This window comes from Zea mays, chromosome 4 (assembly GCF_902167145.1).
Source record: "Zea mays cultivar B73 chromosome 4, Zm-B73-REFERENCE-NAM-5.0, whole genome shotgun sequence".
Lineage (NCBI taxonomy): Eukaryota > Viridiplantae > Streptophyta > Magnoliopsida > Poales > Poaceae > Zea > Zea mays.
Genome location: NC_050099.1, coordinates 74,814,145 through 74,886,233, shown reverse-complemented (window position 1 = coordinate 74,886,233; position 72,089 = coordinate 74,814,145). Strand labels below are relative to the sequence as shown.

Here is a 72,089-nt window from a genome sequence, read left to right as displayed (position 1 = left end):
TACGCAAAATGCAATCCCGGCCGCCCAAACCGGATCAACGGCCACGGATACACCATCTTCAGATCAGAGCCGTCCATTAGAAGATCTATGGCCTCAATCCATCTCCCCTACGTCCCATACACCAGGCGTTTCCCCCAGGCAGCGGCGGCGGCACCCGCACGGCGGAGGCTATCGCCGGCCGTTTCCAACCCGAGATCCCGAGCGCAGTATTTCAATCCGAAGGGCAATACACGAAAAAGGGACGACAGCTAATCGCATGGGGAACTTCTCACCTGCGAATGTGTTGCGGAGTTGCCAGCCTGCGGAGCAAGCAGGCATCACGGTGGAGCACAAACAAGACTTGGAGCACAGTTCTTCTCTTATCTGCTGCAATGCCGAGGGCGTGGCTATTTATATACTCCGAGAGGATCTCATGTCGACCAAGAAGATCGGAGTTTGTAGCGGAGTTAAGGCATGTTTGGTTTATTGCCTCAATTGCCACACTTTGCCTAACTTTTTTGCCTAAGGTTAGTTATTCAATTTGAATGACTAACCTTAGGCAAAGTGTGGCACATTTAGCCACAAACCAAACATGCTCTTAGTTACGAGGAACGCGCGGCACATGGTGATCTGTTGGGCGGAGTCCGATTTGCTGTAGAGGAGCTCGCCATGGTTTCTATTTTGATAACGCCGAGGTTGCAGGGACAGCAGTCGTGTGGGACCTTCATGGAAGGGGAGTCCGAGCTTCCTGGCGACGGGTGAGTATTTCGGTTGGGCGGCGGGTGGATCAGGGGCACATCGCGGCCACCAGGGCGCCATGGCCGAGCGTTGCGGCGCGACTGTTACGGGTAGAGCTGGAAGAAGCCCCCAGTCCACATGGCGGTGAGACAGATCCAATCAGAGTCTTGGGATCAAATCCTAACAACTCGGCGATCAAGGGAGTTCGTAACAAATTTCTGTTGCGTAGGAACGTGATCTTGCTAGCTTGATGTCACGCCGGTGTCATGCTGACATCATGCGCGGCAAGAGGAGTAAATAATACAAAAAAAAAGGAAAACGTGTGTACGTGAGTGAATTGTGGGCTGTGTACATGGGCTGTGATCGAAGGAATTGGCCCATGCGCAGGTAAGATTTTGTTTCTTTTCCTTTTCTATTTTCCTTTCCTATTTTATTTTCAAATTCCAAATTTTCAAACTTTGAATTTTTTTTACAAGATGTAGCAGCACCAAAAATATCCAGCATGTATGCAAAGTATAATTTTTTTACAGATACTAATTATTTTATTTATGCAGACAATTGCTTCAAATATATAGTGCACACATAAAAATATTTATCTCAGAAATAATTACTATTTGAATGTATAGTCTAATTAAAAGCTCATTCGATCAATTCGATATTCATTAACTATTTACTTTATTAGAAAATAATTTCTAATGTATAATATCTACTAAGAGATACTTAACTTAATTCCTTTAGAGAATATATTCAAATTTATGTATGTATATTATTTGACAAGGATAGTTTAAATCATATAAGGATCTTTATTTATTCTATTATTTAAAAACACATTCATTTAGGTCTCGAGATAAATTTTTTTGCCGATATACCTAGAATATGATTTTGGGGTGCTACAAATTCTACCCCCCTTAAAAATAATCTCGTCCTCGAGATTAGTAAGAAAAGGGATACATAAGGATTGGTTTATAATTTAGCTTTTAATCTATAATTGGTTCAAAGATCTAGAGTTTCATTTTTTTTATTGTCAATAGGGGCTGATTAGGAGAGCATAGGTATGCAGCTACTTATTAAGTAGGATATAAAAGATAGATAAGTTAGGGCAAGAATATCCTGGGGTAAGAAAGTTTACAGTGAGAAAGGACTCCTTGTTGGGTGGTAATGCATCTTGAAGATCGAGTTTGACTTCTCTCCTTCCTTGACGTGGTTGATCTTTTCCTTCTCCGGTCTTGGTCTCATTGATTCGAGGTTAGTGTATATCATCAGAGTTGGGAAGTGTGGTTAAGATAGATATGTATGAGACAGAATACATGATGCAGGTCAAAAGTTTGTTTGATGTTTGTTGGGAATAGACATATTATGCAATCCATCATGACTTTATTGGTTGGTCTGTCATTCTTTATTTAGTGTAGGGTGAACTAGGTTAAAACATGTGGATAGGGTCTAATCTATTTCACAAGTATTAACTGGTCCATTAAGTAACTCACTTTAGATTGGACCATATTATGTTAGATGGGATCTAGATTAGATTGGATATGACTAGATTAGACTAGTTTAAAGTTAGATAGATCTACCAGGGTAGGATATATATTACTAGGATATGTTAGAATCTTTTGAGGTCAGTTAGATCTATTAGGATGAGATAAAATCTTTTCAAGATAGGATGATTCTATTAAGGCAATAGAGTATCTTTTAAGATAAGGTAGATCTATTAAGCTGGATATATTTTAATTAGGATAAGTTAGGATTTTTTTTTAAGACGAGATGGATCTATGAGTGTAGGATAGAATCTTTTAAGATGAGATAGATATTGTTAGGCTAGCTACATTAATGAGGGATAATCTAGTTTATCTAGTTATTTTTATAAGCATTTTTTTATATGTATATGTAGATGTAATTGTGGACATTACTCCACAACCCATCACACTCAATCAAAGATCCAAATCAGACAAGTATCATAACAACAAACATTCAAGTGCATAGATACTTATAAAAATAGTTTTGTTTTTGCTCATAAGATTAGGTTTCCTATTCCTAAAAGTCACTTTAGGCACCGGATCTCAAAGTGTGAAATCCACATTCGTCTTTAGTAATGAAAAGGTAAGAATAATCAGAGTAAAGCGGAAATAGATGAGAGAAGATTAAGATAAGTTTAGAAAAGAATCAGAGTAGCAAAGGTAAGTAGGTAATGGTTGTCCAGTTCTATCTAGGTTTCGTCCTACAGTCAACATTCCTCTGATACCACTTCTGTCACACCCGGGTTTCGGGGCACCAAGACCCGGGCGCGAACATAATCACCAGGTGTGCTGGGACCAAGTCTCACACATATGATGAATCATGGCACAGGATCGAATGTCACATCTTTACTATATAACAGGAGTTCTATACAAAATAAATAAATAATTACATTATAAGGAGACAACGGTCCAGCAACCCAAAGTTGACTGGGAGACGACGGCCTAGACCTCTCACGAACACGTCGCAGCATCCTCCAAGCGCCTCATCTAGTGGTACCTGTTCTTGACCTGTGGGGGGTGTGAGACAGCAAGAGTGAGCTCACATACGTTCATCGCTCAACAAGTTGTGGGGAATAATGTGCATGAACTCGCCAAAGATGGGAGCTCACGTGAAGTGTAAGGCTTACCAAAGAGGATGGTTGAAGCTGAGCATTGCTTTTAAAGTTGGTCAAAATTTTATTAGCAATTACTAAGTATAAGTAAATACCAACCCAATTAAATAGTAGAACAAAAGTAACATCATCACCTGCGATGCAATGCATATGACAATTTGAATTTAGTTCCATAAATTAATCATGTGAGGGTCCAAGCTGCTCATGACCGTGAGCACGGCTAGTATACCAGTTTTACACTCTGCAGAGGTTGCGCATCTTTACCCACAAGTCATGTTACCCATCTGCCAAGGGATCGCGACTTCCCATACACCTCTACCGAGGAGGCGAGGCAGGGTAACACTACGAGGCCTTTACAAAGTTCCACTAGCTTCAGAAAACCCGCTACAGTTTATAGGAAGCTCCAATGCAGGGTTCTTGCCTGACCGCCATCGCAGCAAAATCAACCAAGGACCTCCCTACACTGACCACTCCCCTACTGCCCTTGCCCCTTTCGGGTAAGGTAGTCCTCCACTAGCTTTCCTAATTAATCAGCCAAGGGCGTCCATAAACCCTTGTGGTAGCACTGTTTTCCCGGGTGGTCGCTCCATGTTCCAATTAACATAATGATCTTATCATGAACAGTAAATAACAACGGATAACAAAAGTATAATCATGAATAATGTATCTTCATACCCAAAACCACATAAAGCACTAGCAAGTACTACCCAAAAAGTTCAGTGGTAAACAAGGTATAAAGATAATCAAACTAGGGTAACCTATTGGGTCCCATCAAAATTAACCTATGCAGATCATTATGATTAATCAGAACATGAATGGGTAAAAAGAAGTGATCAAGGGCACAACTTGCCTGGCACTTGAGATTCCAAGTACCAACTTGCTTTTCAGATGACACGTGTCCTCTCGCTAGTCGTAGCAATACAAACAAATATGGTATAGATAAAATTAACATCACACCAAGCATAAGTATAAACTACGTAATAATAATCTACGCGTTGCTACGAGATCGTAGGAACAAGAATCACTAAATTCGGAGCTACGGTTATTAAGTTATGAATTTCCTAAGGTTTTATGCGCTTAAAATAGATTAAGTGAGGAATTAAATTTCTTACTGTTTTAATGACAAAACAGAGGCTCTAGGTGTTAGAGAATAAAATTACAAAATTTTAGAAAGTGGAACGGGTTAATTTGGAGTTCATATGAATTTTCTATGGAATAAACAAGTTTTACAATTATTTTTATACTCAAAATCAATTTCTAAATCTCTTTTTCCTGTTTTCTTTAATTCCTGGACTGGGCGCCAATAACTGAAAAGGTCAGGGACTACAGCGCAAGTGTTCCTAAGACTCGAAAAACTCCATAACGGGACCGCGGGTTATTTTAATCAAAATCCGAGGGCTCTTTAACAAAGTTACCACAGTGAAGGGTCATCGGGTGATTCAGTCCGCCCGATCCACAATCTACGGCCCCGATTATATCTAACACAGATCGAACCGGTATGCTTCAACAGCCATTGGATCGATCACCAACGCTCTGGATCCTATCTAGACCCGATCACATCGTTCTCGTTGAATCCGATATCGACGTTACAGATCCCGTAGAGCGAATCGGTACGCAAAATGCAATCCCGGCCGCCCAAACCGGATCAACGGCCACGGATACACCATCTTCAGATGAGAGCCGTCCATTAGAAGATCTATGGCCTCAATCCTTCTCCCCTACGTCCCATACACCAGGCGTTTCCCCCAGGCAGCGGCGGCGGCACCCGCACGGCGAAGGCTATCGCCGGTCGTTTCCAACCCGAGATCCCGAGCGCAGTATTTCAATCCGAAGGGCAATACACGAAAAAGGGACGACAGCTAATCGCATGGGGAACTTCTCACCTGCGAATGTGTTGCGGAGTTGCCAGCCTGCGGAGCAAGCAGGCATCACGGTGGAGCACAAACAAGACTTGGAGCACAGTTCTTCTCTTATCTGCTGCAATGCCGAGGGCGTGGCTATTTATATACTCCGAGAGGATCTCATGTCGACCAAGAAGATCGGAGTTTGTAGCGGAGTTAAGTTACGAGGAACGCGCGGCACATGGTGATCTGTTGGGCGGAGTCCGATTTGCTGTAGAGGAGCTCGCCATGGTTTCTGTTTTGATAACGCCGAGGTTGCAGGGACAGCAGTCGTGTGGGACCTTCATGGAAGGGGAGTCCGAGCTTCCTGGCGACGGGTGAGTATTTCGGTTGGGCGGCGGGTGGATCAGGGGCACATCGCGGCCACCAGGGCGCCATGGCCGAGCGTTGCGGCGCGACTGTTACGGGTAGAGCTGGAAGAAGCCCCCAGTCAACATGGCGGTGAGACAGATCCAATCAGAGTCTTGGGATCAAATCCTAACAACTCGGCGTTCAAGGGAGTTCGTAACAAATTTCTGTTGCGCAGGAACGTGATCTTGCTAGCTTGATGTCACGCCGGTGTCATGCTGACATCATGCGCGGCAAGAGGAGTAAATAATACAAAAAAAAAGGAAAACGTGTGTACGTGAGTGAATTGTGGGCTGTGTACATGGGCTGTGATCGAAGGCATTGGCCCATGCGCAGGTAAGATTTTGTTTCTTTTCCTTTTCTATTTTCCTTTCCTATTTTATTTTCAAATTCCAAATTTTCAAACTTTGAATTTTTTTTACAAGATGTAGCAGCACCAAAAATATCCAGCATGTATGCAAAGTATAATTTTTTTACAGATACTAATTATTTTATTTATGCAGACAATTGCTTCAAATATATAGTGCACACATAAAAATATTTATCTCAGAAATAATTACTATTTGAATGTATAGTCTAATTAAAAGCTCATTCGATCAATTCGATATTCATTAACTATTTACTTTATTAGAAAATAATTTCTAATGTATAATATCTACTAAGAGATACTTAACTTAATTCCTTTAGAGAATATATTCAAATTTATGTATGTATATTATTTGACAAGGATAGTTTAAATCATATAAGGATCTTTATTTATTCTCTTATTTAAAAACACATTCATTTAGGTCTCGAGATAAATTTTTTTGCCGATATACCTAGAATATGATTTTGGGGTGCTACAAATTCTACCCCCCTTAAAAATAATCTCGTCCTCGAGATTAGTAAGAAAAGGGATACATAAGGATTGGTTTATAATTTAGCTTTTAATCTATAATTGGTTCAAAGATCTAGAGTTTCATTTTTTTATTGTCAATAGGGGCTGATTAGGAGAGCATAGGTATGCAGCTACTTATTAAGTAGGATATAAAAGATAGATAAGTTAGGGCAAGAATATCCTGGGGTAAGAAAGTTTACAGTGAGAAAGGACTCCTTGTTGGGTGGTAATGCATCTTGAAGATCGAGTTTGACTTCTCTCCTTCCTTGACGTGGTTGATCTTTTCCTTCTCCGGTCTTGGTCTCATTGATTCGAGGTTAGTGTATATCATCAGAGTTGGGAAGTGTGGTTAAGATAGATATGTATGAGATAGAATACATGATGCAGGTCAAAAGTTTGTTTGATGTTTGTTGGGAATAGACATATTATGCAATCCATCATGACTTTATTGGTTGGTCTGTCATTCTTTATTTAGTGTAGGGTGAACTAGGTTAAAACATGTGGATAGGGTCTAATCTATTTCACAAGTATTAACTGGTCCATTAAGTAACTCACTTTAGATTGGACCATATTATGTTAGATGGGATCTAGATTAGATTGGATATGACTAGATTAGACTAGTTTAAAGTTAGATAGATCTACCAGGGTAGGATATATATTACTAGGATATGTTAGAATCTTTTGAGGTCAGTTAGATCTATTAGGATGAGATAAAATCTTTTCAAGATAGGATGATTCTATTAAGGCAATAGAGTATCTTTTAAGATAAGGTAGATCTATTAAGCTGGATATATTTTAATTAGGATAAGTTAGGATTTTTTTTAAGACGAGATGGATCTATGAGTGTAGGATAGAATCTTTTAAGATGAGATAGATATTGTTAGGCTAGCTACATTAATGAGGGATAATCTAGTTTATCTAGTTATTTTTATAAGCATTTTTTTATATGTATATGTAGATGTAATTGTGGACATTACTCCACAACCCATCACACTCAATCAAAGATCCAAATCAGACAAGTATCATAACAACAAACATTCAAGTGCATAGATACTTATAAAAATAGTTTTGTTTTTGCTCATAAGATTAGGTTTCCTATTCCTAAAAGTCACTTTAGGCACCAGATCTCAAAGTGTGAAATCCACATTCGTCTTTAGTAATGAAAAGGTAAGAATAATCAGAGTAAAGCGGAAATAGATGAGAGAAGATTAAGATAAGTTTAGAAAAGAATCAGAGTAGCAAAGGTAAGTAGGTAATGGTTGTCCAGTTCTATCTAGGTTTCGTCCTACAGTCAACATTTCTCTGATACCACTTCTGTCACACCCGGGTTTCGGGGCACCAAGACCCGGGCGCGAACATAATCACCAGGTGTGCTGGGACCAAGTCTCACACATATGATGAATCATGGCACAGGATCGAATGTCACATCTTTACTATATAACAGGAGTTCTATACAAAATAAATAAATAATTACATTATAAGGAGACAACGGTCCAGCAACCCAAAGTTGACTGGGAGACGACGGCCTAGACCTCTCACGAACACGTCGCAGCATCCTCCAAGCGCCTCATCTAGTGGTACCTGTTCTTGACCTGTGGGGGGTGTGAGACAGCAAGAGTGAGCTCACATACGTTCATCGCTCAACAAGTTGTGGGGAATAATGTGCATGAACTCGCCAAAGATGGGAGCTCACGTGAAGTGTAAGGCTTACCAAAGAGGATGGTTGAAGCTGAGCATTGCTTTTAAAGTTGGTCAAAATTTTATTAGCAATTACTAAGTATAAGTAAATACCAACCCAATTAAATAGTAGAACAAAAGTAACATCATCACCTGCGATGCAATGCATATGACAATTTGAATTTAGTTCCATAAATTAATCATGTGAGGGTCCGAGCTGCTCATGACCGTGAGCACGGCTAGTATACCAGTTTTACACTCTGCAGAGGTTGCGCATCTTTACCCACAAGTCATGTTACCCATCTGCCAAGGGATCGCGACTTCCCATACACCTCTACCGAGGAGGCGAGGCAGGGTAACACTACGAGGCCTTTACAAAGTTCCACTAGCTTCAGAAAACCCGCTACAGTTTATAGGAAGCTCCAATGCAGGGTTCTTGCCTGACCGCCATCGCAGCAAAATCAACCAAGGACCTCCCTACACTGACCACTCCCCTACTGCCCTTGCCCCTTTCGGGTAAGGTAGTCCTCCACTAGCTTTCCTAATTAATCAGCCAAGGGCGTCCATAAACCCTTGTGGTAGCACTGTTTTCCCGGGTGGTCGCTCCATGTTCCAATTAACATAATGATCTTATCATGAACAGTAAATAACAATGGATAACAAAAGTATAATCATGAATAATGTATCTTCATACCCAAAACCACATAAAGCACTAGCAAGTACTACCCAAAAAGTTCAGTGGTAAACAAGGTATAAAGATAATCAAACTAGGGTAACCTATTGGGTCCCATCAAAATTAACCTATGCAGATCATTATGATTAATTAGAACATGAATGGGTAAAAAGAAGTGATCAAGGGCACAACTTGCCTGGCACTTGAGATTCCAAGTACCAACTTGCTTTTCAGATGACATGTGTCCTCTCGCTAGTCGTAGCAATACAAACAAATATGGTATAGATAAAATTAACATCACACCAAGCATAAGTATAAACTACGTAATAATAATCTACGCGTTGCTACGAGATCGTAGGAACAAGAATCACTAAATTCGGAGCTACGGTTATTAAGTTATGAATTTCCTAAGGTTTTATGCGCTTAAAATAGATTAAGTGAGGAATTAAATTTCTTACTGTTTTAATGACAAAACAGAGGCTCTAGGTGTTAGAGAATAAAATTACAAAATTTTAGAAAGTGGAACGGGTTAATTTGGAGTTCATATGAATTTTCTATGGAATAAACAAGTTTTACAATTATTTTTATACTCAAAATCAATTTCTAAATCTCTTTTTCCTGTTTTATTTAATTCCTGGACTAGGCGCCAATAACTGAAAAGGTCAGGGACTACAGCGCAAGTGTTCCTAAGACTCGAAAAACTCCATAACGGGACCGCGGGTTATTTTAATCAAAATCCGAGGGCTCTTTAACAAAGTTACCACAGTGAAGGGTTATCGGGTGATTCAGTCCGCCCGATCCACAATCTATGGCCCCGATTATATCTAACACATATCGAACCGGTATGCTTCAACAGCCATTGGATCGATCACCAACGCTCTGGATCCTATCTAGACCCGATCACATCGTTCTCGTTGAATCCGATATCGACGTTACAGATCCCGTAGAGCGAATCGGTACACAAAATGCAATCCCGGCCGCCCAAACCGGATCAACGGCCACGGATACACCATCTTCAGATCAGAGCCGTCCATTAGAAGATCTATGGCCTCAATCCTTCTCCCCTACGTCCCATACACCAGGCGTTTCCCCTAGGCAGCGGCGGCGGCACCCGCACGGCGGAGGCCATCGCCGGCCGTTTCCAACCCGAGATCCCGAGCGCAGTATTTCAATCCGAAGGGCAATACACGAAAAAGGGACGACAGCTAATCGCATGGGGAACTTCTCACCTGCGAATATGTTGCGGAGTTGCCAGCCTGTGGAGCAAGCAGGCATCACGGTGGAGCACCAACAAGACTTGGAGCACAGTTCTTCTCTTATCTGCTGCAATGCCGAGGGCGTGGCTGTTTATATACTCCGAGAGGATCTCATGTCGACCAAGAAGATCGGAGTTTGTAGCGGAGTTAAGGCATGTTTGGTTTATTGCCTCAATTGCCACACTTTGCCTAACTTTTTTTTGCTTAAGGTTAGTTATTCAATTTGAATGACTAACCTTAGGAACGCGCGGCACATGGTGATCTGTTGGGCGGAGTCCGATTTGCTGTAGAGGAGCTCGCCACGGTTTCTGTTTTGATAACGCCGAGGTTGCAGGGACAGCAGTCGTGTGGGACCTTCATGGAAGGGGAGTCCGAGCTTCCTGGCGACGGGTGAGTATTTCGGTTGGGCGGCGGGTGGATCAGGGGCACATCGCGGCCACCAGGGCGTCATGGCCGAGCGTTGCGGCGCGGCTGTTACGGGTAGAGCTGGAAGAAGCCCCCAGTCCACATGGCGGTGAGACGGATCCAATCAGAGTCTTGGGATCAAATCCCAACAACTCGGTGATCAAGGGAGTTCGTAACAAATTTCTGTTGCGCAGGAACGTGATCTTGCTAGCTTGATGTCACGCCGGTGTCATGCTGACATCATGCGCGGCAAGAGGAGTAAATAATACAAAAAAAAGGAAAACGTGTGTACGTGAGTGAATTGTGGGCTGTGTACACGGGCTGTGATCGAAGGCATTGGCCCAAGCGCAGGTAAGATTTTGTTTCTTTTCCTTTTCTATTTTCCTTTCCTATTTTATTTTCAAATTCCAAATTTTCAAACTTTGAATTTTTTTTACAAGATGTAGCAGCACCAAAAATATCCAGCATGTATGCAAAGTATAATTTTTTTTTACAGATACTAATTATTTTATTTATGCAGACAATTGCTTCAAATATATAGTGCACACATAAAAATATTTATCTCAGAAATAATTACTATTTGAATGTATAGTCTAATTAAAAGCTCATTCGATCAATTCGATATTCATTAACTATTTACTTTATTAGAAAATAATTTCTAATGTATAATATCTACTAAGAGATACTTAACTTAATTCCTTTAGAGAATATATTCAAATTTATGTATGTATATTATTTGACAAGGATAGTTTAAATCATATAAGGATCTTTATTTATTCTCTTATTTAAAAACACATTCATTGAGGTCTCGAGATAAATTTTTTTGCCGATATACCTAGAATATGATTTTGGGGTGCTACAGTCATTAGCCATTTGACCTTGCCAATAGGTGCTAATAGATCATGAAAGGAGAAAACGACCTTGTCGGTTCCTTTTTTCTTTTCTCTTTCGGCTAATTGGTTGTTCGTGCAGAGGTAAAACATAATATTATTCTAGACATCTGTTAGTCAAGACTCCAAACATACCTATGGTGAATCGTTCGCCCCGACTAATTATTCGTAGGCTGATTGTTTGCCACCAACAAACAATTAGCTAGGAGGATCCAACTAGGACTTTAGTGTGAAAAGCCAGAAGCCTATTCACTGCGACTTTAATCAACTGGTTTATGTTTTTTTCTACAATATTTTGTCTCTATTGATTGCAGCTAAAGCAGTTCGAAAGATTTTAATCCAGCTGTAACAAAAGGACGAGATTATATAGAAGGTTTAAATGCGTCGAGTCCAGTTATTTATGCCCGATACAAACAGTTGTGGCACGCACAATCAAAGAAACGCATTCACACTGCCACAACAACCGACCGGCCTGAGCCTGCAATTCAAAATTTGCCGGCATTCATGCTGCCGTCAGGCCTGTACACCTACCAGTTCCACAACAGGAATACAGGATGGGGAAGCGAAACGAGTGAGCAGCGGTTGAAAAGGTGGCACTGCTGCAGGAGGACACGGCACCGAATCTATTCATGGATGGCCAACAGCAGCTGCACATGGTCCTAGATTCATGGCGGTGAATAGTACATTGGGACGCAGCAGGGGATGACGACGACGAGGCAATCTGCCGGAGCACGCACATGTCCCTAGATTGTGAGGCCGCTGCCCCCCACCATTCATGGGCAAACAATGACGCGCAGAGACAGCAATAGCAAAGCCACCGGCCTCCACAGGGTCAGTCAGGGTTGTCCTCCTGGCGGTACAGGGCAAACAAAACCACTAGAGCAAGACCCACCCAATCAGATATTCAGATCAGATGTGATCCACACGGCAGCGCCGCAGCACTGTACAGCAACTCAAACCACAACCACTTTTGCTTCCAGGTCCCAATAAGACGCATATCCTTGCAATGCTAATGTTGCCTGTTGGCATAGCAACCAAAACATGTCTGTGCTGTGTACCCATTTAGATATATATAATAATAACAACAACAACAACACACGAGAGCTACTCGGAGTCGGACGAGTCGCCGGTGCCCGACTGCCGGACGCTCCGTTTGGTGGCGGCGGCGGCCTGCTTCGAAGCGTGCGCGGACCCTTCGCCGTCCAGGAAGACGACCTGGGACCTCGCCAGGCGCTCTTCCAGGTCCTCGGTGCTGAAGTCGTCCTTGCCGCCGAGCTCGTCGAAGCCGACCTTTGCGATACCAGAAGGAAAAATAAGATGGCTGTACTTGTATTGTCGAGCTATAGATACAGCGCTAAGGAATCACTAGCAGGAGGAGTGTCGTTTCGCTTACCACGTAGTCCTCGACCTTGGCGTTCTTAACTATGGCGAGGGTCGGGAGGACGACTATCCTGAGCTTCTCTGTCAGAAAGGGGGCCTTCTCGGCGTGGACCTTCACGAACCGTGTCTCCACGTGCTGTTTTGCCAGAGCCGACAAGTGCTTGTCCACGACCTGTTGCAGGTCAGGAGAGGGACATGGATACAATGAACGGATGATAAATGTATCGATAGGATTATAGAAAGACGACAACAAATACAGAACAAAGGAACATTAGCTTTAACATTGTACGACCCCAATAAAAAAAGAATTGAAAGTTCGAACAAAAAAAAACTACTTGAATCTTGCAAGAAATCCCAACCATTGCAATCTGCACCATTTGTTGTGAGGTTATGACCTTAAGGAGGGTGTCGTAGACCAGCTGCTATGCTTGATAATCCTTGCCTCCCTAGTGCTAGGATCATGGAACGGAGACGCAGGGTAAGGTACCGACTTTTGCTTGCCTTTCTTTATTCATCAAGGAATGCCCACTCCCCCATATACAGAACACAATGGGACATATCTTATGTCTCGATTCTAGATGTTAGTTGATGAGCTGGTCTTCATGCATTGGTTGTAGGCCTGTTCCCACATAACACCACTCCCCTAAGATCGAAATTACAGTGGATGGAAAGGACGGGAATAGATTGCATGTGGACTGAGATAGGTACAAGTGCATCCAAGACCTAAGTGTGTGTCCTAGTTGTTTCAGGTCTACAGAGTAAAGTAAAATATTTGATAGTTGAGGCCTGTCAATTAGACTATTTCATAGTTAATGTAAATTAAAAGTTCAAGGGATGTAAAATGTAAATTTTCCTTAAAAAATACAAAAGCAGCACTTCGTATCTTTGTTTTGGAGGAGAATTTAGGATTGACTTATGGCCTCATACTCTACTGCTAGGTACCCATCATAAGAGTTAACCACCTGACAATCTAAGCATGTGGCTCTAGCATGCTCGTCAATGTTTTTTATGGCCCCTTTGCCCCACACAAAGATGTGTGCAAACTTTTCGATTATGTTGCCTTGGAAATATCAACCAATTCAGAAAAAAATGTTAAACAAAGTAAGAGCCTGAGAGGTGCCAGCAGCAACCAATAAGAACACAGGCAAGGTCCGCATATTCACTCAAATGAGTTAGTTAGGGGAAAACGAAAGCACGAATAGCATGTCAATGGCTGGGAAATCAGCACTCCATTTGGTAGTGGAACATCAGCCACAAACTGCATTGCTGTGGTACCCTAGTCTTTTGGCAATGTTACTTAAGTAGTGCCATACTGGCATGGTGCAGATTGCAGAATGAGGCAGGAGATCGAAGAACAACAATATGATCTATATTGTTAAATCTTCACAGATCACTTTTCTGGTATTTAGAGGGAAATAACGAGATTTTTAACAAATAAACCAACATATATCAATACATGTACAAGAAAGCATCCAATGTGGCAGTAAGTGAAGTTGACCAACAAAATGGGATGTACGAACCTCTCCCGGACAAGATCAGGCCTATTCGTGTAAGTAAATGTGGAAATAGGAAAGCAATATCCAAATACTCCCAGAGCAAGTATGGTGTGGTTCTCTAGGGTATCCCATGTATGATTGTGCAAAAATAAAATAACTACTGTACTATTTTTAAGTTGACAGTGCCCACCTCCCCCCTCCCCCCCCCCCCCCCCACAACCCAAACCAAAACAAGGAAAAAACTGAGTCTCTGCTTTTGCCACTGAACTGAGTGAAAACATAATGATGAAATGTATATGAACTGGAAAGGAATGTGCCTAGGTTCCATTCTGGAGCAATCTAAGTGGAGTGTCAACATAACGAGGACAATAGAAAATTAAAACGTCAAAACTAGTCTATAGAGCTATATCAATGGGGCGCTGGCACTAAATCTTGCAGATACAACATAAATTTTAGCAGTCCAACGCATGCTGAGAAAAGGTAAGATACTAGGACCAGTATGAAAAGATATTATCTTGATAAAAAAAGAGTACGATTGTACGAAACACCATTCATAACAAAAGGCCAATTTACCACAAGATGTGCATCTAACTGCGACGAAGGGCAGATCCGATGCAGTGGTGACAGCATTCTCACTAAATCTCCACATTTGCTGGTTCCAAACAGACTCTCAACATTTGCCGAAAGGCTTGCCTTGGTCAACCAAGGTCTGCCCTTTTTATCTGCATCTAACTGCGCCAATCATACCACAACAGTGAGAATGAGAGAGAAGCGGCACCTTGCAGGGCCAGTTGTCGCGGTAGAAGTGGCAGACGAGCCGCTCGCTAGCCTTGGCGATGGAGAAGAACTCCTTCTCGGGGACCTCGGTGTACTCCCCGTGCCCCAGCGCACGCCACTTGGCGCGGCGCTCGGCGGCGCGGCGCATCTGCTGGATCCGGCGCTCGCGGAGCGCCTCGATGTCGTCCGGATCGAGGCGATCGAGCGCGGCGATCTCCTCATCGAGCTTGTCCTCCACCGCCTTCGCGGCAGACAGCACTTGCTTCTCCAAAATCTGCAGCCACCAAAAGCAGCACGCATCCCCCGCTCAGAGAGAGCAAGCACAGAGAGGGGCGGGTTGAGAAGAGGTGGGCGGATGGCTACCTGGCTGACGACTTCGTCCATGGCAGCAGCGGCGACGGGTAGAGGGAGGGAAGGAGCGGCACTGCGGCAGGCTGATCGGGATGGGAAGCGGAGGCCGGAAAGTGGAGAGGACCGGGGAAGGGCAAAGGTATAGATGGGCCATAGCTGCTGGACGGCCCGAAAAAGGTCCAGCGCTACCCCGATCAAGCCCAGTTCATCGTGTCTTTACCGGCAATGATCTATAAACCGGATATATGAGCCTGTTTGTTTCAGGTTTTATGTGGCGGGCTTCTATGATAATTTGGTTGTACGAACAATCTAAGTACTATAGAATTTAGGATCTAGAAAGTAATGGATTTTACTATTACGAGACTTGGTCGATTATGTGTTCATGTTGATTTTGGACAGTTTAGATTTCAGCGATTCTTATAGAAGCAGACTAAAATTTGGGCGTTTGGCAGTCCACAGTAGCTTCCAGTGGCCAGAATCAGCAAAAAAAAGCTGAAACAAACAGATTCAATCCTTAGGGTAAGGGGTGTTTGAATGCACTAGATCTAATATTTCATTTCCTTTATCGGTTTTGGTGCTTGATGACTATCACAACCATTCAGACTAACTAGTTTGCCTAGTCTTTGATTCACATGTTCACAAGTTCAACCGTTTAAGTTTCTAAGTCACAATCAGCTCAGATCCAACCAAATAGGGATAAAACATGGAATAGATAAAGTACCAATAGTTCTATGCTTTGGATAAGTTCTAAATAACCCTAGGAACCTATTTGGTACATCTAGAGAGGTTGGAAAGCTTGAAATCAACATCTCTATGTTTGGAGCTAGTTTGAGCAAAAGAAGGAATATGATTTACAGAATTAAAATTTCCAATATCCATGACTTAGACTAGTTGGAAAGTCACTAGATATATTTGTCTAAGTCATAGGATCTCTCTCAAAGTTCAGCCAAAGCAACTTGGAGAAGATAGTTTAAAGATCAACGACAAGTCCGGAACACAAGTTCTGAAATCGCCAAGTGCGGACCGTCCGAGCCCCTAATGTGGATTGTCTGGAATAACATAGATTATTCCAGACAGGAGCTCTTTTTTGAAAATTCACATGTGCTCGGACCGTCTGGTCCCTTCTCGTGGACCGTCTGGTTATAAACCGCGGATCGTCCGACTATAATTCACGGACAGTCCTCATGTGTTGATTTGCTTCAGCCCGAAGGTGACAAGTTGAGCAAAAGGATCTTTAGAGCTAGCGCGGATCGTCCGAGACTAAGGGAAGATCGTTCATGTGTCGTCACTGAGGGCAGACAACCGTTGATCTAGCCGTTGGGTTGTCAGACATAACCGTTGTAATGTCAGATTCGGTCGTTGGAGGGTCGCAGACCGTCCGCTAGTGCAGATTTTAGCAGATGAGCCATAACGGCTACATGGTTGGTTGAGGGCTATAAAAGCCACCCCAACCAGCCCATTTAGGGGATTCTTTGATCTATATCATACACAAGAGTTGGGAATTCATTTAAATGTACTAGAACAACACTTTTATACACATCAAAGCCTAACAAGTGTCACAAAAGAGAGATCAAGCAAGAAAGAGCTACTCATGTGTGTTTAGCGATAGTGCCTTGTGAGAATCATTAAGATAAAGTGTGTGCTACCTCTTGTGTTCATTTGAACGTGGACTATTGACTCAAATTCATTGTAAAGCTAGCAAGAGCCCCTTATCTTTGTGGTTGGCCTTGCAGAGACTTCAGTCTTTTGTTGACAATAAAGAAGGAACACTCGTTGGTCTTGGTGACCGTTGGGGAGAGGGTGAGAGCACCTAGATGGGGGGTGAATAGGTAATCCTGTAAAAATCAAGTCTAAACAACACAAACTTGGTTTACAATAGATGTTAGTGGGATTAAAACCAAGGTGATATGAATAGATAGAAGAGAACTCTTCACTTCATTGTTCCTTTAGGATATGTATTGAACTTAGGAACAATAGCGTAAGTGAACAAGTGAGAACTCTATGGAAGAAAGCAATCACAATAGAAAGATGCACAAGTGACACGGTGATTTTATCCCGTGGTTCGACCAATGTCTACTCCACGTTGTGGTGACCTCCTTCGGTCAAGGATTGCACTCAATCCCTCTCAAGTGATCCAAAGATCAAACTTGAGTACCCCAGTTTTCTTCCTCTCAAGTGTTCCCTTTGTGAGGAATCTCCACAATTTGGAGTCTCTCACCCTTACACAATTGATCACAATTAAACCATAAGAGTAAGGAGAGAATAGAACCACACACACGAGAAAAACTTGCAGCGGCTCACGCACACAAAGCGAGAGAGAAGAGCACAAAGACAACACAGCGGAGTTACAACACAAAACAAGTGCCCAAATCTCAATCTACTAAAGCAAAGGCATGAATTCGATGTCTCGGTGTTGTTGGATGTTCAAAGAGTGCTTAGTGTGCTGCTCCATGTGCCTAGGGCTCCCTTTTATATCCCCAAGGCAGCTAGGAGTCGTTTGAGTTCCATTTGGAAGGCTCTGGTTGCCTTCTGTTCATGGGCGCACCGGACAGTCCGGTGCACCACCGGATAGTGAACAGTGCGCGATTTTCTTCCTTTTCTGGTGAAGCCGACCGTTGCAGCCACCGCCCCCTGTGGCACATCAGACAGTCCGGTGGCACATCGGACAGTCCGGTGCGACCTTCTAACCGGAGCCATGTGTCACCCGCTGATCACGCAGTCGACTGTTGGTTGGGCGCAGGGCTGGCACATCGGACAGTCCGGTGCACACCAGACAGTCCGGTGAATCATAGCCATGGCACCCTGAGTTTTTCCTAAGAGCGGCTAGTTCGCTTGAGCGCGCCAGCCTGGGCACCGGACACTATCCGGTGTACCACAGGCTGGTGCAAGTCTGGCTCGCCTGAGCCAAACTTCTTCGATTCGATTTCTCTCACTTTAAGAAGGTTTCTAGCATTTAGTAGAATAATGTTAGTCCGAAAACAATTTTACTAAGGGGGTGTTTGGTTTCTAGGGACTAATTTTTAGTCTCCCATTTTATTCCATTTTAGTCCCTAAATTACTAAATATAGAAACTAAAACTCTATTTTAGTTTCCCTATTTAACAATTTATGAACTAAAATGGAATAAAGTAGAGGGACTAAAGTTTAGTCCCTATAAACCAAACACCCCCTAAGGCTAGAATCATACTTTGCTTTTCTATTTGCATCTCTTTACCTCTTAGCTCGATAAAGTCATAACTCTATGTGTTGGGCATCTAATCACCAAAACATAAGGCACATTTCCCATTCAATCTCCCCCTTTTTGGTGATTTATGCCAACACATCAAAAGCAACTCAAAATGTAACAACATTTTCAAATGCAAGCTAAAGAGGGCAGCTTGATGTCAAATTGAAGACCAATTTATCTAACATAGGATTTGCCATATTTGGATCACTTTTGCCACCACCTGGTTTGATTTCAAAAAACAAATTCATTTTCCTATCTCTATGTCAAAAATACTTGTTTTGACAAATGAAAACATTTTGAAGACTAGATTTGATCAAGTACCAAAAACTCCCCTTTTCCCATAATCGAATTTCTCTCCCGCAAGAGAGCGATTTTTGCAATAAGAGGGTTTTGATAAAAAAAACCAAGTATTCTACACTTTAAATTTTTGAAAAATTCACAAGTGGCAGCTGATCTAGTTGCTTTGGCCTTAATTTCTCCCCCTTTGTTATTAAGCACCAAAACAGAAGAACTATTTGGCCCCTTAACCTCATTGCCTTACACAAATCGCAAGCAAAACCAAAGGCAATGAGAAAACACAGATAGGGACTCGGGACAAGATACATTGGTACCGGAATGCAGTGGAAGCCCCTTATTTGTCCAAGTCTATCTTTTCCCTTTCAATTCCATCTTTGAGACTAGATTAATATTACTCAAGAAAACACATTAGTCGCAAAGGATCAAGTTGTAGTACATCCTCCCCCTAAACATGTGCATCATTTGCATAAGGACTTGTGAGGTCTGGGGATGACATGTACAACTTGAGCACCAAAAAATAAGCAAGTAAAGATAGTAATGCTCAAAGTTACATGATCAAAGGCATAAAACAAATGTGTGCTATAGATCAATCTGAGTTCCGTGAATCTAAGACATTTAGCTCACTACGCAACCTGCAAAACCTTTTCTCATCTAAAGGCTTGGTGAAGATATCGGCTAGCTAGTTCTCGGTGCTAATATGATAAATATGGATATCTCTCCTTTGCTAGTGGTCTCTCAGAAAGTGATGTTGGATATCAATGTGCTTAGTGCAGCTGTGTTCAACAGGATTATCCGCCAAATGGATTGCACTCTCATTATCACATAGGAGTGATACTTTGCTCAGATTGTAGCCAAAGTCCCAGAGGTTTTGCCTCATCCAAAGTAGTTGCGCGCAACACTGTCCTGCGGCAACATACTCGGTCTCAGCGGTGGATAGGGCAACAGATGTTTGTTTCTTAGAGCTCCAGGATATCAGGGACCTTCCTAGAAACTGACAAGTGCCTGATGTGCTCTTCCTATCAACCTTGCACCCGGCATAGTCGGAATCTGAATATCTGATTAAGTCAAAGGTAGACCCTTTGAATACGAGATCCCGAAAGAAGGCGTAGAAACTAAATATCTAAGAATTCGCTTCACGGCCACAAGTTGACATTCCATGGGGTCGGATTGAAATCTAGCACACATGCATACACTAAGAATTATATCTGGTCTACTAGCACAAAGATAAAGTAAAGAACCTATAATAGACTGTTATGCCTTTTGATCAATGGACTTACCTCCTTTGTCGAGGTTCAAGTGTTCGTTCGTTCCCATCGGTGTCTTAGCGGGTTTTGCGTCCTTCATCCCAAACCTCTTGAGTAAGTCTTGAGTGTACTTAATTTGGGAGATGAAGGTTCCTTCCTTGAGTTGCTTTACTTGGAATCCAAGAAAGTAGTTCAACTCGCCCATCATAGACATTTCGAATTTCTACATCATTATCCTGCTAAACTTCTCATAAGACTTTTGATTAGTAGAACCAAATATTATGTCATCGACATATATTTGGCATACAAACAAATCACCATTACAAGTCTTAGTAAAGAGAGTGGGATCATCTTTCCCAACCTTGAAAGCATTAGAAATAAGAAAATCTATAAGGCATTCATACCATGCTCTTGGAGCTTGCTTAAGTCCATAGAGTGCCTTAGAGAACTTGTAGACATGGTCGGGATACATGTCATCCTCGAAGCCAGGGGGTTGTTCCACGTATACTTCCTCCTTGATTGGTCCATTGAGGAAGGCGCTCTTCACGTCCATTTGAAACAACTTAAACGAGTGGTGAGCAGCATAGGCCAATAATATGCGTATTTACTCGAGCCTAGCTACAGGAGCAAAAGTCTCCTCAAAATCCAAACCTGCGACTTGGGCATAACCTTTTGCCACAAGTCGAGCCTTGTTCCTTGTCACCACACCATGCTCATCTTGCTTGTTGCGGAACACCCACTTGGTTCCCATAACATTTTGCTTTGGACGTGGCACCAGGCTCCATACTTCATTTCTCTTGAAGTTATTGAGCTCTTCCTGCGTGGCCAACACCCAGTACGGATCTTACAAGGCTTCTTCTATCCTGAAAGGCTCAATAGAAAAAACAAAAGAGTAATGTTCACAAAAATTAGCTAAGCATGAACGAGTGGTTACTCCCTTACTAATGTCACCCAGAATTTGATCCACTAGATATTTCCTTTGGATAGTGGCCCGGACTTGAGTTGGAGGTGCTTGTTGTGCTTCTTCCTCTTTATCCTTTTCTTCATGTGCTCTCCCTTGATTCATGCTTGCATCTTGAGGTACATGTTCCTCATCTTGAGTTGGGGACGCACCAGTGTTGAGGAAGATGGTTGATCTTGATTTTGTTGTTCCTGCGGTCGCACATCACCTATTGCCATAGTTCGCATTGCGGCCGTTGGAACTTCATCTTCATCTACATCATCAAGGTCAACTTGCTCTCTTGGAGAGCCATTAGTCTCATCAAATACAACGTCACTAGAGACTTCAACTAAACCCGATGATTTGTTGAAACGCCTATATGCCTTTGTATTTGAATCATAACCTAGTAAAAACCCTTCTACAGCTTTGGGAGCAAATTTCGAATGTCTACCTTTCTTTACCAAGATGTAGCATTTGCTCCGAAATACACGAAAGTATGAAACATTGGGCTTGTTACAGGTTAGAAGTTCGTAGGACGTTTTCTTGAGGAGGCGATGAAGATAGAGCCGGTTTATGGCATGGCAAGCTGTATTTACATCTTCCGACCAAAATCGCTCAGGCGTATTGTATTCCCCAAGCATTGTTCTCGCCATGTCGATAAGTGTCATGTTCTTCCTATCTACTACACCATTTTGTTGTGGTGTGTAGGGAGCGGAGAACGGAGAACTCATGCTTGATGCCTTATTCCTCAAGGAACTCTTCTATTTGAAGATTTTTGAATTCTGATCCATTGTCGCTCCTTATCTTCTTCACATTGAACTCAAACTCATTTTGAGCTCTCCTTAGGAAGCACTTTAAAGTAACTTGGGTTTTGATTTATCCTGCAAAAAGAATACCCAAGTGAAGCGGGAAAAATCATCAACAATAACAATACCATACTTACTTCCCCCGATGCTAAGATAAGCAACGGGCCCAAAGAGATTCATGTGAAGGAGTTCCAGTGGTCTTGACGTTGTCATCACATTTTTGCCTGTATGATTAGTTCCCACCTGCTTCCCTACTTGGAATGCTACACAAGGTCTGTCTTTCTCAAAATAGACATCAGTTAGTCCTAACACATGTTCTCCCTTTAGAAGCTTATGAAGATTCTTCATTCCAACATGTGCTACACGGCGGTGTCAGAGCCAGCCCATAATAGTCTTAGCGATTAAACATGCATCTAGATCGACATTTTCTTTAGTGAAATCAACTAAATAAAGCTTGTCGTCTAATACACATTTAAAAGCTAATGAACCATCACTTCTTCTAAAGACAGATACACCAATATTTATAAATAAGCAATTATATCCCATATGACATAATTGACTTACAGACAGTAAATTGTAACCAAGTGATTCTACTAAGAATACATTAGAAATTGAATGCTCGGTAGTGATGGCTATTTTTCCCAAACCTTTGACCTTGCCATGATTCCCATCTCCAAACGTGATTGTGTCTTGGGAATCTTTGTTTTTGACGTAGGAGGTGAACATTTTCTTCTCCCCCATCATGTGGTTTGTGCATCCACTATCAACGCTCCAGCTTGTGTCCCTAGATGCATAAACCTGCAATATGATTTAAGCTTAGGTTTTAGGTACCCAACTCTTGTTGGGTCCTACAAGGTTAGTCACATAAGACTTTGGAACCCAGATGCAAGTTTTGTCTCTCTTGCACTTAGGCCCCAACTTTCAAGCAACTACTTTATCATTTTTACACACAAGTACAAATGAAGTATCATAAATTTGATAAAGCATAGTTGGTCCATTTGATGCATTCCTAGGCGCATGAGAAGCAACATGATGAACATGACACCTAGGTCTATTCCTACCATGAGCATACAAAGAGCTAGATGATGCAAACATGGCATGTGAATCAGAAACAACATCACGGCGAGTAGGAAAAACAGCATGATTATGATGAATAATACTAGAAGCATTCTTAATGTGAGCATACAAATAAGCATGATTCTTTCTATCACGAGAAGAATGAGAGCTACTAGCCATAGGAGCCTTCCCTTTCTCCTTGATGAGATTGGAAGTCCTTTGGCTTGTTAAGTTTTTTATTCCCTTTTGGAAACCAAGTCTGTGACAGAACCTCCCAAGTAATTAGGCCCACCTACAGTTGTCCTTGTCCAACGGACATCAGACACCCTGTAGATGTTCCTAAGTTACTTGACAAGCTCGGTATCTTTCCTTACTTTACCAGGAACGTCTCACCCGTCTTGCAGACATTACAGAACATCGGAGATAAAGAAATGCGGAAGCGAATTACATAAACTTACATTTATTTCGAAAGCAAGCTTGAGTTATTTTATTACAGACCAGACTAAACGTGAGTGCAGAGTAGTAATATTATACAAACCAGGGGAGGCACAAACTCCTCCCGAAAAGCTATAAGCAAAAGATCCTAAGTGGAGGACCGAGTCCTCCCGCACTTCAGTCTTGTTTGTCTTCTTTTGGAACCACCTTGGCACAGAAGCAGCAAAAGTCTGCTACTTCCTCACCTAAAAACAACGAAGGGATAAACCCTGAGTATGGAATTACTCAGCAAGTCTTACCCGACTAAAGAAAAGACTCTCAAGGGTATGCTGGTTATATGGGAGTCAAGGTAAGGCTTTTCAATATTCAAGACTCTGTTTTGCAGAAATGCTTACTACAGTGGATCCTTAAAAATCCAGTTTTAATTTGTCAAGTTAAGTAAAATTACCTGCACTAGAGTTCTTTCTACCCTAGTTCAATCACTAGTCCTAAACTAGCCAATTTCTCAACAAAAACCCTTTATCTTTAGTGGAATGCTACGTGTAAGTCAGTGGCCAAGTCTCCATAACCGCGGAGGTACGGCGATCCGAATCGATTATACTCAGCTGAGGATCTCCAATCACACGACATATGTAGCACTTAACCCTTGCATATGTCAACCCGCCACCGGGGTTCTTAAGACCGGATCAGGTTCACGCAAACCGAGAGCACAACTACACCACCGTCCAGCCTCTTGCCACGGAGGGTACACGCTACTCTCGCCACCGCTCCACGCCCATTTCGTGTTGTCTTATTCCGGCCTTAGTCTACCCGAGGCAAGGCTTACCCATGACGAGGCATGTGACCAGTTAAAGGGTCCTCGGTCAGCAGGCCTACATCGACAAGGTCCTTAATCGACTCAGACGGAGACACTACACCGAGACTCTCTTCTCGTGCAAGTCACCCGCCCGGTCTCAGCTTAATCATTTAACCCAAAACTTGGTACCTGGCAGAGGTACATCTTTTCCGATGTTGAATCCATCACGGCCGTGATGGATCCACCATCAAGTTTTATTTTTGAAAACATCCCACCCACTTTAGCCACAACATCTTTTGTAAAAACAAAACCTTTTGTTTTTCTAAAGCAAAGCTAAGCATCAAAAAGCTTTTGTAAAACAGGTGATCAAGGAAGGTAATCAGATTCAAGGAAGGTAATGCAGGAATTGTTTTAGCAATCAACTCCTATCACCTAATGCATCAAGCAAGTGAGAAAGATTTTAAAAGTATCAAGGGAGGTGGCAAATGCACCGGGGCTTGCCTTCGTTTACAGGTGATTCGGGTTCAGATCCACAGATATCGAAGTAGAAACTATTCCCGGCCTGGGATTCCGAAGGTGGTGGTGTCCTGTCTTCGGGGACTTCTACCTCTTCTTCACGTTCTAATCATAACCATACATAAGTATAAGAATGGATGCCATGGGATGCTCATGAGGATGCAAAGATAATATAAATTTATTATCTAGGTCTTGAATACAACTTTCCTTCACGGTGTTCCGGGAACTTAGGGTTTCCGGAGTCGGTAAAGGAGTTCATAGGGCAAGGGGGGGTGTTTTGGGGTTTGGTGATCAAACAAGGTCCAAATCAATTCAAACTTTACCCAAGGTCTCTAAATAGTGTATAACACTCATATAAAAATTTTGGGCATTTTTGGAATTACCATTTGTTTTCTAAAAATCCATAACCAACATTTTTAACCACTTTAAATGCCCTAAAATTTCTTACTTTCACTAAAAATCACAAACTTATTTTTACTAAATTCTAGGGAAAATAACAAGCCTAGGAAAATTAGTTTCACAATTTTAGCATTTTTCTACATTTTTCTACACATTTCTAAAGCTCTGCTGTAAAAGAAAAAGGAAAATGATTAAACAGAACTGGGCCGGATTCAGCCCAGCGACCCAGTTCCAGGGAGGAAAGGCGCCAGCGCGCCCGCGCGCCCTGGCGGTTTTGCAAAAGAGTCCCCGAGTTTTTGACTAAATGAAAACGAGTTTCTTCACTGTTCCTGTGTGTCGCTGACCGATCACAAAAAGGCCCCTGCACTTCTACTAATTCACGACTGGAAGTCCACGACGGCGCTCGCGCACCGTCGTGCTCCGGCGAGCTAGCAGACCGGCCAAAAGGGGCAACGGCTAGGGTTTTTGAGCAGCAGACACCAAATTCAAGTCCTAAGGACTCTTTCCCCCCAATCAATTTCATACTTGGTGATCTGCCAAGCTCTGCCCGCGAGGACAGTGCACGGCGCGGATAGGTGTTCGTGTTCCAATCAATTTATGGCAGTTAAATTCAATTGGATGGTTTGGAGAGTATCAAGGGCACACGAGAATGTTAGAACAAGCAACAGAGCAACATGAACTGACCTAATTTGGGCTGACCACGGTGAGACTTGTTTCACGGTGGCGGAGAGTGAGGTTGGGGGAAATTCCGAATTCAAGTTCTCTGGTGGGAGGTTTGGGATGCAAGCGGGTGCAATAGCTGCTTGGATGCATGGCGGAGCTGGGGGTACGGTCAATTTATAGCGCCCGCGGGCGGTGGTGCTCAATTTGGCTGAGCCACGCGGCGGTCGGAGGTGAAGAAGAAAGCACTGGCCGCGTGAATTCGTGGCCAATGGCGTGGCAACCTCCCCGGCGATGATGGGACGGCCTAAGGGAGTCACGGCGACACGGTAGAAAGCTAGGCCACGCGGCGTAATGCCGGGAAGCGGCGGTTCTCCGGCGAGCTAATCTGCTTCAGCCGTAAAGAGGGAGAGAGGGCCACGGGGGTCACCGGAGTGATCGCCAGCGCACGGGCGGTGAAGATCTTTTACCCCGCGAAGTTATCCATTAGTTATGAGCGCGAATCCGGACGGCGGCAGCACGAATCACGGCGGAGGAAGCCGTCGGCGGTGAGGACAGCCGCGCTGGCGGTCTGATCCTTAATGGTCTACTGTACCATGGAGCATCTGCTTCAGTCGCCTGACAGACAAGGTTTAGGCTCGATTTTCTCTGAAATTTGCATGTGAACTTCATTAAACCTCTGTACCAAAGTTGTAGAGCTACAAACCAACTACAATTCGACTATAGGACTTGAACACATTTGAGTACAAAATCAAGGTGGAATTCATACTCAAAGTTGGCTCTGCTACATTGAATATCTGAATTTCAGACTGAATCAGCCTGACAGCCAATCTTTAGGCTTAATTATCTCCAATATTTTCTTAACAACTCTGCTGACACTCTTAAGCAAAGTTATGCTCCTATAATTGGGCTACAATTTTGATGTGGTGACCTAGGGCAAAAACCCTAGAATTTGCAAGATACAATGCTCCAAAGTTGAGCCAATTCTCTGGTTTTCAGACTTAGTATAGAATTCCAATGAGGTCCATTTTGCATTTAAGTCCAAAACTTAGGGTTTTGCTTTCAAGTCCACATATTTGTGAACCAAAGGACTTAAAATACTTATTTAGCTTGGTTTTTGCACTTTACCCCAAAAGTGGGCTAACTTTGCACATAAGCCCCTAGGGTTTGGCTTCAGGGTTTTCCAGGGTTCCAATTAGGGTTTCTGGTATCCCAGGGGTATAAATGTGATTCAAATTTATTCTTAGGGTCATTTTATGACTTTTACCCTAAAGTCTTTAGGTTTTCTAAACTTGGGTTAAGTTTTACCCCTTTAACCACTATTTAGGGTTAAGTCCATTAACCAGGGTTCCATTTGCAAAAACATTAAAACAATACAACTTGTTTGAAATTTTTGCCTAGTGAATGCACTCTAGGTGTGTCACACATATGCAATGCCAATGCTTATGATGTCATGCTCAAGTTTTAGTTATAGTAACACCAGGGGTGTTACATCCTTCCCCCCATAAAAGAATCTCGTCCCGAGATTAAAAATCCTAGGGTAGGTAATGGTAAAGGAAACACATCACATTTTTATTTCCTTAATTTTGGTACAAGGCAGGGGTAATGTGGGGGTTACTTCTTTATTACAACAGCTATACAGGCTTTACAATTTACATGAGGCTAAAAAGCCTGGGAAATTCTTATCTAAGAAGTCTTGGGTTTCCCATGTAGCCTCGTCTTCAGAATGCTGGTTCCACTGTATCTTGTAGAACTTGAGAGTCTTTCTCCGGGTAACCCTGTCCTTTTGATCCAGAACTCGAATAGGATGTTCCGAGTAGGTTAAATCTGGTTCTAGGACAACATCAGTTATTTCAACGGTTCGATCAGGAACCCGAAGACACTTCTTCAGTTGTGACACGTGGAACACATTATGCACAGCAGACAATGTTTCGGGGAATTGAAGTCGGTATGCCACTGGTCCACATTGCTCAAGCACCGGGAATGGACCAATGTACCTGGGTGCAAGTTTCCCTTTAACCCCAAAACGCGATACACCTTTCATTGGTGAGACCTTTAGGTAAACATAGTCTCCTTCCAGGAAATATAAGGGCCTTCGCCGTTTGTCTGCATAACTCTTTTGACGAGCTTGTGCTTTCTTCATATTATAAATAATTTTCTGAACCTTTTCTTCAGCCTCCTTTACCATATCAGGCCTAAAGAAGTACCTTTCTCCAGGTTCAGACCAATTTAGCGGAGTTCGACACCGTCGCCCATATAAAGCTTCAAAAGGTGCCATCTTGATACTTTCTTGATAACTGTTATTGTATGAAAACTCCGCTAGGGGCAAACATTCATCCCATTTTGGTGAGAAGTCCAGGATACATGCCCGCAGCATATCTTCAAGTATTTGGTTCACTCTCTCAGTCTGTCCACTGGTTTGAGGATGATAGGCCGAACTGTGGAGTAACTTAGTACCCAAGGATTTGTGAAGTGCTTCCCAAAACTTGGCTACAAATTGAGGTCCACGATCCGACACTATGGTCTTTGGAACACCATGCAGACTAAGAATACGAGCAATGTACAATTGGGCGTAGACAGTAACCGGGGAATTTGTCTTGACTGGCAGAAAGTGAGCAATCTTTGTAAGCCGATCAATTATAACCCAAATAGAGTCATACCCCTTTGCTGTCCTGGGCAATCCCACAATAAAGTCCATACTGATGTCTTCCCATTTCCATGTTGGGATTGGCAAAGATTGTAATGGACCAGCAGTTTTCATGTGTATGGCCTTGACACGTCTGCAAGTGTCACACTTAGCCACATAGCGTGCAATTTCAATCTTCATCTTTGTCCACCAGTAATGTTGCTTTAAGTCTTGATACATCTTAGTGCTTCCGGGATGAATAGAATAACGACTAAGATGTGCTTCATCAAGAATTTGCTGGCGGAGCTCTTCGTTCTTTGGCACTACTATGCGGTTTTTAAACCATATCACACCTTGATCGTCTTCCTTGAAACACTTGGCTACTCCAGCCTTTATCTTCTCTCGAATGTGCTTCATACCCAGATTATCTTTTTGAGCATCAATTATCCTTTGCAAAATGATTGACTCAAGCTTTAGTTGATTTAGAGTCCCTTGTTGGATGATTCCCAGGTTTAGCTTTTCCATTTCTTGACACAAAGTGTTCTCGGAGGTCTTCGCCATAAGACAGTGGCAGAAAGTCTTACGACTCAACGCATCTGCCACCACATTGGCCTTGCCTGGGTGATAATGGATCTCCAGTTCATAGTCTTTGATGAGCTCAAGCCATCGTCTTTGCCTCATATTTAACTCTGACTGGGTGAAGATATACTTCAAACTTTTATGATCTGTATATATGTGACAGATATTTCCCAGCAGATAGTGACGCCAAATCTTTAGGGCATGAACCACAGTAGCTAGCTCCAGATCATGAGTTGGATAGTGCTCCTCATGTCGGCGCAACTGCCTTGAAGCATACGCAATCACTCGGCCCTCTTGCATCAGTACACAGCCGAGCCCACTGCCAGATGCATCACAATATACATCAAAAGGCTTAGTGATGTCCGGTTGAGCTAATACCGGAGCAGTGGTCAATAGTGTCTTCAGCTGCTCAAAGGCTTCATTACACTTAGAAGACCAATTGAACTTAATGTCATTCTTTAATAAACTTGTGATTGGCTTCACAAGCTTAGAAAAATCTGGTATGAATCTGCGATAATACCCAGCTAGTCCAAGAAAGCTCCGGACTTGGTGAACAGTTGTTGGGGGTTTCCACTCCAGAATATCTTTGACCTTGCTAGGATCTACCGCAATTCCTTTAGCCGATAACACGTGCCCCAAAAATTGAATTTCTTCCAGCCAGAACGCGCACTTGCTGAACTTGGCATATAACTGGTGTTCCCTCAGGCGCGTCAATACAATCCGTAAATGCTGAGCATGGTCCTCTTCATTCTTAGAATATATCAAGATATCGTCGATGAAGACCACCACGAACTTGTCCAACTCGGGCATGAACACCGAGTTCATCAAATAGGTGAAATGGGCAGGAGCATTTGTGAGCCCGAAAGACATTACCAGGTATTCAAACAATCCATATCGCGTAGTAAACGCGGTCTTCGGTATATCCTTGAGCCGAATACGGATTTGATGATAGCCCGACCTGAGATCAATTTTAGAAAATACCCTCGCCCCAGTCAGTTGATCAAATAAGATGTCGATCCTTGGAAGAGGGTACTTATTCTTGATGGTGACCTCATTTAGGGGTCGATAATCCATGCACATTCTCAAGGTTTGATCCTTCTTCTTAACAAAAATGGCGGGACAACCCCACGGGGACGAGCTTGGCCGGATGAATCCCTTATTCAGTAGATCTTGCAATTGAACCTTCAATTCCGCCAATTCATTAGGGGGCATACAGTACGACCTTCGGGAGATGGGAGCCGTACCGGGCTTTAGCTCAATTACGAATTCTACATCTCTTTCAGGGGGCAGTCCAGGCAAATCTTCCGAAAATACATCTGGAAACTCACATACTACCGGAATGTTCTTGATTTCCGGTACAATGGCTTCATAGACTCTACCAGAAGCTTTGGCTGGATTGGTTGTGGGGAGAGTCAAAAGAATCTCTTCTTGGTTATAGCTCAACCTGACGGTTCTGAGTTCAGTGTTGAGAATTGCCTTGTGTTGGGTTAACCAATTCATACCCAAAATTACATCTATATCCTGGCCCTTCAGAACAATCATGTTAGCAGGAAAGTTCCGTCCGGCCATTGTTACTGGCACTCCATAGGCCACTTCTCTAGTATAAATGTGTCCCCCAGGTGAATGAATTTTTAAATCCCTCCTTTGATTCATGGTATGCAATATGATGTTGTTCCACAAACTTCTTGCTAATGAATGTATGTGAAGCACCAGAATCAAAAAGAATAATTGTTGGGTGACTGGCCACGGGAAACGTACCCATCATCACCGGCTCTCCTTCCGGTGTAGTAGCCACTTGAGTGTAATACACACGCCCCGTCTTCTTCGTATTTTTCCCCATAGCATTTCCTTTGGGCTGAGCTGATTTCCCAGATCCTTGCGAAGCATTAGATTGATTTTGCCTAGGATATGGGCAGTCTTTGATAAAATGTCCCGACTTGCCGCAATTAAAACACCCAGTTGAAGAACTAGGCAAGGCAGGGAATCGAGTGCCTGGGGCACCCGGCTGTTTTGGGGTAGTGGGGGTATTGTTGGGGCGGATAATGATAGGCTGTTTGAAGGGGAATGATGGTGGACGAGAAAAAGGGCGATTTTGGCTTGAAGGTCGGATCACAAACCGTGGTTTCTTCGCCTGGCCCTGATTAGGCCTCTCACCACCGAATCCCTTATTCTTCCCAGAATTTGTGTATTTGGCTTCAACAGATAAGGCCGTGCTGACGGCCTTTCCATACGTGAGATCTATGCATGTGGCCATTTTCCTTTGTAGCCGATCATTTAGTCCCCTCATAAAACAGTTCTTCTTCTTTAAATCCGTATTCACCTGGTCGATGGCATACTGCGACAGGTGATTGAATTTGTTGAGATATTGGTTGACGGTATCTCCACCTTGTTGTAACTTCATAAATTCCTCTTGTTTCATATGCAGCACTCCTTCGGGGATGTAGTGTTCACGGAAGGCTGCTTTAAACTCATCCCAGGTGACTTGATGGTTGACAGGTTGGATAGCCACGAAATTTCCCCACCAGGTACTGGCAGGACCACAGAGTTGTTGTGCTGCGAACAACGGCTTCTGCGTCTCTGAGCAACGGAGAAGACCAAACTTTTGCTCAATAACCCGAATCCACTCATCAGCTTCTAGGGGATCTTCTGCCTTGACGAATAGAGGTGGACGGGTTTCCGAGAAATCCAGATAGGTAGTCTCACGAGGGCCTTGCGGATAACCTCTTGCCGCCTGCTGCTGGAATTGCTGCTGACCCGCCATTTCCCTAAGGAAGCGGGTATTGTCTGCGGTGGCATTCACCAAGGCGGCGATCGCCTCGGCTAACGTGGGAGGAACCGGAGGTGGGTTTGGGGTAACATCCCTGCCCCCAGAAGTTCCGGCTGCGTCCTGTCCTCGAGTCCTGGTCGACATCTGTGGCAAAGAACATTTGAAGTAAACAAAATGTGCCAGAGAAAACCTTCCATTTTACATTACTATAAAAAGTAATGATACAGACTCGATATTACATAACAGGATACAATACCCATTATACAAAAGTTCAACCTATTATACAACAATACACCCTACAATACCCTACAATACACTACTCTACTTTTATTACACCATTATTCCTGCTTGCCATTACTCTTGGCGGCTTCATCGTCAGGTGTGGGAGTCCAGACATCAACCAACCTCAAAGAAGGAGGGGGCTCAAAAAGGTCTAACTCCCCACCCAGCGCACGTCCCACAACGTGAGATGGTCCGGCTTCCGCCTCAGCAGGTTGTGCAGGCTCACTTGGGTGTAATTGTGAGTATAATATATGGACTTCCTCGTGCAACGTATTGCAGTAAACCTGCAGGTTATCAACAGTCGAGCTAAGTTCTTTAACTCGGGCCTGAGCCCTTGCTTCCTTAGCACACATTAGCAAACGAGACTATACAGCCCAGTCAAGTGCTAAGTCTCGATCAGCGAGTTGATCCTGCAGATGTCGGATGTCCCTTCTCAGTTCATTGATTCTATCTCCGTCGGCGACCCAAGCATCAGTCCTATGTTGCAGTGCTGCTTGAAGTCGACTCACACGAGCTTCAAGGTCTCCGATGGGGTCGTTACTTCCACTGCTGCTGCTTTCATGTCGGGGAGCCAATTGATGCCGAGGCACCCCAATTGGTCCCGTGGACTTGCGTGCCGTTAGCCTGGTACGTGGCGGCATCTTTTCTAAGGGGGAAAATGTTATTAGTATAGTGCTTAGCATGATGCATGTATAATTACAGAATCAACCTTAGTCGATTCAACCTTCTATATGTTGCACTCTTCCTATCTGGTCTTTAAGATAGGCTCTTCATAATACTTAGGTAAGAAGAGAAAAGAATTCTTAGGTAAGACTTTTGAAAATCCCTTTTGAAGATGCCTCATAATATCTGCAAAGAAGGGCTACGCTCCGATACCAGCTGTGACAGAACCTCCCAAGTAATTAGGCCCACCTACAGTTGTCCTTGTCCAACGGACATCAGACACCCTGTAGATGTTCCTAAGTTACTTGATAAGCTCGGTATCTTTCCTTACTTTACCAGGAACGTCTCACCCGTCTTGCAGACATTACAGAACATCGGAGATAAAGAAATGCGGAAGCGAATTACATAAACTTACATTTATTTCGAAAGCAAGCTTGAGTTATTTTATTACAGACCAGACTAAACGTGAGTGCAGAGTAGTAATATTATACAAACCAGGGGAGGCACAAACTCCTCCCGAAAAGCTATAAGCAAAAGATCCTAAGTGGAGGACCGAGTCCTCCCGCACTTCAGTCTTGTTTGTCTTCTTTTGGAACCACCTTGGCACAGAAGCAGCAAAAGTCTGCTACTTCCTCACCTAAAAACAACGAAGGGATAAACCCTGAGTATGGAATTACTCAGCAAGTCTTACCCGACTAAAGAAAAGACTCTCAAGGGTATGCTGGTTATATGGGAGTCAAGGTAAGGCTTTTCAATATTCAAGACTCTGTTTTGCAGAAATGCTTACTACAGTGGATCCTTAAAAATCCAGTTTTAATTTGTCAAGTTAAGTAAAATTACCTGCACTAGAGTTCTTTCTACCCTAGTTCAATCACTAGTCCTAAACTAGCCAATTTCTCAACAAAAAACCTTTATCTTTAGTGGAATGCTACGTGTAAGTCAGTGGCCAAGTCTCCATAACCGCGGAGGTACGGCGATCCGAATCGATTATACTCAGCTGAGGATCTCCAATCACACGACATATGTAGCACTTAACCCTTGCATATGTCAACCCGCCACCGGGGTTCTTAAGACCGGATCAGGTTCACGCAAACCGAGAGCACAGCTACACCACCGTCCAGCCTCTTGCCACGGAGGGTACACGCTACTCTCGCCACCGCTCCACGCCCATTTCGTGTTGTCTTATTCCGGCCTTAATCTACCCGAGGCAAGGCTTACCCATGACGAGGCATGTGACCAGTTAAAGGGTCCTCGGTCAGCAGGCCTACATCGACAAGGTCCTTAATCGACTCAGACGGAGACACTACACCGAGACTCTCTTCTCGTGCAAGTCACCCGCCCGGTCTCAGCTTAATCATTTAACCCAAAACTTGGTACCTGCAGAGGTACATCTTTTCCGATGTTGAATCCATCACGGCCGTGATGGATCCACCATCAAGTTTTATTTTTGAAAACATCCCACCCACTTTAGCCACAACATCTTTTGTAAAAACAAAACCTTTTGTTTTTCTAAAGCAAAGCTAAGCATCAAAAAGCTTTTGTAAAACAGGTGATCAAGGAAGGTAATCAGATTCAAGGAAGGTAATGCAGGAATTGTTTTAGCAATCAACTCCTATCACCTAATGCATCAAGCAAGTGAGAAAGATTTATTATCTAGGTCATGGGATGCCATGGGATGCTCATGAGGATGCAAAGATAATATAAATTTATTATCTAGGTCTTGAATACAACTTTCCTTCACGGAGTTTCGGGAACTTAGGGTTTCCGGAGTCGGTAAAGGAGTTCATAGGGCAGGGGGGTGTTTTGGGGTTTGGTGATCAAACAAGGTCCAAATCAATTCAAACTTTACCCAAGGTCTCTAAATAGTGTGTAACACTCATATAAAAATTTTGGGCATTTTTGGAATTACCATTTGTTTTCTAAAAATCCATAACCAACATTTTTAACCACTTTAAATGCCCTAAAATTTCTTACTTTCACTAAAAATCACAAACTTATTTTTACTAAATTCTAGGGAAAATAACAAGCCTAGGAAAATTAGTTTCACAATTTTAGCATTTTTCTACATTTTTCTACACATTTCTAAAGCTCTGCTGTAAAAGAAAAAGGAAAATGATTAAACAGAACTGGGCCGGATTCAGCCCAGCGGCCCAGTTCCAGGGAGGAAAGGCGCCCGCGCGCCCGCGCGCCCTGGCGGTTTTGCAGAAGAGTCCCTGAGTTTTTGACTAAATGAAAACGAGTTTCTTCACTGTTCCTGTGTGTCGCTGACCGATCACAAAAAGGCCCCTGCACTTCTACTAATTCACGACTGGAAGTCCACGACGGCGCTCGCGCACCGCCGTGCTCCGGCGAGCTAGCAGACCGGCCAAAAGGGGCAACGGCTAGGGTTTTTGAGCAGCAGACACCAAATTCAAGTCCTAAGGACTCTTTCCCCCCAATCAATTTCATACTTGGTGATCTGCCAAGCTCTGCCCGCGAGGACAGTGCACGGCGCGGATAGGTGTTCGTGTTCCAATCAATTTATGGCAGTTAAATTCAATTGGATGGTTTGGAGAGTATCAAGGGCACACGAGAATGTTAGAACAAGCAACAGAGCAACATGAACTGACCTAATTTGGGCTGACCACGGTGAGACTTGTTTCACGGTGGCGGAGAGCGAGGTTGGGGGAAATTCCGAATTCAAGTTCTCTGGTGGGAGGTTTGGGATGCAAGCGGGTGCAATAGCTGCTTGGATGCATGGCGGAGCTGGGGGTACGTCAATTTATAGCGCCCGCGGGCGGTGGTGCTCAATTTGGCTGAGCCACGCGGCGGTCGGAGGTGAAGAAGAAAGCACTGGCCGCGTGAATTCGTGGCCAATGGCGTGGCAACCTCCCCGGCGATGATGGGACGGCCTAAGGGAGTCACGGCGACACGGTAGAAAGCTAGGCCACGCGGCGTAATGCCGGGAAGCGGCGGTTCTCCGGCGAGCTAATCTGCTCCAGCCGTAAAGAGGGAGAGAGGGCCACGGGGGTCACCGGAGTGATCGCCAGCGCACGGGCGGTGAAGATCTTTTACCCCGCGAAGTTATCCATTAGTTATGAGCGCGAATCCGGACGGCGGCAGCACGAATCACGGCGGAGGAAGCCGTCGGTGGTGAGGACAGCCGCGCTGGCGGTCTGATCCTTAATGGTCTACTGTACCATGGAGCATCTGCTTCAGTCGCCTGACAGACAAGGTTTAGGCTCGATTTTCTCTGAAATTTGCATGTGAACTTCATTAAACCTCTGTACCAAAGTTGCCGAGCTACAAACCAACTACAATTCGACTATAGGACTTGAACACATTTGAGTACAAAATCAAGGTGGAATTCATACTCAAAGTTGGCTCTGCTACACTGAATATCTGAATTTCAGACTGAATCAGCCTGACAGCCAATCTTTAGGCTTAATTATCTCCAATATTTTCTTAACAACTCTGCTAACACTCTTAAGCAAAGTTATGCTCCTATAATTGGGCTACAATTTTGATGTGGTGACCTAGGGCAAAAACCCTAGAATTTGCAAGATACAATGCTCCAAAGTTGAGCCAATTCTCTGGTTTTCAGACTTAGTATAGAATTCCAATGAGGTCCATTTTGCATTTAAGTCCAAAACTTAGGGTTTTGCTTTCAAGTCCACATATTTGTGAACCAAAGGACTTAAAATACTTATTTAGCTTGGTTTTTGCACTTTACCCCAAAAGTGGGCTAACTTTGCACATAAGCCCCTAGGGTTTGGCTTCAGGGTTTTCCAGGGTTCCAATTAGGGTTTCTGGTATCCCAGGGGTATAAATGTGATTCAAATTTATTCTTAGGGTCATTTTATGACTTTTACCCTAAAGTCTTTAGGTTTTCTAAACTTGGGTTAAGTTTTACCCCTTTAACCACTATTTAGGGTTAAGTCCATTAACCAGGGTTCCATTTGCAAAAACATTAAAACAATACAACTTGTTTGAAATTTTTGCCTAGTGAATGCACTCTAGGTGTGTCACACATATGCAATGCCAATGCTTATGATGTCATGCTCAAGTTTTAGTTATAGTAACACCAGGGGTGTTACAAAGTCCATCGTTAATGGAGGGACGTCTATCGATGGTGTAGGCATCCCTAGCAAATTTTATTTTATCATTTTCATTCTTGCAAGTCTTAAGTTGAGCATTAAGACTTGTAATATCATTGTTTAACTTAAGAATCATGGAAGCATGAGCATTGCAAGCATCAATATCAAAATCTTTACACCTATTACAAATAGACACATGCTCCACAGAAGAACTAGTAACATTCACCTTTTCTAGCTTATCATTTAAACTCTTAAGGCTAGACATAGATTCATTGCAAGAAGATAATTCAGAAGAAAGAATTTCATTTCTTTTAACTTCTAAAGCAAGAGATTTTTTAGCATTAACAAGCTTATCATGTTCTTCGTAAAGAATGTCTTCTTGTTTTTCTAGCAACCTATTTTTCTCATTAAGAGCATCAATTAATTCATTTATTTTATCAATTTTAGTTCTGTCTAAACCTTTAAATAGACCACTATAGTCTACATCATCATCAAATTCCTCATCACTAGAAGTATACTTTGGGGTATCTCATGTACGTACCTTCTTCTCCTTAGCCATGAGGCACGTGTGATGTTCGTTGGGGAAGAGGGAGGACTTGTCGAAGGTGGAGACAACTAGTCCTTCATCGTCGGAGTCGGGTGAAGAATAGTGAGAGTCCCATTCCTTGCCAATGTGTGCCTCGCCCTTCGCCTTCCTTTAGTTTTTCTTCCTCTCCTTCTTCCCTTTCTTTTCTTGTGCCTGGTCATTGTCATTATCGAGACATTGTGCAATAAAATGACCAGACTTACCACATTTAAAGTAGGAGCGCTTTCCTCTTGATTTATTCTTGTTGGGATACTCCTTACATCCCTTCAAAGCAGTCTTGAAGCGCTTGATTACAAGTATCATTTCATCCTCGTTGAGCCCGACAACCTGCACTTGTGCCACCTTGTTAGGTAGCGCCTCCTTGCTACTTGTTACCTTGAGGGCAACGGGTTGCGGCTCGTAGAGTGAGAGTGGTCCGTTGGCGATGTCATCAACGTACCTAGCTTATTTTACCATCATGCGCCCGCTTATGAATTTTCCGAGAATTTTCTCGGGCGTCATCTTGGTGTACCTGGGATTCTCACGAACAAGGTTTACAAGATGAGGATCAATAACAGTAAATGACCATAGCATGAGTCGAACAACGTCATGGTCCGTCCATCTTGTACTCCCATAACTTTGGATTTTGTTCACTAGGGTCTTGAGCCTGTTGTACATTTCGGTTGGCTCCTCTCCCCTTTTCATGGCGAATCTCCCAAGCTCACCTTCCACCAGTTCCATCATTGTAATCATGGTTGCATCATTACCCACATCAGAGATTTTGAGGGTATCCCATATTTGTTTGGCATTATCCAAGCCACTAACTTTGTTGTATTCATCCCTGCATAGAGATGCTAACAAAACAGCAGTAGCTTGGGCATTTTTATGTGTTTGCTCATGAATAAATATGGGATTATCACTACTATCGAAATGCATTTCAATTTCCACTATTTCCCAGATACTAGGTGGAGAGAGAATAAATGACTACGCATTTTATGACTCCAGAAAGAATAATCTTCTCCATCAAAGTGAGGGGGGTTTTCCAAGTGGAATAGACAATAAATGTGCATTCAAATTGTAAGGCATACGAGAATGATCAAAAGAATAGTTTTGATTAACCGTTTTCTTTTTCGACGAAGAGTCTTCATCGTCGTTGTCCCATGGTGAAGAGGAGGAGGCGTCGCTGTCATAGTAGATGATCTTCTTTATGTGTCTCTTCTTCTTCCCATCTTTCTTGTTGTTGTTTGAGCCTGAGTCTATGGGCTTGTCACCTTTTGGCTCATCAACATAGAGAGTCTCCTTCTCCTTGTCGTTGATCACTATCCCCTTGCCTTTAGGATCCATCTCTTCGGGCGGTTAGTCCCTGAATGACGAGTACGACTTCGATACCAATTGAGAGCACCTAGAGGGGGATGGGGGTGAATAGATGATCCTGTAAAAATCAAGTCTAAACAACACAAACTTGGTTTACAATAGATGTTAGTGGGATTAAAACCAAGATGATATGAATAGATAGAAGAGAACTCTTCACTTGATTGTTCCTTTAGGATATATATTGAACTTAGGAACAATAGCGCAAGTGAATAAGTGAGAACTCTATGGAAGAAAGCAATCACAATAGAAATATGCACAAGTGACACAGTGATTTTATCCCGTGGTTCAGCCAATGCCTACTCCACGTTGTGGTGACCTTCTTCGGTCAAGGATTGCACTCAATCCCTCTCAAGTGATCCAAAGATCAAACTTGAGTACCACATTTTTTCCTTTTCTCAAGTGTTCCCTTTGTGAGGAATCTCCACAATTTGGAGTCTCTCGCCCTTACACAATTGATAATAATTAAGCCACAAGAGTAAGGGAGGGAATAGAACCACACACACAAGACAAACTTGCAGCGGCTCATGAACACAAAGCGAGAGAGAAGAGCACAAAGATAGAGCAACAGACTTACAACTCAAAACAAGTGCCCAAATCTCAATCTACTAAAGCAACGACATGAATTCGATGTCTCGGCGTTGTTGGATGTTCAAAGAGTGCTTGGTGTGCTGCTCCATGCGCCTAGGGATCACTTTTATAGCCCCAAGGTAGCTAGGAGCCATTTGAGTTCCATTTGGAAGGCTCTGGTTGCCTTCTGTTCGTAGGTACACCGGACAGTCCAGCGCACCTCCGGACAGTGTGAAAGTCGCCTAGAGGGGGGGTGAATAGGGCGAATCTGAAATTTATAAACTTAAGCACAACTACAAGCCGGGTTAGCGTTAGAAATATGAACGAGTCTGAGAGAGAGGGCAAAAACAAATCGCAAGCAAATAAGGAGTGAGACACAAGGATTTGTTTTATCGAGGTTCGGTTCTTGCAAACCTACTCCCCGTTGAGGTGGTCACAAAGACCGGGTCTCTTTCAACCCTTTCCCTCTCTCAAACGATCACTTAGACCGAGTGAGCTTCTCTTCTCAATCAAACGGGACACAAAGTCCCCGCAAGGACCACCACACAATTGGTGTCTCTTGTCTCGGTTACAATTGAGTTGATCACAAGAAAGAATGAGAAAAAGAAGCAATCCAAGCGCAAGAGCTCAAATGAACACAAGTCACTCTCTCACAAGTCACTATTTGATTTGGAATGAACTAAGAACTTGGGAGAGGATTTGATCTCTTTGGTGTGTCTTGTATTGAATGCTATAGCTCTTGTAAGGTGTGGGAAGTCAGAAAACTTGGATGCAATGAATGGTGGGTGGTTGGGGGTATTTATAGCCCCAACCACCAAACTAGCCGTTTGGTGAAGGCTGCTGTCGCATGGCGCACCGGACTGTCCGGTGCGCCACCGGACAGTGTCCGGTGCGCCTTCCACGTCACCTGGCCGTTGGATTCCGACCGTTGGAGCTTCTGTCTTCTGGGCCACCGGAAAGTCCGGTGGTGCACCGGACAGGCACTGTTCAGTGTCCGGTGCGCCATCTGGCTCTGCTCTGACTCTGGCGCATACTGTAGCGCATTTAATGCCTTCTGCAGACGACCTTTGGCGCGAAGTAGCCGTTGCTCCGCTGGCACACCTGACAGTCCGGTGCTACACCGGACAGTGCGGGGAATTATAGCGGAGCGGCCTCCAGAATTCTCGAAGGTGAGCAGTTCGGAGATGGAGTCCCTGGTGCACCAGACCAGGGCACACTTCGGCTGACTTTGCTCCCTTGCATTTGAATCCTTTTATGGTCTTTTTATTGGTTTGTTGTGAACCTTTGGCACTTGTAGAACTCATAATCTAGAGCAAACTAGTTAGTTCAATTATTTGTGTTGGGCAATTCAACCACCAAAACCAATTAGGAAAAGGTGTAAGCCTATTTCCCTTTCAATCTCCCCCTTTTTGGTGATTGATGCCAACACAAACCAAAGCAAATATAGAAGTGCATAATTGAACTAGTTTGCAGAATGTAAGTGCAAAGATTACTAAGAATTGAACCAATATATTTTCATAAGATATGCATGGATTGATTTCTTTTTCATTTTCAACATTTTGGACCACGCTTGCACCACATGTTTTGTTTTTGCAAATTATTTTATAAATTCTTTTCAAAGTCCTTTTGCAAATAGTCAAAGGTAAATGAATAAGATTTTGAGAAGCATTTTCAAGATTTGAAATTTTCTCCTCCTATTTCAAGTGCTTTTCCTTTGACTAAACAAAACTCCCCCTCAATAAAATCCTCCTCTTAGTGTTCAAGAGGGTTTTAGATATTAGTTTTGAAGAGGGTGTTCCAATTTGAAATTCTATCAACAATAAGATACCAATTGGAAAAACATCATTTGAAAAATCTTTTCTTAACTCAATTTTTTTTGAAACGTGGTGGTGCGGTCCTTTTGCTTTGGGCTAATACTTTCTCCCCCTTTGGCATGAATCGCCAAAAATGGATACTTTGAGTGAGATATAAGCCCTTGCTATTTTTCTCTCCCTATGGTAAATAAAATAGGAGTGAAGATTATACCAAAGTTTGAGAGTTGTGTGGAGCGACGGCGAAGGGTGAGTAGTTTGATGGAGTGGAGTGGAAGCCTTTGTCTTCGCCGAAGACTCCAATTCCCTTTCAATCTATGACTTGGTTTGAAATACACTTGAAAACACATTAGTCATAGCATATGAAAGAGATATGATCAAAGGTATATTAATGAGCTATTTGTGAAAAATATCAAAAGAAATTCCTAGAATCAAGAATATTTAGCTCATGCCTAAGCTTGGTAAATGTTTGTTCATCTAATGGCTTGGTAAAGATATCGGCTAATTATTCTTTGGTGTTAATGTATGCAATCTCGATATCCCCCTTTTGTTGGTGATCCCTTAAGAAATGATAACGAATGGCTATGTGTTTAGTGCGGCTATGCTCAACGGGATTATCTGTCATGCGGATTGCACTCTCATTATCACATAGAAGAGGAACTTTGGTTAATTTGTAACCGTAGTCCCTAAGGGTTTGCCTCATCCAAAGCAATTGCGCGCAACAATAACCTGCGGCAATATACTCGGCTTCGGCGGTAGAAAGAGCGACAAAATTTTGCTTCTTTGAAGCCCAAGACACCAGAGATCTTCCCAAGAACTCGCAAGTCCTCGATGTGCTCTTTCTATTAATTTTACACCCCGCCCAATCGGCATCCGAATAACCAATCAAATCAAATGTGGATCCCCGAGGGTACCAAAGCCCAAACTTAGGAGTATAAACTAAATATCTCAAGATTCGTTTTACGGCCCTAAGGTGAGCTTCCTTAGGATCGGCTTGGAATCTTGCACACATGCATACGGAAAGCATAATGTCCGGTCGAGATGCACATAAGTAGAGTAAGGAACCTATCATCGACCGATATACCTTTTGATCTACGGATTTACCTCCCGTGTCGAGGTCGAGATGCCCATTGGTTCCCATGGGTGTCTTGATGGGCTTGGCATCCTTCATCCCAAACTTGTTGAGTATATCTTGAATGTACTTTGTTTGACTAATGAATGTGCCCTCTTGGAGTTGCTTCACTTGAAATCCCAAGAAATACTTCAACTCCCCCATCATAGACATCTCGAATTTTTGTGTCATGATCCTACTAAATTCCTCACATGTAGATTCATTAGTAGACCCAAATATAATATCATCAACATAAATTTGGTATACAAACAAATCATTTGCAAGAGTTTTAGTAAATAAAGTAGGATCGGCCTTTCCGACTTTGAAGCCATTAGTGATTAGAAAATCTCTTAGGCATTCATACCATGCTCTTGGGGCTTGCTTGAGCCCATAAAGCGCCTTAGAGAGTTTGTAAACATGGTTAGGGTACTCACTATCTTCAAAGCCGGGAGGTTGCTCAACATAGACCTCCTCCTTGATTGGTCCATTGAGGAAGGCACTTTTCACGTCCATTTGGTAAAGCTTAAAGCCATGGTAAGTAGCATAGGCAAGTAAAATGCGAATTGATTCTAGCCTAGCTACAAGTGCATAGGTTTCACCGAAATCCAAACCTTCGACTTGTGAATATCCCTTGGCCACAAGTCAGGCTTTGTTCCTTGTCACCACACCATGCTCATCTTGCTTGTTGCGGAAAACCCACTTGGTTCCTACAACATTTTGGTTAGGACGTGAAACTAAATGCCATACCTTATTCCTTGTGAAATTGTTGAGCTCCTCTTGCATCGCCACCATCCAATCTGAATCTTGAAGTGCTTCCTCTACCTTGTGTGGCTCAATAGAGGAAACAAAAGAGTAATGTTCACAAAAGTGAGCGACACGAGATCGAGTAGTTACCCCCTTTTGAATATCGCCGAGGATGGTGTTCACGGGGCGATCTCGTTGAATTGCTTGGTGGACTCTTGGGTGTGGCGGCCTTGGAACTTGTTCATCTTCCTTATCTTGATCATGGGCATCTCCCCCTTGATCATTGCTCTCCTCTTGAGGTGACTCATCTTCTTGTTCTTCTCCTTCAAAATCTTGAGCTTCATCCTCATCTTGAGTTGGTGGAGATGCTTGCATGGAGGAAGATGGTTGATCTTGTGCTTGTGGAGGCTCTTCGGGTTCCTTAGGACACACATCCCCAATGGACATGTTTCTTAGCGCGACGCACGAAGCCTCTTCATCATCTAGCTCATCAAGATCAACTTGCTCTACTTGAGAGCCGTTAGTCTCATCAAACACAATGTCACAAGAAACTTCAACTAGTCCAGTGGACTTGTTAAAGACTCTATATGCCCTTGTGTTTGAATCATATCCTAGTAAAAAGCCTTCTACAGCCTTAGGAGCAAATTTGGATGTTCTACCTCTTTTAACAAGAATAAAGCATTTGCTACCAAAGACTCTAAAATATGAAACATTGGGCTTTTTACCGGTTAGGAGTTCGTATGATGTCTTCTTGAGGATTCGGTGTAGATATAATCGGTTGATGGCGTAGCAGGCGGTGTTGACTGCCTCGGCCCAAAACCGATCCGAAGTCTTGTATTCGTCAAGCATGGTCCTTGCCATGTCCAATAGAGTTCTATTCTTCCTCTCCACTACACCATTTTGTTGTGGCATGTAGGGAGAAGAGAACTCATGCTTGATGCCCTCCTCCTCAAGGAAGCCTTCAATTTGTGAGTTCTTGGACTCCGTCCCGTTGTCGCTTCTAATCTTTTTGATCCTTAAGCCAAACTCATTTTGAGCCCGTCTCAAGAATCCCTTTAAGGTCTCTTGGGTATGAGATTTTTCCTGCAAAAAGAACACCCAAGTGAAGCGAGAATAATCATCCACAATAACTAGACAGTACTTACTCCCGCCGATGCTTATGTAAGCTATCGGGTCGATTAGGTCCATGTGTAGGAGCTCGAGTGGCATGTCAGTCGTCATGATGTTCTTGTGTGGATGATGAACACCAACTTGCTTCCCTGCCTAACATGCGCTACAAATCCTGTCTTTCTCAAAATGAACATTTGTTAGTCCCAAAATGTGCTCTGCTTTTAGAAGCTTGTGAAGATTCTTCATTCCAACATGTGCTAGTCGGCGATGCCAGAGCCAGCCCATGTTAGTCTTAGCAATTAAGCAAGTGTCGAGTTCAGCTCTATAAAATCTACTGAGTATAGCTGACCCTCTAACACTCCCTTAAATGCTACTGAATCATCACTTCTTCTAAAGACGATAACACCTATATCCGTAAAAAGACAGTTGTAACCCATTTTACATAATTGCGAAACTGAAAGCAAGTTATAATCTAAAGAATCTACAAGAAAAACATTTGAGATGGAATGGTCAGGTGATATAGCAATTTTACCCAATCCTTTGACCAAACCATGATTCCCATCCCCGAATGTGATAGCTCGTTGGGGATCTTGGTTTTTCTCATAGGAGGAGAACATCTTCTTCTCCCCTGTCATGTGGTTTGTGCACCCGCTGTCAATGATCCAACTTGAGCCCCGGATGCATAAACCTACAAAACAAATTTAGTTCTTGATTTTAGGTACCCAAACGGTTTTGGGTCCTTTGACATTAGATACAAGAACTTTGGGTACCCAAACACAAGTCTTTGACCCCTTGTGCTTGCCCCCAACATACTTGGCAACTACTTTGCCGGATTTGTTAGTCAAAACATAAGATGCATCAAAAGTTTTAAATGAGATGTTAGAATCATTCGATGCAATAGGAGTTTTCTTCTTAGGCAATTTAGCACGGGTTGATTGCCTAGAGCTAGATGTCTCACCCTTATACATAAAAGCATGATTAGGGCCAGAGTGAGACCTCCTAGAGTGAATTCTCCTAATTTTGTGCTCGGGATAACCGGCAGGGTACAAAATGTAACCCTCGTTATCCTGAGGCATGGGAGCCTTGCCCTTAACAAAGTTAGACAATTTTTTAGGCGGGGCATTAAGTTTGACATTGTCTCCCTTTTGGAAGCCAATGCCATCCTTGATGCCAGGGCGTCTCCCACTATAGAGCATTCTTCTAGCAAATTTAAATTTTTCATTTTCTAAGTCATGCTCATTAATTTTGGCATTAAGTTGAGCTATGTGATCATTTTGTTTCTTAATTAAAGCTAGGTGGTCATGAATAGCATCAACATTAATATCTCTACATCTAGTGCAAATGGAAACATGCTCAACGGTAGATGTAGAGGGTTTGCAAGATTTTAGTTCAACAATCTTAGCATGTAAAATGTCATTTTCACTTCTAAGATTAGAAATGTTAACGTTGCAAACATCTAAGTCTTTAGCCTTGAAAGTCGCCTAGAGGGGGGTGAATAGGGCGAATCTGCAATTTATAAACTTAAGCACAACTACAAGCCGGGTTAGCGTTAGAAATATAAACGAGTTCGAGAGAGAGGGCGAAAAACAAATCATGAGCAAATAAAGAGTGAGACACAAGGATTTGTTTTACCGAGGTTTGGTTCTTGCAAACCTACTCCTCGTTGAGGTGGTCACTAAGACCGGGTCTCTTTCAACCCTTTCCCTCTCTCAAACGGTCACTTAGACCGAGTGAGCTTCTCTTCTCAATCAAACGGGACACAAAGTCCCCGCAAGGACCACCACATAATTGGTGTCTCTTGCTATGGATGGCAGCGGGTCGGGTAAAGTGCGGGTAAGCCATTTACCCGCTCGCCAATATATCCGCGTCTCTAGTGCTTACCCGTGCTCGCGAGAGCTTGCGGTTAAAATTTTCGACCCGTACCCGTATCCGCAGGATATCCACGGATATCGGGCAAACCGTTACCCGCCAGAAAATAGCATATGAGTATGTGGTCATGTTCATTTCACCAAGAACATAACTTGACAGACATAATATAATGGCAAGGAACATAGTTCAAACTTCAAAGTCCACAAACATGATCGATCATCCACAAACATAACTCTCAAATGCTTAAGATAATTAATTATTACAACACAATGTTTTAGGATAAAATGAACACATGGTCGATATTTTGATGGGCTAGTAAATTAAGCGGGTAACGGGTAATACCCGCGGGTGAAATTTTATATCCGTCAATTACCCGCGGGTGAGAAGTGTTACCCGTATCCTTACCCGTGGACGAGATTTCTTACCCATATCCATACCCATCGGGTACGAAACCCGCGGATATCCGTGCCCGCGGGCAGAATTGCCATCCCTATCTCTTGCCTCGGTTACAATTGAGTTGATCACAAGAAAGAATGAGAAAAAGAAGCAATCCAAGCGCAAGAGCTCAAATGAACACAAGTCACTCTCTCACTAGTCACTATTTGATTTGGAATGAACTAAGGACTTGGGAGAGGATTTGATCCCTTTGGTGTGTCTTGTATTGAATGCTATAGCTCTTGTAAGGTGTAGGAAGTTGGAAAACTTGGATGCAATTGAATGGTGGGGTGGTTGGGGTATTTATAGCCCCCAACCACCAAAAGTGGTCGTTGGGAGGCTGTCTGTCGCATGGCGCACTGGACAGTCCGGTGCGCCATCGGACACTGTCCGGTGCGCCAGCCACGTCAGTCGGCCGTTGGGTTCTGACCGTTGGAGCTCTGACTGGTGGGGCCTCTGGGCTGTCCGGTGGTGCACCGGACAGGTCCTGTAGACTGACCGGTGCCTCTTCTGCGCGTGCTCTGACTCTGGCGCGCACTGTAGCGCATTTAATGCGGTTGCAGTCGACCGTTGGCGCGAAGTAGCCGTTGCTCCGCTGGCACACCGGACACTGTCCGGTGTGACACCGGACACTGTCCGGTGTGACACCGGACAGTCCGGTGAATTATAGCGGAGCGGCCTCCCATTTTCCCGAAGGTAGTGAGTTCAGTGTCATGTTCCCTGGTGCACCGGACACTGTCCGGTGCGCCAGACCAGGGTGCCTTTGAGATGTCTTTAGCTCTCTTTATTTGAACCCATCTTTGGTCTTTTTATTGGCTTGTTGTGAACCTTTGGCACCTGTAAAACTTATAGACTAGAGCAAACTAGTTAATCCAATTATTTGTGTTGGGCAATTCAACCACCAAAATCAATTAGAAAAAAGGTGTAAGCCTAATACCCTTTCAATCTCCCCCTTTTTGGTGATTGATGCCAACACAAACCAAAGCAAATATAGAAGTGCATAATTGAACTAGTTTGCATAATGTAAGTGCAAAGGTTACTTAGAATTGAACCAATAAATTCTCATAAGATATGCATGGATTGTTTCTTTATTTTTAACATTTCAGACCACGCTTGCACCACATGTTTTGTTTTTGCAAATTCTTTTGTAAATTCTTTTCAAAGTCCTTTTGCAAATAGTCAAAGGTAAATGAATAAGATTTTGAGAAGCATTTTCAAGATTTGAAATTTTCTCCCCCCCCCCCGTTTCAAATGCTTTTCCTTTGACTAAACAAAACTCCCCCTCAATTAAATCCTCCTCTTAGTGTTCAAGAGGGTTTTTTATATTAGTTTTGAAGAGGTTGTTCCAATTTGAAATTCTATCAAAAATAAGATAACGATTGAAAAATCATCAATTGAAAAAATCTTTTATTAACTCAAAATTTTGAAATTGGTGGGGTGCGGTCCTTTTGCTTTGGGCTAATACTTTCTCCCCCTTTGGCATGAATCGCCAAAAATGGATACTTGAGTGAAATATAGGCCCTTTGAACTAATTTCTCCCCCTTTGGCGAACAAAATATGAGTGAAGATTATACCAAAGATGGAGAGTGACGCGGAGCGACGGCGAAGGATGAGTGATTCAATGGAGTGGAGTGGAAGCCTTTGTCTTCGCCGAAGGCTCCAATTCCCTTTCAATCTATGACTTGGTTTGAAATACACTTGAAAACACATTAGTCATAGCATATAAAAGAGATATGATCAAATGTATATTAATGAGCTATGTGTGCAAGACATCAAAAGAAATTCCGAGAATCAAGAATATTTAGCTCATGCCTAAGTTTGTTGAAAGTTTGTTCATCTAGTGGCTTGGTAAAGATATCGGCTAATTGTTCTTTAGTGTTAATATATGCAATCGCGATATCCCCTTTTGTTGGTGATCCCTTAAGAAATGATACCGAATGGCTATGTGTTTAGTGCGGCTATGTTCAACGGGATTATCCGCCATGCGAATTGCACTCTCATTATCACATAGAAGAGGAACTTTGGTTAATTTGTAACCATAGTCCCTAAGGGTTTGCCTCATCCAAAGCAATTGCGCGCAACAATGGCCTGTGGCAATATACTCGGCTTCGACGGTAGAAAGAGCTACGGAATTTTGCTTCTTTGAAGCCCAAGACACCAGGGACCTTCCCAAGAATTGGCAAGTCCCCGATGTGCTCTTTCTATTAATTTTACACCCCTCCCAATCGGCATCCGAATAACCAATTAAATCGAATGTGGATCCCCTAGGATACCAAAGCCCAAACTTAGGAGTATAAACTAAATATCTTAAGATTCGTTTTACGGCCGTAAGGTGAGCTTCCTTAGGGTTGGCTTGGAAACTTGCACACATGCATACGGAAAGCATTATATCCGGTCGTGAAGCACATAAATAGAGTAAAGAACCTATCATCGACCGGTATACCTTTTGATCTACGAATTTACCTCCCGTGTCGAGGTCGAGATGCCCATTGGTTCCCATGGGTGTCTTGATGGGCTTGGCATCCTTCATCCCAAACTTGTTTAGAATGTCTTGAATATACTTCGTTTGGCTAATGAAGGTGCCTTCTTGTAGTTGCTTCACTTGAAATCCTAAGAAATACTTCAACTCCCCCATCATAGACATCTCGAATTTTTGTGTCATGATCCTACTAAATTCCTCACATGTAGATTCGTTAGTAGACCCAAATATAATATCATCAACGTAAATTTGGCATACAAACAAATCATTTGCAAGTGTTTTAGTAAATAAAGTAGGATCGGCCTTTCCGACTTTGAAGCCATTAGTGATAAGAAAATCTCTAAAGCATTCATACCATGCTCTTGGGGCTTGCTTGAGCCCATAAAGCGCCTTAGAGAGTTTATATACATAGTTAGGGTACTCACTATCTTCAAAGCCGGGAGGTTGCTCAACATAGACCTCTTCCTTGATTGGTCCATTGAGGAAGGCACTTTTCACGTCCATTTGATAAAGCTTGAAGCCATGGTAAGTAGCATAGGCAAGTAAAATGCAAATTGATTCTAGCCGAGCTACGAGTGCATAGGTTTCACCGAAATCCAAACCTTCGACTTGTGAATAACCCTTGGCCACAAGTCGGGTTTTGTTCCTTGTCCACACCATGCTCATCTTGCTTGTTGCGGAAAACCCACTTGGTTCCTCCAACATTTTGGTTAGGACGTGGAACTAAATGCCATACCTCATTCCTAGTGAAGTTGTTGAGCTCCTCTTGCATCGCCACCACCCAATCTGAATCTTGAAGTGCTTCCTCTACCTTGTGTGGCTCAATAGAGGAAACAAAAGAGTAATGTTCACAAAAATGAGCAACACGAGATCGAGTAGTTACCCCCTTTTGAATATCGTCTAGGATGGTGTTCACGGGGTGATCTCATTGGATTGCTTGGTGGACTCTTGGGTATGGCGGTCTTATAACTTGTTCATCTTCCTCATCTTGATCATGTACATCTCCCCCTTGATCATTGCTCTCCTCTTGAGGTGGCTCATCTTCTTGATCTTTTCCTTCATCATCTTGAGCCTCATCCTCATCTTGAGTTGGTGGAGATGCTTGCATGGAGGAAGATGGTTGATCTTGTTCATTTGGAGGCTCTTCGGATTCCTTAGGACACACATCCCCAATGGACATGTTCCTTAGCGCGACGCACGGAGCCTCTTCATCATCTAGCTCATCAAGATCAACTTGCTCTACTTGAGAGTCGTTAGTCTCATCAAACACAATGTCACAAGAAACTTCAACTAGTCCAGAGGACTTGTTAAAGACTTTATATGCCCTTGTGTTTGAATCATATCCTAGTAAAAAGCCTTCTACAGCCTTAGGAGCAAATTTGGATTTTCTACCTCTTTTAACAAGAATAAAGCATTTGCTACCAAAGACTCTAAAATATGAAACATTTGGCTTTTTACCGGTTAGGAGTTCATATGATGTCTTCTTGAGGATTCAGTGTAGATATAACCGGTTGATGGCGTAGCAAGCGGTGTTGACCGCCTTGGCCCAAAACTGATTCGAAGTCTTGTATTCATCAAGCATGGTTCTTGCCATGTTCAATAGAGTTCTATTCTTCCTCTCCACTACACCATTTTGTTGTGGCGTGTAGGGAGAAGAGAACTCATGCTTGATGCCCTCCTCCTCAAGAAAGCCTTCGATTTGTGAGTTCTTGAACTCCATCCCGTTATCGCTTCTAATCTTTTTGATCCTTAAGCCGAACTCATTTTGAGCTCGTCTCAAGAATCCCTTTATGGTCTCTTGGGTATAAGATTTTTCCTGCAAAAAGAACACCCAAGTGAAGCGAGAATAGTCATCCACAATAACTAGACAGTACTTACTCCCGCCGATGCTTATGTAAGCTATCGGGCTGAATAGGTCCATGTGTAGAAGCTCGAGTGGCCTGTCAGTCGTCATGATGTTCTTGTGTGGATGATGAACACCAACTTGCTTCCCTGCCTGACATGCGCTACAAACTCTGTCTTTCTCAAAATGAACATTTGTTAGTCCCAAAATGTGTTCTCCCTTTAGAAGCTTGTGAAGATTCTTTATTCCAACATGAGCTAGTCGGCGATGCCAGAGCCAGCCCATGTTAGTCTTGGCAATTAAGCAAGTGTCGTGTTCAGCTCTATCAAAATCTACTAAGTATAGCTGACCCTCTAACACTCCCTTAAATGCTACTGAATCATCACTTCTTCTAAAGACAGTAACACCTATATCCGTAAAAAGACAGTTGTAACCCATTTTACATAATTGCGAAACTGAAAGCAAGTTGTAATCTAAAGAATCTACAAGAAATACATTGGAAATGGAATGTTCAGGAGATATAGCAATTTTACCCAATCCTTTGACCAAACCTTGATTTCCATCCCCGAATGTGATAGCTCGTTGGGGATCTTGGTTTTTCTCATAGGAGGAGAACATCTTTTTCTCCCCTGTCATGTGGTTTGTGCACCCGCTATCGATGATCCAACTTGAGCCCCCGGATGCATAAACCTACAAAACAAATTTAGTTCTTGATTTTAGGTACCCAAACGGTTTTGGGTCCTTTGACATTAGATACAAGAACTTTGGGTACCCAAACACAAGTCTTTGATCCCTTGTGTTTGCCCCCAACATATTTGGCAACTACCTTGCCGGATTTGTTAGTTAAAACATAAGATGCATCAAAAGTTTTAAATGACATGTTAGAATCATTTGATGCAATAGGAGTTTTTCTTTTAGACAATTTTGCACGGGTTGATTGCCTAGAACTAGATGTCTCACCCTTATACATTAAAGCATGATTAGGGCCAGAGTGAGACTTCCTAGAGTGAATTCTCCTAATCTTGTGCTCGGGATAACCGACAGGGTATAAAATGTAACCCTCGTTATCCTGAGGCATGGGAGCCTTGCCCTTAACAAAATTAGACAATCTTTTAGGAGGGGCATTAAGTTTGACATTGTCCCCCTTTTGGAAGCCAATGCCATCCTTGATGCCAGGGCGTCTCCCACTATAGAGCATGCTTCTAGCAAACTTAAATTTTTCATTTTCTAAGTCATGCTCATTAATTTTTGCATTAAGTTGAGCTATGTGATCATTTTGTTTCTTAATTAAGTCTAGGTGATCATGAATAGCATCAACATTAATGTCTCTACATCTAGTACAAATGGAAACATGCTCAACGGTAGATGTAGAGGGTTTGCAAGATTTTAATTCAACAATCTTAGCATGTAATATGTCATTTTCACTTCTAAGATTAGAAATGGTAACATTGCAAACATCTAAGTCTTTGGCCTTAGCAATTAATTTTTCATTTTCAATCTTAAGGCTAGCAAGAGAGACATTTAATTCTTCAATCTTAGCAAGTAAACTAACATTATCATCTCTAAGATTGGGAATTGAAACATCACAAACATTTGAATAAACCTTAGCAATTATTTTAGCATTTTCATTTCTAAGGTTGGCAATAATATCATGGCAAGTGCTTAGCTCACTAGATAGTTTTTCACATTTCTCTACTTCTAGAACGTAAGCATTTTTAACCTTAACATGCTTCTTGTTTTCTTTAATTAGGAAGTCCTCTTGAGAATCCAAGAGTTCATCCTTCTCATGAATAGCACTAATTAAATCATTTAATTTTTCCTTTTGTTGCATGTTTAGGTTGGCAAAAAGGGTGCGCAAATTATCCTCCTCATCACTAGAATTATCTTCATCACTAGAGGATGCATATTTAGGGGAGGATCTTGATTTTACCTTCTTCCTTTTGTCGTCCTTTGCCATGAGGCACTTGTGGCCGACGTTTGGGAAGAGGAGTCCTTTGGTGACGGCGATGTTGGCGGCGTCCTCGTCAGAGGAGGAGTCGGAGGAGCTCTCGTCGGAGTTCCACTTGCGGCACACATGGGCATCGCCGCCCTTCTTCTTGTAGTATCTCTTCTTTTCTCTCCTCTTTCCCTTCTTGTCGTCGCCCCTGTCACTGTCACTTGATATTGGACATTTTGCAATAAAGTGACCGGGCTTACCACACTTGTAGCACACTTTCTTGGAGCGGGACTTGTAGTCCTTCCCTCTCCTTTGCTTGAGGATTTGGCGGAAGCTCTTGATGATGAACGTCATTTCCTCGTTGTCGAGCTTGGAGGCGTCGATGGGGAGTCTACTTGATGTAGAGTCTTCCTTCTTCTCCTCCGTCGCCTTGAATGCGACCAGTTGTGCTTAGGGCGTGGAGGGGCCATCTTGCTCAATGATTTTCTTTGAGCCTTTGATCATCAATTCAAAGCTTACAAATTTTCCTATTACTTCCTCGGGAGACATTAGTGTGTATCTAGGATCACCACGTATTAATTGTACTTGCGTAGGGTTAAGAAAAACGAGTGATCTAAGAATAACCTTGACCATTTCATGGTCATCCCATTTTTTGCTCCCGAGGTTGTGCACTTGGTTCACCAAGGTCTTGAGCCGGTTGTACATCTCTTGTGGCTCCTCCCCTTGGCGAAGCCGGAAGCGACCGAGCTCCCCCTCGATCATCTTCCGCTTGGTGATCTTAGTCACCTCGTCTCCTTCGTGCGCGGTTTTGAGTACGTCCCAAATCTCCTTGGCACTCTTCAATCCTTGCACCTTGTTATACTCCTCTCGACTTAGAGAGGTGAGGAGTATAGTGGTGGCTTGGGAGTTGAAGTGCACGATTTGGGCCACCTCATCCTCATCATAATCTTCATCCCCTACGAATGGTACCTGTACACCAAACTCAACAACATCCCATATGCTTTTGTGGAGTAAGGTTAGGTGATATCTCATCATATCACTCCACCTAGAATAATCTTCACCGTCAAATGTCGGTGGTTTTCCTAATGGGACAGAAAGTAATGGAGTATGCTTAGGAATGCGAGGATAGCGTAGGGGGATCTTACTATACTTCTTGCGCTCTTGGCGCTTAGAAGTGACGGACGCGGAGTCGGATCCGGATGTATAGGGCGAGGAAGAATCGGTCTCGTAGTAGACCACTTTCTTCATTTTCTTCTTCTTCTTGCCACTCTTGTGCGATCGAATGCGTGAAGGGGATCCATCCTTCTTCTTGTTGGCGGACTCCCTTGATGGAGCCTTCCCGTGGCTTGTAGCGGACTTCTCACCGCCGATCACCATCTTCTTGGCGTGATCTCCCGATATCACTTCGAGCGGTTAAGCTCTAATGAAGCATCGGGCTCTGATACCAATTGAAAGTCGCCTAGAGGGGGGGCGTGAATAGGGCGAATCTGAAATTTATAAACTTAAGCACAACTACAAGCCGGGTTAGCGTTAGAAATATGAATGAGTCCGAGACACAAATAAGGAGTGAGACACAAGGATTTGTTTTACCGAGGTTCGGTTCTTGCAAACCTACTCCCCGTTGAGGTGGTCACAAAGACCGGGTCTCTTTCAACCCTTTCCCTCTCTCAAACGGTCACTTAGACCGAGTGAGCTTCTCTTCTCAATCAAACGGGACACAAAGTCCCCGCAAGGACCACCACACAATTGGTGTCTCTTGCCTCGGTTACAATTGAGTTGATCACAAGAAAGAATGAGAAAAAGAAGCAATCCAAGCGCAAGAGCTCAAATGAACACAAGTCACTATTTGACTTGGAATGAACTAAGGACTTGGGAGAGGATTTGATCACTTTGGTGTGTCTTGTATTGAATGCTATAGCTCTTGTAAGGTGTGGGAAGTCAGAAAACTTGGATGCAATGAATGGTGGGTGGTTGGGGGTATTTATAGCCCCAACCACCAAACTAGCCGTTTGGTGAAGGCTGCTGTCGCATGGCGCACCGAACAGTCTGGTGCGCCACCGGACACTGTCCGGTGCGCCTGCCACGTCACCTGGCCGTTGGATTCCGACCGTTGGAGCTTCTGTCTTCTGGGCCACCGGACAGTCCGGTGGTGCACCGGACAGGCACTGTTCAGTGTCCGGTGCGCCATCTGGCTCTGCTCTGACTCTGGCGCGTACTGTAGCGCATTTAATGCCTTCTGCAGACGACCGTTGGCACGAAGTAGCCGTTGCTCCGCTGGCACACCGGACAGTCCGATGAATTATAGCGGAGCGGCCTCCAGAATTCCCGAAGGTGAGCAGTTCGGAGTTGGAGTCCCTGGTGCACCGGACACTGTCCGGTGGTGCACCAGACAGTCCGGTGCGCCAGACCAGGGCACACTTCGGCTTACTTTGCTCCCTTGTATTTGAATCCTTTTACGGTCTTTTTATTGGTTTGTTGTGAACATTTGGCACCTGTAGAACTCATAATCTAGAGCAAACTAGTTAGTCTAATTTTTTGTGTTGGGCAATTCAACCACCAAAACCAATTAGGAAAAGGTGTAAGCCTATTTCCCTTTCACAGTGAACAGTGCGCGATTTCCTTCCTTTTCTAACGAAGCCGACCGTTGCAGCCACCGGCCCCCGTGGCACATCAGACAGTCCGGCGGCACACCGGACAGTCCGGTGCGACCTTCTGACCGTTGGCGGAGCCACGTGTCACCCGCTGATTGCGCGGTCGACCGTTGGCCGAGCGCGCGACTAGCACACCGAATAGTCCGGTGCACACCGGACAGTCCGGTGAATTATAGTCGTGGCACCCTGAGTTTTTCTAGAGAGCGCCTAGTTTGCTTGAGTGCGCCAGCCTGGGCACTGGACATTGTCCGGTGCACATCGGACAGTCCAGTGCACCATAGGCTGGTGCAAGTCTGGCTCGATTGAGCCAAACTTCTCCAATTCGATTTCTCTCACTTTGAGAAGGTTCCTAGCACTTAGTAGAATAATGTTAGTCCGAAAATAATTTTACTAAGGCTAGAATCATACCTTGCTTTTATATTTGCATCTCTTTGGCTCTTAGCTCGATAACGTCATAACTCTATGTGTTGGGCATCTAATCACCAAAACATAATATAAATGGCCCAAGGGCACATTTCCCTTTCAGAGGGAAAGGCTTGAAAAAGACTCGTCCTTTGTGGACTCCTCAGCGGTGATTAGGTTCTTGGTGAATTGAACCTCGGTAAAACAAACCATCCATGTCTCTTGTGTTTATTGCTTGTGATTTGTTCATCTTCTCCCTCTCTAAGTTCTCTTGCGCTATTCTTTGTTGATATTACTCTGTGTTGCTTCAAGTTAAAATTCTCATATATAGAAGCAACTCCTTACAAGAAAGAACTTGTGTTGTTTTCCTTCTTAACTAAGTCTTCTTGCTCTATTCATCATAGATATTTAGTTGTGTTGCTTTGAGTTTATCCCGCATTTTTTGGAAGCAACACTTTTGCAAGAATAGGACAGTTCTATACTCCGATTTTGTTTATCTTGTTCTAATCGCTAAGTAGAGGATCAAGTGTTGTTTAAAGTTGTAAATTTTAGGTTTCGTCGTCTATTCACCCTCCTCTAGGTGACTATCAGTAACGGATCGCGATCCAAATGTTTCTTCACAAAATGTTAGGGCCCTAAATTAATTTTAGTGCAAAAATGAATAAAAATAGGGTCCGACCCTAACCCAATATGATTCTTACATTTTAGTTTAAAATTTAGAGTCCATTGTCACTCCTACCTGTCTGCGTGCAGGACCGGATGACGCACGTGAGTGAGCGGGGCCAAGGAGTCCGGCCCAAGCAGAGTTCTGTTGTTCCTTTTTTTTTCTTTTTTCCATATTTAATTTTAGATCCAATCACTTATTCAAATTCAAATTTGGTTTTGGATTTCAAACTTAAAATCCAATACACAATCAATAATAGAACTCTAGTATGCATAATTTTACCATTTGTTAATTAATTTAGTCAATTTAGGGATTAAAAGAGACTAAAGTTTAGTATGGGAGAACCAAAACAAGCCTGTAATCCTGTAGGGCTTGTTCGGTTATTCCCAATACACATGGATTGGATGGGATTGAAAAAAATTGTGAAGAAGTTTGACTTGTTTGGGATTCAAACCCATCCAATCCCGCTCAATCCATATGGATTGAGAGCTAACCGAACAAGCCCGTACAAGTTTTATATACATTCCGAATCCCAACAAAGACACTATAATAATCTCCGAATCCCAACAAAGACCATAATGATTGAAGACCCCACGCACCTTTAATGACAGTGTAACCTGATTTCGTTACCATTTGCATTATATTACCACTGGTTGAAGCAAACGCTATGCAAATCCTTAACTAAATCTCAAAAAAAAGAGGCAAGCACCCGTACGTGCGCTACAAGTCTCAAGTCTGAACGTTGGGTGAATATAATAGCTAGGTTTCAGCGTAAGAAATCTAAACAGCCGAACTACGTACACTCGGTTCGCCACTGTACGCGCGCTGCTAGCTGTGAAGAACAGAATGAAAATGCATTAGATTTTTAATGCGCACACTGATGGAAATTACGTCTGAAAACAAAATGAACATTATGAGGTAGACAATTAATCACCATCACCCACCGCCAAACTAGACCAAAAACACGGAGCACAGTACGTCACCCCAAATATGATGTACATCACACGGCTTGCTGGTGCTGGTGCTGCTGAAGCCGCTTCCTGAGCTCCTTGCGCAGTATCTTGCCCGACGGGGCCTTGGGGATCCTGTCGACGAAGACCACCTCGCGGACCTTCTTGTAGTAGACCACCTGTAGCACACTCTCGGTTAAACGGAGAGGAGGATCGTGGGAAGAAAGCTAGAGAGCATGCATGTGTGTTGGGTTCTTTACCTCCTTGGCCACAAACTGCTTCACGTCGTCCTCGGTGAGCCCGTCGTCGCTCCTCCCTTTGGCCCTGGCTACGAAGGCCACCGGGATCTCCCCGATCTCCGGCTCCACTTGTTTCCTGCAACGATGACGATGACAGGTAGAGACACCTTGCGTGATCTCGCTCACTTCCCAAACGACGACTGAAACACTACTACTACTACCAAGTACTGTATCTGTCGTTGCATTGCGCGAACCACGCCTAGCTAGATAGCCAGCTAGGTGATGATTGGTTGGTTATTACGTAGTACGTACCCGACGACGGCGGCGTCGGCGATGCCTGGGTGGGTGATGAGCAGCGCCTCCAGCTCGGCGGGGGCCACCTGGAGGCCCTTGTACTTGATGATCTCCTTGAGCCTGTCGACGATGAAGATCTCGTCGTCGTCGTCCACGAAGCCGACGTCGCCCGTGTGCAGCCACCCGCCGGCGTCGATGCTGTTCCTCGTCGCCTCCGGGTTGTTCAGGTAACCTGCGACGACCGTTAACCATCAATTGTTCCGTGCGTGCATTATTACATATTCCATTTTGTGTCGTCCGTGTCAATCAATCGTTGTTAGATCCATACTGCTGCGCATGCATGCATATGCCAAGACTCGAGAACACGTGCTCTTCGTTCTTCGTTCTCGCGAAGGGAGACGATGACTTCCATGTTAGTTGTTGTGATACTTTATTCATGAAATCGAAGTTGACGATATACTGTTCGAACAAGTGAGATCAGATCCAGCTAGCTAGGGACGACAGATGCATGTGCCAGACGGCAGTCCACCGGTTTCTCTAATGCAATGCAATGCGAGCGAGCATGCAAGCAGTTGGTGGCAGGCATAATCTTATCTAGGCGCCTGGAGTCAACGTTTTGGTTGGAGGATCGGAGCCAGCTAGCTGCTAGAGATCATCGATCAGTCGTCAGAGTGTGTTGTATGTAAATATAGTACCTTACCTTTCATGATCTGCTGGCCCCTGATGCAGATCTCCCCGGGCAGGTTGCGGGCGAGGGACCTGCCGGTGTCCGGGTCCACGATCTTCAGCTCGGCGTTGCGCACCACCGTCCCGCACGCGCCCGACTTCACCCTGAACGGCTCCTTGGCGAACGCCAGGCACATGGACAGCACCGGCCCGGCCTCCGTCATGCCGTACCCCTGCATACGCGGACGGAGTTGATGTTGTTCAGAGTAGAGTCTGGTTGGAGAATACTCTAGCTTACACGTACGTTAGTACGTACGCAAGGCGGTTGAAGAAGAAGAAGAAGCTACAAGATTATTCTAGTTATTCGGCGGGAAAAAAACCATTGAACCATATATTTGATTTATTGTAAAATGCAAGGTTGATGTTACACTTACAGATAAGCGATTAAGGCCTTGTTCGTTTGCGCCGGATTAGTGGGTCGGAACGATTCCTAACCGTATTACTTCTCTAATTTATATAAACTTTGATTAGTGAGAATGATTCCAGGTGCAATCCGACACAAACGAACAAGGCCTAAACAAATTACAACCTTCTAAGAGTATCTCCAATAGCGACTTAAATTAGTACCTTATCTTGAAATATAATGCTTGACCCATAAAAAAACAATTCCAACAATACCATATTTTACAAATTTCTATCATACATAAAAAATATAAGACACATCATGGAGCCACTCAAATATACTACACCTCATATCAGTGCCTTATACTTAGTTTCCACACCATCCATAATCTTTTTTCTTTCATGCTAATGTAATTTATTTCCTAAATTGCATGGTTTAGGGCTTAAATGTTGAAGTTGGATTTGTTTTTAAGTGCCCTAAAAACACTTTAAATAGCGTAGTATTTTAATTTTGAGGGACCTTTTTAGAGATGCTAAAGTATCCCTCCAACATCATCGGCACCCGACCGACAACTATGGAACTACCGTGCATGCGCCAAGTCTCAAGTCCGCAGCACTCAGAAGCCGAAAAGTCAGAAGTCACAACTACCGTGTACCATTGCATGAGGGAGCAGCACCACTCAGAAGTCCAACTTCCAAACAACTTCCGCAGCAAGATTTTTTTTTCGGATAGCTTCTCATCACACATGGGTTGACAATTCTTCAGCAGAAATGGCATTATTGTGTTATGGAAGTGAGCCCAACCAGTACTCAATCCTTGTACACGCACTCGTACTCAAGAGGTTCATAAGCAATTCTATTACATTCTCTAGGAACAAAAAAAAAACCCAGTGAAAACTACTGCACCGAAGGCTAGTTTGGAAATCCTATTTGCCCAAATGATTCCTATTTTTCAAAAGAAAATGAACTAATTTGTCTTGGGAAAATGGAAATCCTTGAAAAAATGAGGTTACCAAACTAGCCCTAAGAGAAATTAGTTCAATTGGGAACTAGCCCCATGAGTTATTTTGGTACTAGGACAAGTTAGATAGATTGTTCTTTTGTTATGCGTGGATAATATAAGAAGGGACATGGAAAATATTGCTTACTTGTTTCCAAAGTACAAAGAAGAACATTATTAAAGACCATTTAGTTAAGGATCTTTGCCAAATGGATGTGTACGCAAAACGTTGTCTAGATTGGATATATAACATCCTAAAATCTCATTGGCCATTGATAAAGCTCATAGGTACATACATACCTCATTTTCTCAAAAAAAAAACTAGCTGGCTACCATATCTATTGGATCCAAATAGATAATGATCAGCTCTAGTGGTAGTGGATCCAACACCTAGGTATATGTCAGCATAGCTGCTAAGGCACATTCAGAGGAACAGAGCACCAAGTCTGAAGCCGGAGGAGAAGAAAGGGGCCGCCGTGCACGCAGGCCGAATCACAGGGTTGTGGGCCGCGACTGGATTAATTGATGGGCCGGAGGCCATGTAATGACATACTTAAACAGTTTGTCCGCTGAGAGGAAGGTGGTCGAGAATGATGAACCCTAATACTACTGTTCTTCTTCTCCTCCACCTCACCTTCTCTAGTTCCTGAGACTTGTGGCGGCTGTTCTGTTGTCTGGGTCGCTAACAAATTGGTATCGGAGACACCGGTCTCTGGGCTGGAGAAATCCTACTTCACGCGCCGCGCCAAGCATTTGGGAGCCATGGAGCCGAACCTCAAGCTCGCCATCGACGAGCAGTCCAAGCTACTCCGCGACATCAGCGAGCGCCTAGCGGCGCAGGATGCGCGCTGGCGGTCGCTGGACGCGTCTGTCACTCGGAACACCGCGTCGATCCAGCAATTGGAGACGACCGTGTCCAATTCCGTGGCTGCTACCCTACGGACGGAGATCGATTCCCACGTCGCCGCGACCGTGGAGCGGCTCGATGCGGTGGAGGTGGCGGCCGTGTCCCGGGTGGGGGCGTTGGAGTCCGCCACTGCGGCGTTCGATTCCTGGCGCCCATACATGGAAGCATCGGTGGACGACCTCAAGTACACCATGAATCTGGTGCGGCAGGACCTCGCCAAGCAACGCGCTCCACCACCTCCGTCCCCGACACCTTCGTTCCTCCACGCGACCGGCGTGCTGGGTTCCTACCCGTCGCCCGGGGCACCGCGTCCACCACCTACCTCTGGCAAGGCCGACGGCCCAATGGGGCACCGCGTCGAACACCAACGTCGGGAGTCTGGCTTTGGGCGTGTCTATGCCCAAACCCACCTCCCGCACAACGGTACGCCCGAATTTCTGTTTCATTCCCCATTTCAGCACATCGATCCAACTTCTGTTAGCAGTGGTCAGCGATCTCATGGGTTTCATCCTAGTTCAGAGTTGGGTCAGCTGCCCCGTGTGTCCTTCCCTCCCTTCGATGGTGATAACCCCAGGCTTTGGCAAACCCACTGTGAGAATTATTTTGCCATGTATGAGGTCCATCCTAGAGTGTGGATTAAGGTCGCTACAATGCATTTTTCTGGCGCTGCGTCTCGGTGGCTCTCATCTGTTGAACATAAGCTACCCCACATATCATGGTCCGAGTTTGGGTTTTTGCTCCGCGAGCATTTTGGGAAAGACCAACATGCCATCTTGATCCGCCAGCTGTTTCACATCAAACAGCTCGGATCGGTGGCTGAGTATATAGACCAGTTTGCTCAGTTAGTAGACCAGCTAAACAGTTACCAGCCAATGTCAGACCCATTATATTATACTACGCGTTTCTTAGATGGTCTACGCCACGATATTAAGTCTGTTGTTATGATTCAACGTCCCAAAGATCTGGATACTGCCTATGTTCTTGCCCAATTGCAGGATGAAATTGGGGCGACACACAAGCCAAGGGAATTCAGCAAATTCGACCCCAGATCTTATTCCAAGACGTCTCAGAGGACTCCCATGCCATTGCCTCCTCCAACAGGGGGCCCAACCACTCGTCCTGACGTTAAGACTCCAGCAACTGCTCAACCCGACCGGTTGTCTTCGGTATATGCTTACAGGAAGGCTAAGGGTCTTTGTTACAAGTGTGGCTTGGCATATTCTCGAGGTCACACATGTCCGGACACAGTGCAGTTACACATGGTGGAAGAACTGTGGCAGCAATTCCAGTATCTGAATTGCTTACACTTATGTCAGTCCTTGTCCAGGGATGACCGTCAGTCCAAGTCTATGAGGTTTGTGGGAGAGATCGGGGGACTATCTGTTCTTATTCTGTTGGATTCAGGCAGCTCCATTTCCTTCATCAGTTCGTCCATCGTACCTCATGTCCCACTGCTGCCGGTCAGCTGTCAGCCGTTACTAGTCCAAGTTGCTAATGGCTCTAAGCTATCTTGTTGTGCTGAACTCAACAATGCAGACTGGTCCATTCAAGGCCATCGATTTACTTCCACCCTCAAGATTCTCGACCTTCAACCATTTGACATGATCATTGGCATGGATTGGTTATCCGAACATAGCCCGATGTGGGTCCATTGGGCAGACAAATGGTTGTCTTTAACAGTGGGGTCTTCGCTGGTCAAGTTATATGGAGTACAAGCTTCAGATGGACAGAGTGCTTTGGTTCAATTGTGCAGCCTTTCACAACTTCCAGACACCGACCAACATATTATTCATTCACTTCCACCAGAATTACAGTCATTGTTGGATCGCTATTCATCAGTGTTTGCAGTGCCGCAAGGTCTTCCTCCTGTCAGGGATTGTGATCACCGGATTCCGTTGATTCCTGGAGCTCGGCCGGTGCAAATGAGACCGTACCGTTATGCCCCTGCTCTTAAAACAGAAATTGAGAAGCAGATCGACGACATGCTCGGCTCAGGCCTTATTCAACACAGCAAAAGCCCCTTTTCCTCTTCTGTTATTTTGGTCAGGAAGAAGGACAACTCCTATCGCTTCTGTGTGGACTATCGCCATCTGAACGCACTCACAGCTAAGGCTAAATTTCCAGTACCCATTATGGATGAATTCTTGGACGAACTCTTTGGAGCAGCTTGGTTTTCAACCTTGGATCTTCGAGCTGGATTTCACCAAATCAGGATGGACCCACGAGATCAGCACAAAACCGCATTCCAGACACATCATGGCCACTTCGAGTTTTGTGTGATGGCATTTGGTCTTACTGGGGCGCCTGCTACCTTTCAGGGTGCAATGAACAGCACTCTGAAACCCCTTCTCAGGAAATGTGCGTTGGTGTTCTTCGACGATATTTTGGTCTACAGTGATACATGGGACAATCACCTTCTGCACCTCGAATGGGTACTGCAGCTATTACGCCAGGACCAGTGGCAAGTTAAATTGTCTAAGTGCTCCTTCGCAAAACAGAAAATTACTTACTTGGGTCACGTGATCAGCAAGGATGGCGTTTCTACGGACCCAACAAAAGTGGATGCAGTATCTTCTTGGCCAACACCTCAGAATGCAAAGGAGTTACGGGGGTTCCTCGGTTTGGCAGGATACTACCGTAAGTTTGTCAAGAACTTCGGTGTCATCGCCAAACCCCTCACCAACCTCTTGAAGAAACATACTATCTTTGTATGGACTGACGAACACACCTTGGCGTTTTCTCTGCTGAAACCGGCCCTTTCTTCAGCACCAGTGTTAGCACTACCAAATTTTACTCGCCCATTCGCCATTGAGACAGATGCATCGGGGTCGGGTGTTGGAGCTGTCCTGTTGCAAGATGGACACCCTCTGGCTTACGTCAGCAAACCATTGGGCATCAAGAACATGGGCTTGTCCGCATATGAGAAAGAGTACCTTGCAATCTTACTGGCAGTCGACCACTGGCGCTCTTATCTGCAACATGGCGTATTTCAGATTTTTACAGATCAAAAAAGTCTGATACATCTCAATGAACAGCATCTGAAGACACCCTGGCAACAGAAAGTATTTACCAAGCTGTTGGGACTTCAATACCAAATTGTTTACAAGCAAGGTTCGACTAACCGGGCAGCTGACGCTCTGTCTCGTCGTCCTCATACTTCCCTGGACTGCAATGCTCTTTCAGTTGGCACACCACAGTGGTTATCTGACATTGTTTCCAGTTACAATCAGGATCCTAAAGCCATCCAACTGCTTACCGAGTTATCTGCTGGTTCACCTGATACCGGTCATTATACTCTTTCAAACAGCATCATCAGATATAAGAATCGTATTTGGTTGGGTCACAGTCCATCCCTTCAGACCAAAGTTATTGCTGCTCTGCACAACAGCGCCATGGGGGGGCATTCAGGGTTCCCAGTTACATACCGTCGAGTGAAACAGCTGTTTGCTTGGCAAGGAATGAAATCAACAATTCGCAATTTCGTTCAATCCTGTGATATCTGCGCACGTGCCAAACCTGATAGGTCCAAGTATCCTGGACTGTTGCAGCCCCTTCAGGTTCCTTCTCACGCTTGGCAAGTGATCTCGATGGACTTTATTGAGGGACTGCCTAAATCGGGAAGATATGACTGCATTCTGGTAGTCGTCGACAAGTTTTCTAAGTTCGCACATTTCCTTGCATTGGCGCATCCATTTACTGCTCTGAAAATCGCCCAGCTGTTCATGGATTCTGTTTACCGCTTACATGGTCTACCAGAGGCAATCATCTCTGACCGTGACAGAATTTTTACCAGTACATTTTGGAAGGAGCTGTTCCGGCTGTCTGGCACAATGCTGCGCATGAGTTCCTCCTATCACCCACAGTCGGATGGCCAGACCGAGTGGGTTAATCAATGTTTGGAAACCTTCCTTCGCTGTTTTGCAAGTTCTCACCCACAACAGTGGCGTAAGTGGCTGCCGCTGGCGGAATATTGGTATAACACTTCATGCCATTCTTCCCTGGGCACTTCACCGTTTGAAGTATTATATGGCCGTTCACCCCGTAGTCTGGGAGTGTCCACCTCGGACGCCATTCCTCATGCTGATCTTCAGAAATGGTTATCACATCGCCAGCTCATGACACAAACTGTTCGCCAGCACTTGCTCCGCGCCCAGCAACGTATGAAATACCAAGCTGACAAGCGCCGGACGGATCGTGTTTACTCGGTCGGTGACATGGTTTATCTTAAGCTCCAACCATATGTCCAGAGCTCAGTTGCAGCACGTGCTAACCACAAGCTGTCCTTCAAGTACTTTGGGCCATACAAAATATTGCAGCGGATTGGCAGTGTGGCCTACAAATTGGAGTTGCCTTCATCTTCGTCGATTCACCCCATTTTCCATGTCTCCCAGCTCAAACCCAGTGTGAAATCTGTTGATCTCGTCAGTCAGTCTTTACCTCATATTCACATTGATGTACAGGTCCCTGTGCTGGTGCTTGCGCGGCGCTCAGTCTCACGCGGCGGACATCATGTGGCTCAAGTCAAGGTGCGCTGGTCCAACTGTGATGAAGCCCTTGACACATGGGAGGACGAGGTGGCCTTGCGTCAACGTTTTCCCACTGCGGCGGCTTGGGGACAACCGCCATCTCTTGGAGAGGGAAATGTCAGCATAGCTGCTAAGGCACATTCAGAGGAACAGAGCACCAAGTCTGAAGCCGGAGGAGAAGAAAGGGGCCGCCGTGCACGCAGGCCGAATCACAGGGTTGTGGGCCGCGACTGGATTAATTGATGGGCCGGAGGCCATGTAATGACATACTTAAACAACTTGTCCGCTGAGAGGAAGGTGGTCGAGAATGATGAACCCTAATACTACTGTTCTTCTCCTTCACCTCACCTTCTCTAGTTCCTGAGACTTGTGGCGGCTGTTCTGTTGTCTGGGTCGCTAAAAGTATACAACTCGAACTAGTAACTTATAATAATAAAACTACCTAGGTATATAATAAAAAGCTACTAACTGCATGGCTACTGCTAGACATTAGTTAAAACATCTAAACCTACGCCATTGCAGTGTACTACATATGTAATTATGTATCCCTGAACTAATCAATTGAGTTGTCAACGAATCTCTCCACGGACAGCGTCGGTGGACCAGCCAAACGTGCCGATGACCATCCAACGGCGGCATGCAAAGCTCATCCATCCAATCCCGTCATCGTTGACCGTTAGATTATTATCAATATAATATACGTAGGCCCCAGCGGTAACGTACCACATCCAAAAGTGAAAAAACGGGTCCTAATTTAATTAAGAAACTAGAAATAAAACCCGTCGCAAAATCCAAAAGTGAAAAAAACACGCCAAATGAGACAACCGAACTTTTTTTTTTTTGATTATGGAAACAAGAGTTCCGGCTTTAGCATGGTAATGCGTACAGCCCACACAAGACAATTATTACATCCGAGAAACGTTGCATAGATAATGAAACTAACTTAAAGAAGCAAAATCACTAGAATGTAGGTAACTCTAGGCATCCTCAATTCTTGCATTTGAGCGCCATCCATGATTTGCAAAGACTTCCATCGCCACCACTTCCAACGCTTGACAGACATCGAGGATTTGTTGATGTGATTCCTCCTTCTGTAGAAGTCTCCAGAATCTGAACCAGTACGTACCTCTGAAAATGACCTGCAGAATTGATGGTATTGGTTTATGATTAAAAGCAACTTCATTTCGACTAAGCCAAATAGACCAAAATAAAGCTGAGATTCCAGAGAGTAATAATTTTTTGTATCCTGGACTCATATTGCTTCCCCAAGACCCAATAACGTGATTAATGCTAACGGGCATGTCTATTTTTAAGGCATAGTAAATTAATCTCCAAATGTTGCTGGCCATATAGCAGTCAAAAAAGAGATGATGAATACTCTCATTTTGGTTGCAAAAGCTACAAGACAAGCTGCCATTCCAGCGTCTTTTGGCTAGGTTATCTTTAGTAAGGATCGCTCCCCGAACTATGAGACAACCGAACTATGAACGCGTTTGGCCGGAGAGAAAACAACCCAAGTGAGACAAGCAAGCTACGAAAAACGGCCGGTGGTTCCGTTTGGTGGCCGGTCTGGCACGAACGTACCTGTCCGAGCACGGCGCCGGGGAGCTTGGCCACGAACGCGTCCTCGATGTCCTTCCCCATGGGCGCGGCGCCGGAGAGCACCATCCGGACGGACGACAGGTCGTGCGCCGCCGCCTCGTCGCTCTTGGCCACGGCGACCACGATGGGCGGCACCAGCGGGGCGACGGTGATCCGGTGGCGCTCCACCAGCTCCATCATCCTGCGCAGGTCGAAGCGGCGCACCACCACGATGGCGGCGCCCACGCGCAGCCCGCACATCAGGATGGTGTTGAGCGAGTAGATGTGGAACATGGGGAGCGAGCACAGGACCACGTCGGCGGCGGTCAGGCCGATGTTGGGGTTGTCGCCGTCCACCTGCTGCGCCACGCTCGTGCTCAGACTGCGGTGCGTCAGCATCACGCCCTTGGGCAGCCCCGTCGTGCCGGACGAGTAGGGCAGCGCCACCACGTCGTCGGGGTCGAAGTCCAAGTCTTGCTCGCCGCCGCCGGCCTCCTCGTCGGGGACGCTGGCCATGACGTCATCCCAGAAGTGGAGGCACCCGTCGCGGCGCGCGTCGATGAGGACGACCGTGAGCTTGTCGCCCATGGCGGGGAGCTTGTCCGCGGCCATGGACTCGGTGAACACAACGGTGGCGCCGGAGGCCGCGATCTGCCCGGCGATCTCGTGCGGCGTCGACATCGGGTTGGCGGTGGTGACCGCGGCGCCCACGCGCGACGCGGCGAAGAAGGAGAGCACGAACTCCGCCGAGTTCAGCATGAGGTTCATGGCCACCGAGCCGCGCCCGAGCCCCAGCGGCGCGCGCCGGAGCGCCGCGGCCAGGCGCCGGGTCAGGCGGTCCACCTCGGCGTACGTGAGCACGGCGCCCGTGCCGCCGTCGATGAGGCAGGGCCTCTCGCCCACCTCGGGGAGCCGCTCGAAGCAGTAGCGGTGCAGCGGGAGGGTGTTGGTGATGGCGATGTCCGGGAGCTTCGACCGGAAGATGATCTCCGGCGACGCCTCCGGCTCCTGCTTCTCGGTGGACCCCATCGCGATCACAGGGAGGGGAACGCTTGCTTGGCTGCGGTTTGCGTGTGCAAGATTTTTGCAGTGTCCGGTGCTTACAGCTTACTATACTTGTCGTCTTCGCAACAAAGGTGATGATGCAGCATTTTGGTGGGAAATTGCAAATTAGTTGCTTAAATGTGCCAAATTTGACGGAGGAGAGGACTGGGCTTGTAAGGGAGTGGTTTGTAAAATGTATATTCGTCGAGGGTTGCTGCTTGAATTGTTGGGTTGTTAGGAAATGGTCGCTGAGCTCTCCTGTCAGAAGGTCCAGCATTATGAATTTGGCGTTTGCACAAATTTCCAAGTATTATCCTGTGCTATATAAGTCGTATGATTTGATGACTTTGAAATTGCGCCACGACTACTTCGTGTGTTTGTACTACTGTTTTTGGGCTAGCGGGACCACTCAACTTCCACATAGTTTTCCAATTCATTCACTTTTATATACAGTAACATTGCTGATAATGTTTTCAACTTTTGTAATAATGCCTTTTCGACCCTTATGAGCCTATGCACGGACATTCTACCTTTTTATGATCAAGTCCAAAACACTAATAATCTTCGAGCTTGATTAATTCATTATATAACCATTAAATTCTTAAATAAATGTATAAAAAAATGCAAGCATCCATTTTAAGTCAAACATTGTTTCTAATAATCAATACTAACTTGCACACGTTCATATATAGCAACATTTTTTGGGTGTGTTTGGTTCAGTTTGTTTGTGAACCAGATTCACTATAAAAAATCTAATCAAACAGGTACAACAACAGAATAGATTCATAAAAATCTATAGATTTCTTTACTTCAATTCAGAATCACTTCCTACTCCAGATTTTTCATATTCATGCCATCTATGTTACAGGTTTTCATTCCCTTATAAAAGATATAGTTGGCAATTGTTTCGACCAAACAAATTTTAGTTTTTTTTATAACTGTCAGCTCACAACATTTTTTTCACGTCTCACAGCTAGAATCAGATTTTCAGGAATCTACAGCTGAACCAAATAGACCCTTCATATCAGTATTGTAGTCTTTAAAGGTACTCTTGTCGAGAACTTGATGGATCCATATACCTTTTGTCCTTTAGGAATATGTTGATTCCCTCTATCTAGTCCCTAATCTATTATTATAAAAACACTAATTTTCATGGTTCAACTCTTCGATGGTCACAACTTTACAAAAACACTCATAAAATTTGGTTCAATCAACGTGCAGTCTTCCTCCACCCGTCCCACATCCCTCACCGTATATAACACATGTCGCCGCCTCCAAACTCTAAAGCCTCTACCCTCCTACGCCTCCACCCTTGTCACACCTCTCTCTCATATCCACCTCCAACAGTGTGCGCTAGACTGCCCGCTCAACTACGTGTGCACCAACCTCGCCTCCACGCTGCCCCTGCGTGCGCCGCGTCGTGTACCACGACTCCAGCATTGTGCTCACTAACGACATCGTGGCCCTCGCTGGCACCCCGCTCCTTGGGGAGGAGATGGTCATGGCGGCACCCTAGTACCGTGACGCCAACTTCACCGCCTACTTCATTTCAGGGTTCTGTGTCACCCCCGGATTTAAGGGCAAACCCGGGCGTGGCACAAATGTGTGCTAGAATCAAGTCTCACACATGTTATGACTCATCGTACAGAAAAAATGTCACATCTTTATTATATAATAGAGGTGCTGTACTGTTGGCGTTTCGGACCCGCGAGGACCGTCAACCGACTAGTAAATTTGTTGCTGCGTGTCCCTGCCCAGATGGGTTGATGCAAGATGGAACACAAGAGGGAAAATGAGGCTTGTGTTATCTCGCACCGGGGTGCTTGTAGTAGGGGTTACAAGCGTCGCGCGAGGGAGCGAGGGCGAGAGCGAGAGCGAGGGAGAGAGAGAGTCTCTGCGTGCTGCCTGTCTCGCCTGCCCCGTCCGCCCTCGACGTCCAACGTGTGTCCCCGACGTCGCGTGGTGTGTTGTGTGTTCCACCACATCGTGTGGTGTGTTATGTGTTCCACCACCGTGCCTTAGGAAGGCCCTGGACATCCCCTTTTATAGATACAAGGAGATGCCCAGCTGTACAATGGGGTGTAGCTACGAGCTAACGTGGTCGTCAGAGAAGCGCTTTGATCCCTGTACACGAGCTAACGTGGCCATCGGAGAAGTGCCTTGAGCCCTGTAGAAGCACAGCTGTCGGCGTGGCATGGATCCTGCTGACGTTGTCTTGCTTCCGTAGGAGGTTGAGAGCAATCCGACGTCATGGGCGCACGCGGGGAACCATCATTACCTGTTACCGGAGTGACCTTAGATGGGACACCAGTCTTGTTCCTTCGTAGCCTGAGGCAGCTAGCTAGGAGTAGGGTAATGATGTATCCCCTATAGCGTAGTCGGTCCGAGGCCCAGGTCGGGCAAGGCGGAGACTTCTCCTGAGGCCGAGGCTGGGCTTGGGTGAGATCGTGACTCCTCCCAAGGCCAAGGCTGAGACCGAGGCCTAGGGTCGGGCGAGGCGGAGACTTCTCCTGAGGCCGAGGCTGGGCTCGAGCGAGGCGGAGATCTTCTTTCGAGGCCGAGGCTGAGGCCGAGGCCTGAGGTCGGGCGAGGCGGAGCTCCTTGTTGCGCCCGAGGCCGGACTCGTGGGAGATCGTGACTCAGTCTTATCCTGGTGGTTGGCACGGTAGCCGGAGAGGGGCGAACAACGCTGTTTTCCTGTTAGATCAGTCAGTAAAGGGGCGAAGTGACTGCGGTCACTTCGTCCTTGCCGACTGAGACACGCTTGTCAGGATAAGGTGTCAGGCGATCCCCGCATTAAATGCGCATGCGATACGGTCGGCTGGTAAGGCGTTTTGGCCAAGGTCGCTGCACGACAAAGTCTGCCCAAGCTGGGCCTTGGGCGAGCCGAGGGTGCGTCTGCTGACTGAGGGGACCCTCGGGCGAGACGTGAATCCATCTGGGACTACTGTTCCCGCCCGAGGCTGGGCTCGGATGAGGTCGCGTCCCTCGGCAGACGAGGCCCTAACTTGAACCACGCTTTATCAGCCGTGTATGGTTTGTTCTGAAGATGTTTTTCGGTCGTGTTTAGGAGTATTGGGGGTACCCCTAATTACGGTACCCGACAGTAGCCCCCAAGCCTCAAAGGGAGTGCGAGCACTCGCTTGGAGGTTATGTCGGATTTTTGCAAGGGGACCGACCCTTCTCGATTGTATTTTGTTCCGGTGGGTGCGCGCAAGCGCACCCGCCGGGTGTAGCCCCCGAGGCCTCGGAGGAGTGGTTTGACTCCTCTGAGGTCTTAATTTTTTGCGATGCCTCGGTCGGCCTTGTTGTTCCCTCATGCGGCCTGGCCGTAGCCCGGGTGCACGGTCAGGCTTAGAGTTTTCACGCTGGTTTGTTGACGTGGTCAACAGTTCGGCCGTAGCCTGGTGCGAGAGCAGCCCCCGAGCCTCTGCACGGAGCTAGAGGACGATCGAGGACCGTCTCGACTTTGATTGTATGCCCCTTCGTCGCCTTTCCACAAGGAGGAAGGGGGGGAAGCGCCATGTTGCCCTCGGAGGGCGCCGAACATGGTGTTTCCAGTGAGTTGCTAGCGGGTGATCCGAGTGGACGCCCGAGCCCCATTCGATAAGGGTCAGCTAGTGGCCCAGAGGCGCGCTCCAAAAGTACCTGCAGGTGATTTGCTGGACCCGGACCCATTCGATAGGGTCCAAGGGCTCGATGCCTCCCTCCGGTGGGATTCTGTTACAAAATAGTTCCTGCTGGTCTCGGAAATGTCCTAGGGTACCTCGGGAACGTAGCCCGAGCCTCGGCCATGTAACGGACGTACCCAGGGTCATCCCTGACTCTGCGTGCTCTGGGGCGGCTGTCGAACCCTTCCGAGGGCCAGCCTTCGAACCATGATCAGTAGAGGGCTTGGAGCCCGAGTGCTCTAGGGCAGTTGCCGAACCCTGGAGGGCGCAACCTTCGAACCCCTGATCAGTAGGAGGACTCAGGGCCCGTTTCCTTCGCTGGGAAGGGTCCTTTTTTGAAATACCCCCTTTCCCGGTCCCTGTGGCAAGAGAGAGAGAGAGAGGGAAAGAAAAAGGACATGAATTTAAATGAGGTGGCGTACCTTTTTTGACGCGGTCATTATGACGGAGACGAAACGACGCCCGCTTCTTCTGCCGGAGATGTCGCTTGCCCTGCCAAGGAGTTAA

At 44.7% G+C, this 72,089-nt stretch overlaps 1 protein-coding gene and 2 pseudogenes across 3 annotated transcripts; all 3 read right to left on the bottom strand.

The window, feature by feature from the left end:
• Positions 1 to 12,247: 12,247 nt before the first annotated feature.
• Positions 12,248 to 15,581, bottom strand: LOC100272276 (uncharacterized). Its single transcript, XM_020552559.3, has 4 exons — positions 15,387 to 15,581; positions 15,025 to 15,297; positions 12,764 to 12,922; positions 12,248 to 12,660 (listed from the first exon to the last, which is right to left on the bottom strand). Exons 1-4 carry the CDS (start codon positions 15,405 to 15,407, stop codon positions 12,475 to 12,477), a joined length of 639 nt encoding a protein of 212 aa, XP_020408148.1. The 5' UTR covers positions 15,408 to 15,581; the 3' UTR covers positions 12,248 to 12,474.
• Positions 15,582 to 57,140: 41,559 nt separating this feature from the next.
• On the bottom strand, positions 57,141 to 58,684 carry LOC109939191 (AMP-binding superfamily pseudogene; annotated as a pseudogene). The gene is made up of 4 exons (NR_160893.1): positions 58,486 to 58,684; positions 57,804 to 58,017; positions 57,513 to 57,627; positions 57,141 to 57,431 (listed from the first exon to the last, which is right to left on the bottom strand). The product of NR_160893.1 is annotated as an AMP-binding superfamily pseudogene (transcript).
• A 7,421-nt stretch (positions 58,685 to 66,105) lies between these two features.
• Positions 66,106 to 68,147, bottom strand: LOC103653401 (AMP-binding superfamily pseudogene; annotated as a pseudogene). The gene is made up of 2 exons (NR_160892.1): positions 66,871 to 68,147; positions 66,106 to 66,425 (listed from the first exon to the last, which is right to left on the bottom strand). The product of NR_160892.1 is annotated as an AMP-binding superfamily pseudogene (transcript).
• Between the last annotated feature and the right edge of the window lie 3,942 nt (positions 68,148 to 72,089).

What these genes read in the sequence shown, in the direction of transcription:
- LOC100272276 (XM_020552559.3), bottom strand. Translation starts at nt 15,407, where the DNA reads ATGGACGAAGTCGTCAGCCAG. An exon ending in TGGACGAAGTCGTCAGCCAG is followed by an intron (nt 15,298 to 15,386) that starts GTAGCCATCCGC and finishes TGGTGGCTGCAG; the next exon opens with ATTTTGGAGAAGCAAGTGCT. An exon ending in CCAAGGTCGAGGACTACGTG is followed by an intron (nt 12,661 to 12,763) that starts GTAAGCGAAACG and finishes GGTATCGCAAAG; the next exon opens with GTCGGCTTCGACGAGCTCGG.